Source organism: Lolium rigidum, chromosome 3 (genome assembly GCF_022539505.1).
Source record: "Lolium rigidum isolate FL_2022 chromosome 3, APGP_CSIRO_Lrig_0.1, whole genome shotgun sequence".
Taxonomy (NCBI): Eukaryota; Viridiplantae; Streptophyta; class Magnoliopsida; order Poales; family Poaceae; genus Lolium; species Lolium rigidum.
Window position 1 is genome coordinate 401,412,612 of NC_061510.1, and position 63,052 is coordinate 401,475,663.

Genomic DNA, 63,052 nt, shown 5'->3' on the forward strand with positions numbered 1-63,052 from the left:
AAAACGAAATCTGAAACGATATGACGCATCAGGATGAAGAATTACGATAATTGCTCCCTCTTTGCCAGACAAAATATAGCACCTAGAAGAAATTGTTGAAGACAAATCATGCGAAGCTTTACAAAAGAATATTAAACATTAAGATATCAAACCAGTAACTTTTGATTCATAGCGAAGTGTACTTTTAGCATTGCGCACATTCGGTATTATCAATATCGATAAACTTGGTCAGAGTTACTGGAGTTTGCCTTTCTCAAAAAAAAAAAAAAAACACGCACACTATATTATGGCAATAACGGAATATTAATTACGAAATTCAAGCCAACCAAGAAGATCCAGAAACCACATAAGAAGGTCACAATAAAATGCTAGACTGATAGACAAGTAAACGTGTAGTTAAATACCGCGGATGTTTACTTTTACAATGTGAGTTACTGATACACCAACTTTTGATCCAGTGAGCTTTCTTATTTATTTCACATCACCCCTTTTGGAAGTGTCACAACCGATGACATGTATCAAGCCTAAAATTTGGGGTCTTATTGTTTATCAAAATAAAACTCAAACGATAGGACATTTCAAGATGTTGTATGAGGCTAATTATGGGTTATGAAATTTGAGTCACAAAAAAAACCCAGAAACCACGTGAGAGGGATGGAGTATTAAGACAACTTTGCAAAATGAAATTCAAATCAGCAGAGCAGACCCTGAAACCAAAGGAGAGGGTCACAATAGAATATCCCACAATGCAACATTGATAGACAAGTATCGTAACCATGCATGTTGACCGGAGTTAATTTATGCCACACTTTTAATATTTATTTGTGTGAGTTACTTTTGGTCATGCATTACGTACTGGTAGAGAGACTTTCTAAAATATGCATGTTTACTAAATAGATGGGTTAAGTTAGTTACATCAGTGATACATCAATTTAGCTTGTACAAATAACGCTACGTCTTATCATATATTTTCTTCTTATGCCTATTTCATTTGTTTATTTCCCTAATAAACTTCTATTCGGGGTTTGAGCTGTCAAGTTGTACCGCTTTATAAACTACGAGAATGCTATTGTTTGCCACCACTCTAACGATGTTCAACCTGGCACTCTATTCGCCTAGCTTTGCGTTAGTATTCCAGGATCGGACATTTGCCAAACATGCATATCATTGCCAACCTTGGAAGAAATGCCATAGTTTCCACCTAGCTTGTTGCATTCATTCAATACATAAAACCCCAAACCATCACCGAGGACCAACATTCGATCCGGTGGACGCTTGGCGGTTTCTTCTTCATTTGACCTCACCCGGCTTGGACGCGGCACAACCAGTGACATAAATCAACCTAAAATATGGCATCTTGATCTTTGTAGAAATAAGTTTGAGAAGATAGGAGAATCAAGATGATGTATTAGACCAACTAGGAATTATCAAATCCGAGTCAACAAAAAAAACCCAGAAACCACGTGTGAGGGGTGGAATATTAGGACAACTATGCATAATGAAATTACAGTCAACAAATAAGACCCAGAAACCACATGAGAGGGTCGCAATAAAATACCATCCTATGCTAGATTGATAGAGAAGTACAATAACCATGTTGACCTAAGTTATTTTAATACCACATATGTTTAGTCTTTCCGTGTGAGTTACATTTAGTTGTGTATTATGTATTGTTAGAGATACTTCTTAAAATATGCTTGTTTACTCAATTGATGGATTAGGTTGTGTATTGTGTATTGTTAGAGATACTTCTTAAAATATTCTTGTTTACTCAGTAGATGGATTAGGTTGTGTATTCTGTATTGTTAGAGATACTTCTTAAAATATGCTTGTTTACTCAGTAGATGGGTTAAGTTGGTAACATTAGGACCACAATGGTTTACCTTGTAAAAATAACGCTACGACTTTATCATTAGCTTGTGTTTAGGTCATTTTCGATTGTTTATTTCCCGTACAACTTCTATTTGGGGATTTGAATTGTCAAATTACATTGCTCTACTAACTACTCGAAGGTTACTTCTGCCACCACTCCGACGAAGTTCAACTCGGTCCTCTATTCTCCTGGATTTGCGTTTGTATTTCAAGATTGGACATTTGCTAAACATCGCATTGCCAACCTTGGCAAGAAATGCCATATTTTCCACCAACCTTAGCACAATATTAAACACAATAAATACCCAAACCATCACAAAGGACCAACATTTCAGTGGGCGTTGGATGTTTTTTCCTCTCTATTGAGATAAGCCTGGTTTAGACGTGGCACACCTTGTGGCACGAACCAGCTTTGGAATCGTTTAGGAGCATTTTTGTCTAGATACCAGAAATGCATTATGTATTGTTAGCGATACGTTTTAGAATATACTATTTTTTTCTTCCAAAAGAACTTTAATTTGGGTTTGAATTGTCAAATTACATTGTTTTAATAGCCTAGCGATGGTTACTTTTGCCGCCACTCTAACAAAGTTTAGCTCGTAACTGGTCCTCTATTCCCCTGGCTTTGCGCTTGTATTTCAGGATCGTACATTTGCTAAACATATCATTACCAAATTTAACAAAGAATGACATATCACTCCAAACCATCACCGAGGACCAACATTCCGGTTAGAGCTGCACGGTTTCTTTTTTTCTCCATCGATCGACATCAGCTTTGGACGTGGCACAGCCGGTGACACGGACCAATTTTGGAATCGTGCAGGGGCATTTCCGTCTAGCCAAGCTCGGAAAAGAGCAAAAGTTGCAGCGTGCGAGAGTGGGCGGCGGGCCTCAAGAACAGAACAGAGCGGCCGCCTCGCTTCACTCCCCACTTGTAGACAGTCCAGCAGCAGCCGCAGCACTAGCGTTGTTGTCTAGTGGTGGAGCGCTCGCGTCCCCAGCCCAGACGGCGAGGCGCCCGAGAAGCCGAGAGCGTGCCGTGCCACCACTCCCCCCACACCGCATTGTTTCAAAATCCGCAGCTGTGCCGGCGGCCGGCGGCGAGTGGCGTCTCTGGTAGAGAGGGGGAGTTTCTCTATCAAGATTTGGCCGGAGAAGGGGCGGGTCCGAGAGGAGGAGCGGGAGGAGCGGCGGCGCACATGGCCACCGCGCGCGTCGGCGCGTGCCTGCTGGTGGCGGTGATGTGCCTCTCGTGCGGCGCGGCGGCCGCGGCGAGGTCGCCCGAGGCCAGGATGCACCGCCACCTCAAGCGCCTCAACAAGCCCGCCGTCAAGAGCATCGAGGTGCGCCCGCCGAGCTAGATTCGTTTTCCTGCCCTTGTTCGTCTGAAGATTTGAATGGGGATTTCTTCCTCCCCGTTCGAACCTAGCGTTTCTTGCTCTGCATTTGTGAGGATTCGAAGCTATAGTTCTTGGCTAATCCCCTAAAGTTGCACTCCGATTTGAAAGTATCATCTTTTTGGGGCTATTTTTTCCTGGTTGTTCTAGGGGCTGATTCGCTTTCTCGCTTTGCAATTTTCGCGAAAGTCCCCATCTTTCTTTCGGCTACAGCGGACACGGCTAGGCAAAAAAATTTCAACAAAGATGCCCACTACTTTGTGCGAGTTTCTTTCTTTGTAGTTATTAAACTTCAGTGCGAAATCTGAAGCTTCAGTGGATGCCAAAGCAGTGCCGAATCTCAGTGAAACTTCGTGGATGCTAATTTTTTTGTTTTGTTTGCAAGCAGAGCCCTGATGGGGACATCATAGACTGCGTGCACATCTCGCACCAGCCGGCCTTTGACCACCCATACCTCAAGAACCACACTATCCAGGTAACACCAAATTTGTTTGCAACTGTGTCGGCCGTAGAAGAAGCCATGATATTTTTGCTGGATTCCATAAATCATTTTGCCCTTGCAGATGAGGCCGAGCTATCACCCGGAGGGTCTGTACGACGAATCCAAGACCTCCTCTGCCGATGGCGAGAAGCCTATGGTTCAGTTGTGGCACCAGAATGGCAGGTGCTCTCCGGGCACCGTCCCTGTCCGGAGAACAAAGAAGGATGACCTGCTCCGGGCAAGCTCGTTCCGGCGGTATGGAAGGAAGCGGCACACCGTGGCGAACCCGATGTCCGTCGACCCCGCCATGCTCAACGAGGGCGGCCATCAAGTACGTGCACCACATTGCATCCATCTGTCTTAGTGTTGGGTCCAGTGAGTTGCAGCAAGGAAGAAGAAATGCCACCTAAGTGCTATATTGTGTGCATCGTATATGTAACTGTCTGATGTGGATTTTCAGCACGCGATATCGTACGTTCAAGGCGAGAAGTACTACGGCGCGAAGGCGACGATCAATGTCTGGGATCCCAAGATCGAGCAGCCCAACGAGTTCAGCCTGTCCCAGCTGTGGATCTTGGGGGGCTCCTTCGGGGAGGACCTCAACAGCATCGAAGCTGGCTGGCAGGTACCGCTGAAAGATCATCCAACCACATACAGCTCCATGAGCTTGCACTCTCGTAGCCCATGTCTAGTAAATGCAGCACCGTTCTTGTGGTTGATCGGTACCTCTGTTCCTGCGATTTTTAGCTAGCCCTGCCCTGTGGTGTCACGAGCTCTGAACTTTTCTCTGTTCTGTTTGATTATTCTTCAGGTTAGCCCTGACCTCTATGGGGACAACAACACAAGGCTGTTCACCTACTGGACCGTAAGTGTTTTCTTCACATTCTCTTGTAAACAATCAAGTTCAATTTGTGAAATTTGCTCGTGCTGATGTTCTCTTCTACATGTTCTGTATTCTGTAGAGTGATGCGTACCAGGCCACAGGTTGCTACAACATACTGTGTTCAGGGTTCGTTCAGATCAACAGTGAGGTGGCCATGGGAGCCAGCATCTTCCCCCTCTCAGGCTACTCCGGCTCACAGTATGACATCAGCATACTAATCTGGAAGGTGAGCAAGCAGTTCAATCTAGTGCAGTCAGAAATTGTGTCACAAGCATGCAGGCCAGAAAATCTTTGCCCACTTGCTGCTGTGCTCTTTACTCTTGCACCTTGACTGAACTATGAAAATTATTTAGTCCCCCCCTCACCCTGGGGCTCTTTAGTCAACAACCCTTTTTATCCTTGATGATTACTCTAGCTGTGTTTGTCAATAGAAGTTTCATGAAGCATGCAACTTTTAACCTCAACAAGCAACTGTTGTTGATAGTGCCGAGATAGAAAGTCTTATGTGTTCTCATTTCTATGGAGCACGGGTAATGAGTGCGTGCTTGGCATGCTTAGTGCGGCACTAATGTCGGCGCATCTGAATGCTAAACGGCTACCCTGTACTGAAGTCTAGATTTATGTTATACTCCATGTCAATGCATGTGGTTGTCAATGTTGACAAACCTGATGCTGCTTGTTATGCTGTGTGTGGTCTAATGATTTTACTTATTGCTCACAGGATCCGAAAGAGGGACACTGGTGGATGCAGTTCGGCAAGGAGTACGTGTTGGGGTACTGGCCGTCCTTCCTCTTCTCGTACCTAGCGGACAGCGCGTCGATGATCGAGTGGGGCGGAGAGGTGGTGAACTCGCAACCCGATGGTGTGCACACGTCGACGCAGATGGGCAGCGGGCACTTCCCGGAGGAGGGGTTCAGCAAGGCGAGCTACTTCAAGAACATCCAGGTGGTGGACAGCACAAACAACCTCAAGGCTCCCCGGGGCCTGGGCACGTTCACGGAGCAGTCCAACTGCTACGACGTGCAGAACGGCAACAACGGCGACTGGGGCTCCTACTTCTACTACGGAGGCCCTGGCAGGAGCTCCAACTGCCAGTAGTGACCGAGATCATCCTGACTGATGATTGAGCGAGCAAGCATGCGCCGATCCATGTCGAGTGTAACACACCATCAGAATGCATCATAAGTTTTCTTAGGTCTAGGTAGTGTGTCTGATGTGAATGGGTCCCGGTGTCGCTTTTCTGATTTTTTTTCTCTCCAATATTTCTGTGTCATGTCAAGCCTTCTGAAGAGAAGCATGGCATGTGGTGTGGTGGTGGTGGTGCACCTGTGATGATGGCCTACCAGTACCACACCTCCTTTTCATATAATGGTAGATTCAGCTGTCTTTCTGGGTATTGTTGGAGGTTCTCTCTTGGGCTCAACCAAAGAGGGTCATGGGTGCAAATGCTTTGTTTCTCTTGTCACACCTTTCTCTCCTTTGGATGGATGCCGCCAGTGTAGTGTATCGAAATCCGCAATCGGCTGTGTCTCGATGAGAATCGCAGTGTTCTGTGAAATACTTTGGTATATGCATGAGCTCAAAAAGATCTGCAGCCTCTTATGAGCAATCGATTGGTAAATGGCGGTACAGAGTTAATTGAATATTTGCGGTACTGTTGTTCCATGAAGATACAAAAAACATAAGTAGGTCGACAACTGGAACTACTTGATCCGCCGAAAGAAGATAGATATAGACAACTGGAACTACTTCTGGAGATTTGCTATAGTTCAGTTCTCTATGTTTTATATGAAAAACAAACATCTTACTGATTTCGTCACTGGAGAGCCACTATTCAATGATATGCACCCAAGATTAGTTGTGTTTTGTGGCAGATTATAGTATTAGCCTGGCATCAGGACATGTCCTAAATATTATTCATGGCGTTTATGAATGCGTGTCAGCATTCAGATACAGTTTGGGAGCTGATGAGTGATGATAGTCCATGCCCCCATTGACCGTCAGCAGCAGATCTCAGCTGCCCCTAGAACTGGAGCTTCAAGTCTCCACTGGCCAACGGTCAGAGTATAGCCACATGTCTTGAATATTCACGGGGAATATGAATGTGCCTCTCCCAGGTCGTGTGGACTGATGAAGATGGAGGAGGATGTGCAGTCCATTTCTCCCTTGATCCTGCCATCATCTCCCAGAGTCCCAGCTGCCCCTGGACCTAGAAATTTTGTTTTTTTTTTTTTTTTTTTTTTTGAAATGGAGGCAAAAGCTTTGCCTCATCTATTAATTAAGAAGAAGGTGCTCAGTTTTTAGGAGAAAACCGAGCGAAAACCTACAATAATAGGGCCAAGCCCACGTCAAGAACACACCCACAAGAGAACACTAAGAGGAACCGACAACCCAAGAGCACAACATCGCAAAAAAAGATCCACTAAAAGAACATGACAACCCAAAATGAGTCCATCACTTAAACAGCTTCTCAAACTTCTCTTGTTATGGCTCTCCTCCTTATCCTTCTGATAGATACCTTTTTAAGAGACTTCTCCACCTTCTTGATCATATCCTCTGAGGCTTTACCTGCTAAGACACATGCAATTTCCTTGTTGGCCGTCTCGATCTGGTAAGATCAGACACAGCCCATACATACTGGTCTGTCTCACGGTCCTGGATCAGATGCCGGTGTGGGGCAGAACAATCAAATGCGCATGTCTGCGTGGAGATGCTGGAATGGTGCTGGTCCATGTTACTCGGTGCAAGATCCATCCATGTGCTGTTGCCACAGATCCCCAGGCCAGACCGGACCAGTCAAACTCGCATCGCATCCGTATCATGTTGTTCCTGAACTTACAGTAATAGCGTTAGCAGCAGTGACGACTGACCAGCTGTTTCTTGGAGTGGTGTTCCTGTGTCTGAACTGAAACAATTGCAACTCGAATTACGTCGAAGCTGGATATCTATTGTATGACACCGTATAATCTTCACTTATTTGAAAATTTAGGTTTGGAAATAAAATGCTTGGACATGAACATGTTTACATTTGGACAAAAAAAAACAACCAAGTGGTTCTACCATACAAGCATATGCATCCTGAATTCCTGAGAAAGAAGTTGCTAAGCTAGACTAGCTAATTATCTGAAAGCATTTTCATGTGATATGGATCTTGCTACTAGTAACAATTGTCAAGGAATAGTCCCTCGAACACCAACTTGCATCTTAAGTTTGGCATGCCATTAGCACAACCTAGTAGTATTCCTGATGTTGGTGTCCTTATTCGGAGTTTTTTTTTAAACAAGGGCAAAAGCTTTGCCCTATTTAATTAATTAAGATAGAAGTTTTACAATAAAGTAAAGTGACCATATTACAAAACGCTCTACTCTCGCGGCATTAAGTTGCTCATGTGCTTGGCACCCGCTAAAACCCAAGAGCTTCGATTCACGCTTAACGTTTCTAGGATGAACGGGGGTGGAGCTTGCTTGTTCTTGAAGACCCGGACGTTTCTTTCGTTCAAATTTCCCACGACACAAAAAGGGTGAGGGAGGCCAAATCCTTGCGCTTCGTCATGATGTCCCACCAACTATGGGTGAAGAGCGCTGGCCAAGCATGGAGGTCGATGAAATGAAGTCCAAGGCAATCCTCGACGAGGCCTGAAAGCCTAAAAGGGAAACGGAAATTCACAAAAAGGTGATCCACCGACTCCATCGTGCGTTTGCAAAGCGGGCAAGCACCGTAATTTTGCCACCCCTCTTCTCCAAGCGGTCGACGGTCCAAAGATTATTTTAAATGGCAAGCCAGGCAAAAAACTTCACTTTTGGAGTAACCCAAATCTTCCAAACCTATGAGCAACCCGGCGAAGAGGTTGCCCCAAGGAATTGGACCTTGTAAGCGGATTTAGATGAATAATGGCCATTCTCGGTAAGGTCCTAAGTGATCTCGTCCGACACACCGTCTTGGAGATTAATGTCCCTTAGCTGCACCCGAAGTAAAATGTATTGGCGGATGTGTTCAAAAGTGATATATGCATTCATGTTGATCTTTGATATCCAACCTCCATTTAGGATGGCTTTTTGGACATTCCATTTTCTTCTCATAGATTATTTTGTAGATAATTGCGGCAATGTCTCTAGGCTTAGCACCTTGAAGCCATGAGACCACCCAAAAAGGTTTTTTTTTTCTTCTATTTCCCAACGTGATTGTCGTGGCAGCATTAAAAAGATCCATGTCCACCTCGTTACAATTGATATCCACAAGGCGTTCGACTCTCTGAGATGGAATTGCATCATAGATCTCCTTAAAAACGTGGTTTCCCTAGTGGATTTAGAAATTGGATTACCGTCTTGCTAATCACCTCATCTCCCCGGATCCTTAAGCCGGATTCAGTGGCAATTAAACGGTAAAGATAGATTCAGTAAAGAGTTGTATCATGTATCGTCTCTGTCTCTGAAAGATATAAACGGGTCGTCCTCAGTCCAAACATGGTACGATCATGGATTGTTTCCTGCTCCAACTCCACGTATATCCAAACATATACCAGGCCGGGCTGGGCCGGCCGCCGGCGGATGGACAATGCATCTACTACTTCGATCGAAAGCCATGGCGCCGCGGAGACGCCGGCGAAAATCCGCATGCTCGGCGCTGCCGGCGCCACGGACCCTACCGGTGGATCTCCTGCTCGAGATCGCCGCGCGCTCCGACGCCACGACACTCGTTCGCTGCGCCGCCGCCTCCCGGCTCCTCCGCCACCGCATCTTCGGCGACACCTTCATGAAGGAGCAAGCCACGGCCGTCATCCCCGCCTGGGCACTCCTACGCTACCACACCAACCGCCCGTTCACGCCCGACGCCACCTTCGTCGACGAGCACCTCGCGCCCTTGGTGTCGCGCCATGCCGCGGACCTCCTCCGCCAGTACCACCCGCTGGCGTCGTGTCGCACTCGCAGCCTCGTCATGATATACCACCGCCGTGACCTCAAAAGGAGCAACAGTCCGTGGCATTGTTTTGGATACGCATATGCCTAGGTTCCTCGTTATATGTTCGTTGGGTCTGCATGCGGTCACAAAGTACTTTTTTGACCGTTCGACAATTAAGTTAGAGTTTTTTTTAGATATAGGTTACAATTAGCTTACAAGTACTTATTGGCTGCATTATGTGTGACTGTTACTATCCCACTTAATATGGACACTACTAGAGGAAGGATTGATGGATTTGGGGTAGCTCTAGGTACAAGGATCTAGCAGGAAAGCATGGGGTACAATGAAGACGGGAGTTCATGGACAAAGAAGAAGCCATGTCTGCCGTGAGGATCATCCGTTCTACTACCTCCGTTTCGGTTTAACAGGCACACACGCAGGTTAAGACAAACTTTGACCATTGATTTGGTTAACAAAATATAACTTTTATGTCTACAAAATATATATCGTTAGATTCGTATGCAAAAAAGTTTTTCAGTGATATAATTTTTGTGACATATATTTCATATTTTATTAACTAAAATAATGATCAAAGCAATTTCTTAAACTACGTGCGCGCCTGTTAATCTGAGACGGAGGGAGTAGGTAGGTTTCAATTCGCTTTGTCTCCGGGCCTTGGGATGGTACCACCTTCTAGCAGCAGGCCTTGCAACCCGGTGAAGTAGCCCACACGGTCCATGACATTCACCCCTCCTTAATATCGGGCTTGACCTCAAGGCGCCATCACCGATCACTTGAGACATGTTGGCCACCATCCCACTGAGCATAAAATTGCTTCCTAAGAACAATCTCATATGAAGAAGCAATCTTACACATGGTTCCAGTGGCCAAGAACGGAGGGATACATGAGTGCATCACCGTCTTGTACATATGAACGGAGGGTTCGAAAAAACAGTTACCACCGAGAAATTCTACTGAATGGAATTTGAAAATATTAATGTTTTTTTTGATAAATTATGGATGAATCTGTAAATTCGTTTTAAACATCTCGCGCGGTATTATAAAAATATTTGCACGGAAACCGTTAATACTGGTTCACACCAGTATTTTATCGCAACCGAGAGAAAAAAAACCTTGTGTCAAAGAGAAAAAACCTTGCATATGACACAGTGAACCCGGACATCCACCTGGATCCCATGGGGCTGAGTGGAAGGTGGTGAGTTCATTGTGTTGCTTACCACTCCATACTTCTATTGGGTTTGGTAGCACAAAATTGACTTAGATTTGCCAAAAGGCCTCGTGTGCAAAGCCCGGTAAACACTACTAAAGGTAGGATTGCAAGATGTGGAGTAGTTCTAGGTACAAGGATATAGTATGAGAGGCCATGTCTCTGTTCCAAGTTCTAGTTCTTCGACACTTGATCTGTTCACATCGCTCCCATTGATTGAAGTACTCCTCCTATCCATAATAAGTGTCGAGTCTTTACTACAAATTTATTTAAACTTGAATTAAATCCCTGCCACTTTATGGATAAGAGAAAATACATTTGATGGCTTAGTTCTGTCCCTAGGCCTTGGGCCGGTAACCCCTTCTAGCAGTAGCTCATGCAACCTGGTGAAGCAACTCATATGGTCAGTGATAGTGAGCTATGTTTTTTTGTATCCCTTGGATGCAAATGCATCTTTAGTTTACTAGAGGGAAGAGCATGTCATCTGCAACCTAATCCACATGATGCGGCGCCCCGATCCTACAAGTGGATCTTGTGTTGGAGATCGTCGTGTGCTTCGAGGCAATGACCCTTGTTCGCTATGCCCTCACTGCATCCTCACAATAACTTCATCCAGCAGCAAGCCGCATGTGTCATGCCCCCAGCCTACTACGTCCTCGCGCGCCTCCAAATCCGCCACTACCACCCACGCAGGCCGCTCGTCTCCCTGATGCTTCTAGCCACGCTCGCCGCCTCGGACTTCATCGACAAGCACCTCACGCCCGTTGCGTCACGCTGTACATCTTCCGATATTATGACTCATTGATGTTGTGTTGTGGTATCGTCGTTTTCTGCCTTGTCTCCTTGTCACCCCAAAAGGCGAAGATTTCCAGTTCCGAGTTGTACATGTATGGCCCTATCATTGACACCCGCACCTTCATCTCTGAACTGCTGGACATCTTCATGGACGACAAGTCTTCAATTAGAAGCTGCGTAATGCTCACCGCCCGGACGACATTAATTGCTCCTCCTTCTCGTTGCTCCTCGCTGAAATGAACATCCACCATACAGATAGGCTTGACAAGGGATGCACTATGAGACTCCAGACCTCAATGCCGTCGGATACCCGCGGCATAAGATGGGGATAGATCAATAAATATGTAAGCCACTCTAGGCCATTCCAAGAGCAGAAGGGTTTCGACGTCCTCCCTGGCGATGTAATCCACTGGCTCCTCCATGACCGGATCGAGATCCTCACATACAATGTCCACACAAGAAAGCTAGGCATCGTGAAGTACCGAGACATGCCCGGCAAGCTCTGCCTGGCCATATTATCAGATGGGAGGTTGCGGATTCTTGCCATTCATGGGTTCATCATATGTGCGCGCTAACACCTCTCGACTGGTTAGTGGCGGCGGGGCGCTACGATCGACATGGGGAGAAGCTACGGTCAATAAATCTCAACATTCCTTTAGTCCTTGTCGTGTGTGTGCGTGTGTGTGTGCGTGCGCGTGTGAGCGTGTGTGTGTCTGTGTCATTTTTTCGTGAGAATTAGGCTTCTTGGCCACCTACCTCTAATGAAGATTAACAGGTTTGACGTCCTCAAACGTTGAATCCTACCTCGCCATGCTGCTGCAGATAGATCAATGGTTTAATTTTTGATAAAATTATTATTCACAAAGTGGATTTTCGTAAGTATTGCACGCCATTTTTCCTCATTAGCCTTCAAATTCAATTCTTTGTAATTGGTTTTCAAATGATATTACATCACATTTTCTAGTTTACCTCATCAAAGTATTCTAAAAAAAGATTGATATCATCACAATTTGTTGTACAATTCAAATAGTGTGTTACTGTCTTCGAAGTAAATCCCATTAGGTCCAAAAGTAGATGGAAATAGGTCCCAACACCCAATCCGCAAGCATGAAATACAAATGCATGCAATATACCGATATATTTTCAATATAAATTCAACCCAGCGCAATAAAAATCTAGAATAAGTAATTTTAGGAGACTAATGTGCCCCATTATTGGTAGAATTTCAGTAAGCCTCCGATTATTGGAGCATCTCCAGCCATGCCCCCGGGAAGGCCCTCATGACCCCTTATTTTTATCTGGATGGACGAAAACGGCCCAATCACGTCCCCAGCTTCTCGTTTTCGTCCGAATTTAGGTCTAAATCCGTCCGGACTCCCCAGGCCATCCTCGGTTCCCCGGGGTGCTGCCGGGGACTCTGGATGGAGCAAATTCCGCGCTCTAGCCCGCGTGTCAGTGAAAAGTTGCAAAAAACTAGCCCAAAGACGGCTGGAAAATCGTTGCTCCCCATGTCAAAAATAGGTCCAATCCGGACCAATTTTCATCCGGATTGTGCCCCGGGGGCCTCCACCGGCTGGAGATGCTCTTACTATTCGAAAGAGTTGTTCATTCAATATTTTAGTGTTAAATATAGTAGAATAAAATGATACTTATATGTAAAAGTAATGCTGCTTCCACTGTACTAATTATTATAACTTGGTGGCAATCGCACGAACATTGTGCTGGTAAAATCAAAATCACGAGTTTGAGATGGCCTAGTTCTCTATCGACGGATCTAGGACGTGCCCTGCAAATATAACTGCGCCGGTCACCTCCTCCACTATGAAGTATGCAAAGGGATGGTCAGCTACAAAATCCACCCCAGGAGGTGGCGACTCCGGCATATCACATCCATACTCAAAATCCGTAAAGGTGATCGCCGCCGCTTCGGTGCCTTCCTCGTTTACCTCGATGACCGCCTTGTGGATGATGTCGTTCAAGACCGTTGGCAAGCCGAGTCATCGGGCTCTACCATGTCGGACAGATCGGCCTCGATCACCGAACGGCAATTTAAGCCCTAGCTTCTCAAGAATAGTGACGACGCTGCTTTCGAAGGACAACTTAAACTTGGGCACCCGGAATTCGTCAACTTCAACCTTCTCCTTGGGCAGGTGTTCGTGTAGGAAGCCAGGCTGTGATGCTATCATGTCAACTAGGTTCGGCAAGCCGTCATGGTCATCTGGGAGGAAGATACACATAGAAAACTTCGTGCGCTTGTTACGCCCAGAGGACATCCTCTTACGCTTCTTACGATTAGAGGACCCCTCCGCATAGCCTGTCAACATGTAAGCATAGTGTGGTCGGGAGGAGTTAGATAGGGAAGCATGGGATGGCCGGCGCCGGCAAGATATATATTTTTTTTTTGAAACGAGGCAAAAGCTTTGCCAATATATTGATATAGAAGGAGCAAACAGGGTATGGCCTAGGCCAAAAAGAAAAAATAAAGAGGGACAGGCCCCCGAAAAGACGAGAATCAACCCATAAGCTCAGCAAGGTTTTTAGCTCCGGCTAGCACCCAGGCTTCCCCTTCTTTTTTGATCCTACGCATGACCTCTGAAGGCAAGGAAGACTTGCCGTTGAAGACTCTCTCGTTCCTTTCCTTCCAAATCTCCCAGGCAATGAGCATGATTGCTGTTTTGAGACCTTTCGGGGAAGAGGAGGGTGATTTGGCAGTGGCCTCGCCGCATTCGAGAACTTTAGGCCGGTTGGTCCCCATGCCGAGCAGCAGATCCGGACAAGAGAGCCGGCTGGCCGCGGCCGACCGGATCCTTCTAGAGTAGCGACATTCAAAGAGCATGTGCCGAGCTGTCTCCGGGTGCACCCGCATAGCCGGCAAGAAGGGGTGTGGGGCCATCCACGCTTGGCTAGGCGGTCGGCGGTCCAAAGACGATTCCGAACTGCGAGCCAAGCGAAGAAACGACACTTGGGCGGGGCCCAGGTCTTCCAGATGATCGAACCGAAGGCGCACGGTAGAGAGGCCATGAATTGTGCCTTATAGGCGGAACTAGCCGAATAGCAGCCATTAGGCGAGATGGTCCAAATGATGGAGTCTTCGATGTCCGGGGATAACTGGACATCCGAAAGGAGGTCCCATAAGTGAACGAACTGAGCAATATGATCGGCAGTGAAGGAGTCCACCACAAGGTCGGTAATCCAGTTCTGGCCATTTAGAGCATCCTGAACAGTCCGGTTTTTCCTTCTGGAAGCTTTAAAGATTAGGGGCGCAAGGTCTTTAGGGGGCGAACCATTAAGCCAGGAGGAGGACCAGAAGGAGGCCTTCCCGCCGTCGCCAATAGTCACTCTGGTGGCCGCGCTGAAAAGCTGACGATCGGAATCATCATTGGGGGTTTCAGTCCCCACCCAAGGCTTTCCTGGGGCCTTCCACTCGTACCATAACCAGCGGAGTCTTAGGGCACGAGAGAATTTTTCCAAGTCGAGGATTCCCAGTCCGCCAAGCTCCTTGGGTCGACATACCTTCTGCCAATTAACCTTGCACTTTCCTCCGCTCACAGAATCTTTGCAGCCCCAAAGCATACCTCGGCTGATCTTGGCAAAAGCCTTTAGGGTGCCCTTATCCGCCTTGAGGGCCGTGAGGAGGAAAATCGGCATGGAGGATAAAACTGATTTCACATATGCGCAACATCCGGCCCGAGTGAGGTATTTGCCTTTCAAGGGGTTCAACCGCGCTGCCGCCTTGTCGATATAGGGCTGGAGATCGGCCTTTCTAAGTCTGCCGAGCGACAGGGGCAGACCAAGATACTTGAGAGGGAACTGAACGATGTCGGCCGGGAAGTTTGCCAGGACCGATGTTAGGTCAATGTCAGAGCAGCGTATCGGAGCAATGGAACTCTTTCCCACGTTGGTCACCATCCCAGTAACCATCCCAAAATTCTGAAGAATGCTGGCCAGGTTTGTCACATCACGCTCATTAGGGACCAGGAAGATGGCAGCGTCATCCGCATACATGGAGGTGCGGGGTCCCGGAAGTCCTCCAGGCATTCCAAGAAGCAGGCCAGAGGAGGTTGCCCTTTCCAATATATGTTGCAGCGGGTCGATGGCGATGTCAAAAAGCAAGGGCGACAGAGGGTCTCCTTGTCTAAGGCCACGACCGTGGACGATATCTTTCCCAGGGATGCCATTGAGGATGACCCGTGATGAAGCTGAGGAGAATAAGGTGACCATCATAGCCCGCCATCTCGGGGGGAAGCCGAGACGTTGCATGAGTTCCAGAATATAATCCCAGCGGACAGTGTCAAAAGCCTTGGCGATATCCAGCTTAATGAGGAGGGCTGGGGTCTTGGTGCGATGAAGCTTGCGGGCACTGTTCCTGACATACATGAAGTTGTCATGGATGGTCCTGGTCTTGATAAAAGCGCTTTGGCTGCGAGAAACGATAGTGTCCATCTTCGGGCTGAGCCGACGGGCCATAGCTTTGGCGATGATCTTCGGTATCGCATGAATGAGACTTATGGGTCTGAAATCAGTGATGGATTCCGCGCCATCCTTCTTAGGGAGGAGAACAATGTTAGCCGTATTGATGATGTGAAAATTGGGGGCTGATTGCTCGGAGAAGGCGTTGACGGCTTTCATGATATCATCCTTGATGATTTCCCAACACGACCGGAAAAAAGTAATGGAGTAACCATCAGGGCCGGGAGCCTTATCAGCAGGCATGTCATCAATCGCCTCTTTTATTTCAAGCTCAGAGAAAGGCAGGTCGAGATCCTCCAGCATGTGGTGGATGGGGTTTATGGCCGCCCAGTTGAAGACAAGCTCGCGTGGAGGTGGTCGGCCCAGGGTATGGGAGAAATGGTCGAAAATAATCCTTTCCTTGTCCTCATGGGTCGTGGCCCAACCAGTATTGTGCCTGAGCCTTTGAATGTGGTTTTTTCGTTTCCTCGAGTTGATGCGTAAATGGAAGAATTTGGTGTTGGCATCACCCTCACGAAGGTAGTTTATTCTGGAGGCCTGCCGTTTCCGCGATCTTTCCAAAGCTGCAAGTCCCAGAACCCGTCTTTTGAGACCACTACGGAGAGCCTTTTCATCTGCGGACAAGGCACGAAAATCCTGGGCCGTGTCCAGTTGAAGGATGACATCAAGCGCCATGAGAAGCTGAAGCTTGCAGTTTGAGAAGAGACCCTTGCTCCAGGTTCGTAAGCTGCGCGCTGTAGCTTTCAACTTGTGGTTGATCACATGGACTGGATGAGTGTGTGTAGTCGGCTCCGTCCAGGCTTGAATGATTTCCCAACGTCGAGGCTGGCAGAGAGCGCCGCCAGGCCGCCAGTGTCGGCCTGCGCCGTCGGGTTCCTTGGCACTTCCATCGCTGGCTGTTGAGACAGAGAGAAATCTGGTCGAGAAACGATGATGGGTTCTTTTGCTTGATGTATAGTGCACGCTTCGAGGATCGGGTTTAGGTATGGATTGCTAGAGACCTTACGAGCTACGAGTCGTTTCTAAGTTGGTAACCGCGCGCCCGGCCGGCCGATCTAGAATCCGTTTTGGATGCCTGAAAAATTGAAGTGCAAACTTGGTCGGTACTCTGCCTAGGCTGAGCACTTGTTTCTGCTAGTAACGAGGAAAACAAGTCTACTTACTCTGCCCGTCTCCGAGTCCGACCTCGCATCATGTTCACTCGTATAAAAGCCTCACACACGCGCCCTGCTACAGCTGCGCGCAGCATCACATTTAGATAATTAGATAGATTTAGGTCTGTTGCAGATCGATCGGGAACCGTGCACAACGTCCACCATGGACAAGAACAAGGCGGTCGGCGACAACGAGGGGTTCACCGACAAGCAGCGTGTGGAGTTCTGGATACGGGAAATAGAGGCCGGCCGGGAGCAGCTGTTCATCGATACCATCTTGCGGAGCGGCACGGAGGATCGACCCAAGCCCTGCTTCTGCCGCAATCCGCCGTCAGCTAACAAGCCGGGCCCGCCGCCGCCGCCGCCGCCGCCGGAAAACGGGTTCAGCCTCGTCACGGTGCTAGCGCTGTACGCGCCGGTACCGCAGGCGTCTCGCGATCAGCTGAATAACATGACGCCGTCGACCGCCGCCCAAGGAAAGAAGCCCCGGTGCACTCCGACCGCCCCTCGCCGCGCCCGGAAGGAAGGTTCGCAAGACCACACGCACGCGCGCTCCTTGGTACATAAGCCGCGGCGGCCGTCGTCGGCGTCCGAGCTAGACCAGGCGCCGCAGCACTCCTTCAAAACGGTGACGGTGCTGTGTTCGCCGCCGCATCTGGCTCGCGAGGTGAAGAGGCCGTCCACGTCCACCGAGTGCGCCCCGCAAGGCGAGAAGAAGCATCGTGCTGTGTAGTCCGTCTCCCTGTCCCGCGCGTTCGATTTGTTTGATCGGTTGTGTAATGTGCTTTTCGATCGATCAATCATGCGCAGCTTTTGGATACCAGGTTTGTAGGGAATTTGTTTTCCTGGAACCTACTACTCGGTTAACTGACTAACCAACTAAATCCTGTTATTTGCATGTTAGCGACAAAAAAAAAACTTCTCAATTGCACATGTGTCGCCACTAAGATATTTTAGTAAAAAATGCATGGGTTTGCAGCAGGTTTTTGTTTTCCTAATTACGCACAGAGTTAATCATTTCAAAACGGACATTGCCGGCAGTAATCGATTGGGTAGGTAGGCGCGGAACACGTGCACGGCGGAGGATACACGTGCATACACGTCCGTCCGTCCGTCCGTACGCCGTCTGGAAAAACCCGTCCCGTCCCGGCCGCACCGCTTCCGCTCCGATGACGGGACACAGCTACTCCGTCCGCGCGGGACTGCTACGTGTTTAGTATTCTCGACAGCCAAGTGCATACACGTGCGCGCGGGGTACGAGCGTGACACAGCAGTCTGTCTCTCCACGGAACCAGTTCCTCCCTCAAAAACTGCTTCTTTTCTCCTTGCCGCGCTAGGACAAAACATGCATCCATCCTTTCATTTAATTGGTAGCTAAATAAAGTCTTTTCTATCAACTGGCGATCAATTAAGCGCTGCCCGATCAGTAATTAATTAAGCGCTGACCAAATACGTTCTTCGTCCATGCATGCGCGCGTGCGTCACGTGCTACGCGTTATGCATGCATGCTGCACAACTACTCCACAATGCAAAATCGGTGGGATTAATTTCCTTTTTCTTTTCCATTCATTCAATTCAAAAAAGAAAAACGTACGCACGCCAGCTCATTAATTCATTCATTCATTAATCGGTACTGTACGGCCGTAATTAGCAGCTATACCTGCGACCCGCACTGTAGGAACCTGGCAACGCGCGAGGATTAAATCTGGAGCATCAATGATTGCTCTAAGATTGACACTTAAGGCTGCTCATAGTGGGGAGTAACATAAGGTGGTGTCATGCATAAGTTACTAGTCTATGTTACTACTTTCATAGTGGAAAGTAACTTAGAGATGGTATCATGCAAAATCTCATTTATTTGTTAGTAGACTCATTTTATCTTGGGGTGTGTGATGTTATGGTAACATAGCTAGTTACCACCTCCCTCTTTTTCTTCATTTATTTCTATGCCATGTCACCAAAATACATTGAAATGTGTGATGTTACTACCTAAGTTACTCCCACTATGAGCAGTCTAATATAGCAGCAAACCAATACATTTGCTTTAACTTTTCTATACCAGTTGAATACGAGAGGGAATACACCAAGCGTTAAGGCAAATGTCAGAGTATTTAATACTAGGAAACAAAATTTGTCAGACTAGTACAATACGTAGTATTAAGAAACGCCTATCAGACTAATTATAACTTTGAATAGTCAAACTGAGATCAATTAGTGCTATCAAATGTAACACTAGGGAATTAAGCCTGACTACCTAATAATTAGCATAACAAGAACTTGATTTTGGAGATACGAAGGAAAATTCTAAATCTTAGAGCAAATGAAAAAATGCATTTTGGATAGATTTACCGCAACCAATAAATTTTCTCATTCTAAGAAAATTTTGTTGGATTTTGACAAGAATCTCTCAATTTGGGGCATTCCAAAAAAAAGTATCATAAAGATGGAAACTACAATAAATCTACAGATTAATTAATATGCCCTGCTTCCTCACAATGGGATCCTTGACTTTCAGAGTATGAGAACATTATTACACGCAAAAACATCACGAGAGAGAAAAGGGATTGGAAGGGAAGGAGCTGGATTTGTCTCCTACTCCCTGATGTACTTTCAGAATTCAGATGGCATGCTGACACATCGAGAATAAACAAGGAAAAGAAATGCTAGAGTTGCCAAATGTGCATGTGCTGCAGGCATATTGAAAACTTACTATAACTAGGGCGGAATTAGCTGATTAACAGCAGATAATGAGAACGGATCAAAGCCACAGGGCTCCGGCCTGCTTCGGGACCGGCACGAGCTAGCCGGCGATGTGCATCGCCATGAGCCGGTCGAGCCCGCCCACCAGCTTGCCCTTGATGAACACCGCCAGGAATGCCGTGTGGCGCTCCGCCGTCGTAGCCACTGGCGCCACGTCGTACGCGTCGACGACACCCTTATCGCTGCTTTCCATGGAGGACCGAAGCGACGGAGAGCGCGGCTAGTTCGGCGTCGGTGGTGCCCTCGAGCATCGCCGAGTTGGGCGTCCTTAGCGGCGCTATCCTTGGACGACCGGAGCTGCTGGTGGTGCAGCTGTGCCTCCGCCCTGGCGCCCTCCTCAACTCCAAGCTAGCCGAGGCGCTCAACCTCGCCAGCTCCCTCGAGGAGGCCCGCGACAACTTCCACAAGGTCGCGAGTGCTCCGGGCGACAAGGGTGGGTGCTCCCCGAGCTTGCCGAAGACGGCGGGGAGACCACTGGCCAGAGCCGTGCTGGCTGGAGCACTGCGCTCGCCGGCCTGCCGCGTCCACCACGGCCTTCAGGAGCTCCCCGCGCGGGAGCTGGAGGCACAGGTCAATCTGTCCAGAATCGGCCAGAATCGGTTCGATCCGAGGTCGGCGATGGTCAATCCGGCCGGAATCGCCCAGAATCGACTGGGGCTGGTGGCGGCCAACGCGGGCTCGGGCGGTGCAGGCGCAACATGGGCGCTGGAGCATCGATGCGGGCGGCGCGACAACAACACGGGCTCCAGCGTTGCGGCACGACACATGCGAAATCGAGCTTGAGTGGCACGGTGTGGCACGGCGCTGACGAAATCAGACTTGGCGAGGACTCCTCGCCGAGGAGGATGGGGTGGGGAAGAAGGGATGAGTGGTGGAGGAGGATGACAGAGGATTAATTGCCAATTAATATGACACGTGGGCACGTGGGTGGACAAGTAGATGAATACACATCATATACCTGCTACAAATACGTATGTTGTAAAAAACGTGGTGCTCTCTCATTGGCTACTTTTCATCCTCGCCCGTACCCGGGTTCCATTCAGTATTTTCGCTATACCTGCTCCTTCACGCTCCTACGATTCACGTACGCGCTACCAAACTTTATTCAACAATACCGCGCGCGCGCGCAGCCGTATATATATAATTCTTTCTCCTACCTCAGTGTACGGTATTTGCATCCGGACACAGCTCCATTTTTGCTCAAAGATTAATTAGTCGCTGTTGGCGCGCCGTCGTGATTCCATCCATCACCAACTCTCTATCTACTACAGTACCTACTACTCTCCGTCTGCGCTTAATTATTACTAACATTATATCACAAACCCGCCCCTAGAAGCACTCCTTACCGGATTTGCAACAAATCCGTGGATATGAGAGCTCCAGTCGCGTCGTCCAAAGCGATTTCAAGTGGCAGGGCCAATTCATCAGCGGCACGTTGAATTTTAACTTGACCGTCGCCTACCTCGCGACGAAATTATTGGCGCGTAACGACAGTGCAGTTCCCGCAGAGGCGCAACAAAGCGTCTCGTCGCGCCTAGCTCTGCGTGCCGGCGCTAATGAGCGCCACCGCTCCCCCGCCTCCCTCCGGCCTATAAAAGGGCCGCCTCTCATCGTCCCTATTACACAGAAACCCTAGCGCCTCTCTCCCCAACCCTAGCCGCCACCATCTCAAGAGTCGACACCATGGCTGGTAGAGGCGGAGGCCGAGCTCGCGGCCATGGTCGTGGTCGTGGCCGCGGCCGCGACAGAGCTGCATGCTCGTCGTCGCCTGCGACGCCATCGTCGGACATGCAGGACGAGGAGGGGCCCGTGCTGTTCGAGTTCATCATCGTCCTCAAGGGCGACCCACACGACATCCAGAGGCTGCCAGACACCTTCACCGACTTCGTCACCGGCGACCAGCACCCGCGCTCGCTGCATCTGCGGGAGGATGACTGCGGCTGGTGGATCGTCGACGTGATATACGACGCGCGCGGCAAGATGTACCTCCACATCGGCTGGGAGAAGTCCGCGCGCTTCCACCGCCTCGAAGCCGGCTTCGTGCTCGTATTCTCCTACTTTGGCGACATGGACATGAGCTTCAAGGTGTTCGACGAGATGCGTTACCGCCGGAACTACCACGGCGATAGCAACGACGAGGACGATGACTAAAGAGTGTTGTTTCTTCGAAACGAATATATGCACGAAGGTTTCTGGATGTTCTTCCTTGGAAGAACCAACAGGGGCACCCTCACCAGCTGGATTTTCCAGTTTGGGTAACTGACTGTGCCCTCGAGTGTTCTTTCTTGGCAGCGAACACACTAAACCTTCGATGTCCGGCCTAGTTAGATTTAGTTCTTTTGCAATATTTTATATTTGTGTCAACCATGGTTCAAACTATGTATTAGTTTGTCGAAAATCATGTTCTAAATTATATCTCCGTGTAAACCAGGTTTCCAATTATGTATTTTTTTGTGGAATATTTCTTCTCTTTATTGAAATAAAAATTCAAAAAAAAGAAGAGTATTTTAATGTTTGGGGGCGGTGTTTGGGGGACGCGGCTAGGGAGCGACATCCCCCAAGCGCGGCACGGACGAAACGCGTCCCCAAACGCTCCATCCGGCGCCGTTTGGGGAACGATTTAGGGGACGCGACTGGAGATGTTGTGACTCTTTTCTAAATTCAATACCCTTACGTGCATGCCTTCAACGAGGTTTTCCTAACTCTCTTGGCAATACGGTGGGCATGCAAGCAGGAAAATCATACACGATGAGGACTTAATTGATTGACACTAATTGCAGCGGTCAAGAGACCGAAACGGGACAAAGGGTTTCCAGGTGCTCGCTCACATGCGATAGTGAGGTGGTCTCCGCCACCCTCCGGGATGCTGAAGATCCACGATGATTGTGCAGTAGCGAAGGTGCAGAATCGAGGAGCTGTGGGTGTTATCTGTCACGATGAGCACGACCTGCCGTGGTCTTCTAGGGAATGGTAAACCCTGAGGTTTTATCTGAGGTTTTATACAGCCACTAGACTGTGCTAAAGCACTGAAGGTCTCCAGGGATGACAACTGCTTGTTGCCTAGGATTGCCTCGGTGTTGTATTAACGCGGTCAATGGAGAGCCTTCGATGGGGGAACACTGCATGATCCTCATGAACACCGTGAAGCAAATATGGAGGCTCACATGACAGCTCTCCTTGCTACTACTCTAGCAATAAGACGTTACACATCCTCCTCCTGATTTCGATTTACCTGTAAACATTATGATTAGCTAATGAAAGCTTCGGCTGTTCTACTAAAAAAAGTGGCACAATACGTATGTGTTGTGCACCTCGCATATATAACAACAAGTTGGCGTATATTGGAAAAAATATAAACAACAACAAGTCGGCGTATTGGAAAAAAACAATATTAATTTCAGCATATGGAGGGAGTAACCACCCACATCTAATTAGTACTGACCAAATTTAAACACGTATGCATATAAACCTTAAGGAATTAACTAAGCGCCTGACCAAATTAGATTTCAGAGATTACTATTGAACCACAACAAATTGGTAGTGACCATATCCATCTACCCATCACCACCAGCCGCTGTCGGGGCACCGCCGTTGCCATGGACCTCCTGCTACTCCGCCGGTGAAGCCTCATCTCCCCTTCGTCATCTGCAGCCATTCCACCGCCCACCATGGAGGACCAAGGCCGAACCGTTATCCTCTATAGCGAGTTGATCTCGGGCTATGGTCTGTGTTAGTGCTCAATTTGGTGGCTCCGAGCGGTGGGATAGAAAAAAAGGGAGGAAGATTGTGTGAGATGTTGGGAGAACACATCGACAATGGAAGACTTGCAAAGGGATAGAAGAGAGGGGTGGATGCACATGAAAATATTGTTATGATGGTCAATGCAAATGAAATATTAGTCATTGTCACTAGCTAGTTGCACCCTGTATCGCTAACACTGATTGAAGATCTGTCTACTCTTGTGCTAGCAAAGGATTTATTTTCCGAGCACATACAATTTTTTTCCCGGTGACATTAAAATAACTCTTGATTAGATCACTTATAAATCAAACCAAAGCTAGTAGCAAGTGAATATAATTTATCTCAACTTGTCCAAACATGGAGAGGTATGTACTGCTATAAAGCGGGGAATTTCGTTGTATGCACGCACGCATCTTCCCACCTAAACACGAACACTCCGATTTTACCTATTAGCAGTATGATGGAAAATCAATCGAAAACTAGACGTGTTTAAGCGCTTTCTTGCGTAGTCATAATACTAGTCGGACTACATCACGTTGATATATCACAAAAAATATACCCATGTACACCTTTATTAAATAATAAACGTGAACTTTGACGAGACAAAAGTAGCGAATGGTATATAAATTTCGTTTAGGTCTTATATGCTTTATGTATCTTAAGTTAGATTTCATTTGTGAATTGTATTAAGTTTACTAGATGCATCTTTTCGCATTAGTTGTTGATGAGTTACCACCGTTTTCAAAATTGCAATGTTCATGGATCAAATTTAGGCTCACATAGGGTCACTTTTACACATGTTGTTTGCTTTCATAGTAGCATGTCTCCTTATTTTGGTTTTGGTTTCCATGGAGATCGATTTCAGGACAGAAGAGCAGCGTGAGAGGAGGTCACTAGGAGAGCTTGGGTGATTTTTTTTTGGAATCCCAATGTTACTCAAAAGAGACAAATACGCAGATTTGGGGATCATCCTAAAAAATTGGCGCGTTCCCGCCCTTTGCCTGGTGAACGAAATAGAATCCCGAAATGTGGGAGCGCCAAACAAACATGCCGCCACGAATATTCAAAATATTTTGACGTGGGCTCAACTCAAGTGAAAGGAGTCGAAAACTATCGACCGACACCATCCTCCCCGTCTTCGATCCCCTTTCTCCGCTCCCGAGTCTCTCGCGTCACCGGGCCGCCTCCTCCTCGCCGGCTACGCCGCCCCACCTCGCCGCCCCTCTGTCCCTCCCTCGCCGCCCCTTCTCCTCTACCACACCACCGGCTCCTCCTCGCCATACATCCCGGCGTGATTACCAGCGCCGCCGCGAAACCGTAGAACTGTAGAAGTGAGTAGGCCAGACCGGTGTCGAGGAACTCCACACGGTGCTGGCCCTCGCCGCCGCCGACGCCCGGGGCTAGGAGAGGCCGCTGTCAGAGCGGCTGGAGCTGCACAAGCCGTGGCCGACCATGGTGCCCGAGCAGCACCAGCAGCGGCAGGGGATGAAACCAGTGCTGGATGTCCTCGACGGCGCCCGCGTCGACCTCGCCCGCCACTGTAAGTTTCCGATCTGATCTCCTAGCCTCCTCCCGGCCTTAATTCCATCTGGCTCAAGCTCGACCACGTGCAGAAAACGGAGGAGTGGATCGAGGCCAGCCTTCATCAGCTCCTGCCCGTATGTGCTCGCGCAAGGACAGGCCGCGCGCCGTCCAGAGCTGCAGCTGTCCGTGGACCCTGAAGCGCAAGGGGACGAAGACCTGGACATGCCCGACCATGAGGAGCTCGGCCAACAATGGAAAGGTCGGGGTTTCCCCCTGTTCTGCCATGTGCTATATTCTACCTGCAGGCTGCAGTGATTACTTTTGTTATTGTGAAATATGAGCTTCATCATCCACTGAATATTGAAGCTTGCACATGGTCACACTAGCTAGCTCGATCCCATTTATCAAATCGATTGTTTGCTTCCTGGTCAGATGCCGCTTTGATGAGCGGTACGAGTAGACACCATCATACGGCTGCAACTGTACGTACAGATCAAGAAAGATCTATGTAGCTAGGCATGCAGACTTTGCGCCTAGTGTTCTGGAAGTTTCAGGTAGCTTTCGTTCATTCGTGCAGCAAATGGACAGTTTCAGGTAGCTAGCTAGCTGAATGATAGCTGAAGGTTCGTGTGTGTTATCTTGTGGTGTGTCTGTGGCATTGCTTCAGGTTGAGGTTCAACTGCTGTGTGTGTGGCTGCTCCAGAATGTCTTTTTGTTTTTTACATTCACGTTCAGACTAAAAATTGCAGCTAGCTAGGCAATGGCAATTGTGTCTGTGTGTGCTGTTGCGCAGCTTCAGGCTTGTGTTCTTGTGTTGTCCAACAAGTTTGAACCGATTTTCCCATAGTGTGAAGTAAATCTGGCATGTTTATAGCTATTGTTAATACTTGCAAGATTGTAATAATTATCCAACAAATCTGGTTTTGAAATTAAGATACTTTGAACTGTCTGATTAGAAGTTGAAGAATCTTTATTGCTGTTAATAATCTTGTGACGATTACATTTACATGCCGAGGATCTCCATGCCACCGTGACAACTAGTTGCTGCTAATAAACGAAGCTTCTCTACAGCTGACCATGATGTCCTTACAGGATTATTACAAGGAGGACTATATGGCATCTGGAAGAAGCTATAGTAGCTTCCATCTGTAGCCTGATGCATCATCACTTGGAGGAAGGAAGCTGGAAGGCCAACGGGGGATACAGGAAATCTCTATGTATGCAGCCTAGGCCGCGTGGTCATACATATGCAAGCAACTATGTTTTGTCATTTCCGGGCTGGTGTGCATCCCTTATGCGGTTATGCCTTGATGCTGATTGCTTGTTTGTTTTCTTGTAGACTAAACTTGTGGACGAGCTGATTTGCATGCTTGTAGGTCATATTGGGTTGTTCTGTATGCACTATTGTTTTGATTGGACTATTCTTGTTTGCTGTGCAGGTTTGAATGTCCAAAAACCAGCAAGGTCGTGGTGAATTTTCGAACATGCTTGCTAATTAATTTAGAAAAGGTAAGAATGTCATTTGTCCTCTGATTTATTTTCTATGTACTCATATATTGCTGTTTGATGTCGAGTTAAGAGTGCTAGTCTGTATATATGTCACATCTAGTTGAAGCACTCGATGCTTTTCCCTTTCAAGTTTCAACAATATATAAGTTGCTATATATGTCAATCTTGGTAGCTAGGTAGGCTGGGATATTATTTGGCATTGGATTATTTATGTATCATGAATTTGCATGTTGATGTCGTATCTTACAAAATAAATCTGCTCTGCTTCAAAGCTGAGCACCATCATTCTTTGTCCTTACAAAATCTGCTTCAAAGCTGACCACCAACATTCTTTGTTCTTGCCGGAGGCTAACAACAGGAACCTGCCCTGCCTGATGCATCCATCACTTGGAAGGAACCAAGGGAGACACCATCATGTTGATGCCTTGGTCTACGACGTATATGGTCACAATGCATTGAGCCTCCCAAAATTTCAGGTCCAAGAGAAGTCCCTTAACACTAGCATTCACGTGTTGTATGTAATAGCCGTCACAGGAAGGGATGGGATTGCAGAAACTTCTGTGCTGCTGTGCATTGGCATATCGTTTTCGTTTCTTGTTTGGTGTTGTTTGATGTTGCGGAAGTCCTAAAGATGGCTGCTGTTTGGTGCCTGATAGGTTGTGCTTTGTCCACAAGTATTGTCTAAATTGTACTAGTATTTGTTTGTTGTGCAGGTTTGGATGTACAATAAACAGGCACTTTCATGCCAAAATTTTGAATGGCCTTGCTAATTAAATTTGATTGATTAGCAAGCTCAACTGCTACTAGTTCGGTTTCTTAAAGAAAATTCTGTTCATCATGGAAAGAAGTAGGAAGAAACAGTATAGCTAGCCAGTTTGTTACGTGAGAGACACCTATATCGTTTTACTTGGGCAAGTTTGGCTGAGCGATGGAAGGAAAAAGGCTGAGCACATTGGCAGGTAGAGAATCGGTGGATGCTGGTCTAATTTGGTACCCAGAATCGGCCTTTGACTACATGTGGGAATCGGTCTAATACGATGAGCTAGTGCATACCTCAGTGAATCGATCAATAAAATATGCAACAAGCTGGATGCCACATGTACATGGTAATCCCGATTCTATTTTCTAGCAAGGAGACATCATTATCGGGCAGAATTTGGAAGCAATCGCCTATCCTTTTCTAGTGATCGATTAATCGCTGGCTCGTTGGTAGGAGTATTTGGGTCTTTTCTTCTCCAAACAATCGTGCGTATCAGATGCACTAAAGGAACCAGGAGTTACGTTTTGATCTTTTCTTTTTACAGATATATATAGGCTTGCTCCGTTCGTTGGTTCCTTTTGATGAGCTAGCTAGCTAAGTGCGCACTTCATCCATCCATCCATCTATTCTCTCATTTCCAAATTAAAAACAAGCACATCGATCAGTCTAATACGATCATCGATCAGCTTAGTCCCTTTTTATGTACTACCTCTGTCCATTTTTAGATGTCAAAATTTTATCTAAATTCGGATGTATGTAGACACTTTTTTAGTATATAGATACATCCAAGTTTAAATGAATCTCCTGACATCTATTAATAGACGGAGGGAGTAGCAAAATCATATTGTATAACCATTGGTGCGTGAACAGAAGTTCGTTTCTTCCTGGCAACGAAACCATACGTTGAGATATTCAGTGGGATAGTTCCATTGATGATTACTTGATCCCAGTTAAGCTTAGTTTATTCCTTTGCCAAGTATTACACTTTCGCTATTAGGAGCAACTGTTGAGTCGATGACACACATTAGAACCATCTGTTGCACCTTTAAAGAGATTATAATTTATTTATTATTCTTGAGAAATCTCCTATAGCGGAGCTGACCATCATTTCTTGTTCTTCTTAGAGGATAACGAGGTACCAGGTGGAGCCTGACGCATCGCTTTGAATGAAGCAGGCTGAAAGACCTTGGGTACAAGGAGGTTTGAGTTTTTTAAGCACGGCTCGTTGATGACTCGCTAAGAGTAACTTCTATTGTAATTTAAACGTCATTTCTCCGTGTCTGTCGTCCACTACGACTTGCGTTACCTTCAAAGCGACTGCGAACACGGAGAAGAGCTCAACACTTAAAGAAAAGTATAGGTTAGTTTTAGCAAGTCATAGACAAGCCATGATTCTTAAGGAAACAGTGGTTAGGGTAAGAGAGTCCTAGTGGACGTCCGCACGGTAGCAACGACGGATACAAAACGAGCCCACGACTTAATTTAAAGTAGAGGTTAGTTTTAGCGAGTCGTAGAAGTGCCTTGCTTTTCGAGGAAGCATCGGTTAGGGTAAAGCGAGTTGTAGTGGACATCGGCGCGGTAGAGACGACGGACACACTGTCACATAACTCAAAATATATGTTAGTTTTAGAAAGTCCTACCACACATCCGTGTGGTAATGATGATGGACATGGAGACGAGCCCACCAAAGTAGAGGTTATTTTAGTGTCGATAAGCCGTACATTGTCTCAATGAAGTGCAGTTAAAAAGGGCGCGATAGCGCCGTGAAATACAAAATCCTATTACTACTCAATGGTATCTTAATGAAATAACGGTGTAAAAACATGCTAAAAATGCACTCATCATGTATCTCAAGAGTTCCTATTATGTAAAGCTAGCTAGATTCATAATTTTAGTTAAAAGTTCAAATTTTCCAAAATAAACATAACAGGGCTTAGGGCAACTCGAGTCAGAAATCAGTGTGTGTCACAAGAAAACCGATAGAGTAACACATGTGGAGTGGGCGTCACTGCGGTAGGTACAACGGACATGAAGATTAGCCCACTACATCAACGAAATGAGCTGATATGGTAAGAGATACGTAGGCGAGATGTTCGTTTTCTCAAGGAAGAACTAGTTAGAGTAACATCAATCATAGTGGATGTCGGCGTGGTAGCGGTGACAGAGAAGAAGACGGGGCCTACGCATCAAGGAAAGCACTACCGAGGGTGACACGATTAAGAGAAAGTAGTGGTTAGGGTTTTGGAGTCCTAGACGAGTTGTGCTTCTCAAGAAAGTAGTAGTTGGGTCAAGGGCAACAGGTAGTCAAGCAGCCACTTGTTTACGGGAGACATTTTGAGTTTCAAATATGCTATCATGTAGTTGACGGGTATCATTTCATGTGGAATCTTTTTGATAAATTTTTCTTTGGTGCATGTGTCATTTAAGGAACCAATAGACACACTTACAAATGTGATATTATGAGCTATTTTCTTGAGTAGCAATGTATTTTTCTGTATCCTCCAAAACTAATACTCTAGAAACAAATCTCTATGCATGTCTTTGTCGAGGCAGCAAATAATTTCTGTATCCATGAGATCGATGCCAACAATGCACACATGTGGTAGTAAAGATTTTTACGTGTTGCTTTTAGATTATTGCAGCAAATTAAAGGTTTCATTATTGCATGGGATTATGAAGAAAAAATATACATCATGGTTAGAAGTGGCAAATAATTCAAGATTGAATTTAAGAATGAATATTTTTATCAAAGTAAAACCTTAGTAAAGCGTAGAAGACACATAGCAGATCACATATAAAATATTATGTGAGATGGCTGCACAGCCAAACAGATAGTAGATCTAGCTATTTGTTTAGGTGACACATGACAAATTCTAAAGTAGCTGAAGCGATAGAGTGATATTTAGGAGTTAAACAAACTTACAAAAATACCCCCTCCTTGCTAAAATGTAGTGCATATACGATTTTTTTGAAGTCAAACGATGCAAAATTTGACAAAGCATGTAGAAAATAATATCGACATGTACAATACAAAATTATTACCATTACATTCGTAATGATATATATTTCATATAGTATACATTAAATATTGTAGATATAAATATTTTTATCATTAAACCTTGCCAAACTTTACATTATTTGTATCAAAGCTACACTTTAATTATCCTCCGCAACAATAAAATATGGTTTCCCTGTAGGAACGAAAATGGCAACCAGCTAGCTTTACGATGAGACAAGTGACTTACTTTTTTACACTAGTATATATAGTATATAGCAAGGGCAAAAAAAAGTTGACATGAATTTTCCTTTGCACCGATAGTAAACTATCTAGGGCGGAGAATCTTGAGCGCGTATAAGGAATTCTCCTAGAATAATGGACCGAAATACGGAATCGAAGCAGTCACGTACGCGTGGGCATGCAGGAGAAATCCGAAGCCTCAGTCGATTAGCACAAGATGAAACTAGCCTTTCCTTCAACCCGATCGAGCTTCTGCCAACCATCCTTGCTCCATCGAGCCATCACCAATCAAAATAGAAACAAATCACTCCAGAATATGATCACTCGCTGCCGGTGCATGCATGGCGAAAAGTTTTTCTTGGTTCATGATTGATTTCCAAATACCACCCTGCTTTGCTCCAGGAAAAACAAAAAAGTACAGTAAAAAACTCTCCTTTAGAGGAGCATATCATCATTTTTTGTTCTTCTTCGAGGATAACGAGGTAGCAGCTAGAGCTTGATGTACCGCTTTGAAGGAAGCTGGCTGAAAGACCTTGGGTGCAACGATATGTCGAGGAGCAGTAAGCCTCTTGTATAACACCTTGATTAGCTATGTGATTTATAAGTTGCAATGCATGTGCGGTTGTAATGAGTAATGACTGTCCCAGAACTTTTCAATTTTCTTGCTGTGTGGCTTTCGAACTATTGTCTTGATCATGTTTTTATTTTGATGAAACCCATCTTGTTACTTAAGAATGGAGTTGAATTCTACTACATGTAGTTAGGCCAAGCTGGCTGAGTCTGGGTGGGAATGAGTTCTGACTTGACGGGTTTGTACTAGCTAGGCTACTAGTCCCATCCTGAGAAATGGAAGTCGTGAAGAACCTAACCTCCCCAGCAACTTCGGAACGCTACCAGAAGCTCCTCTATTGGAGCTCGTATGCAAAATTTACGACTCAGAGAAAAAGACATTGGGAAACCTCAGGATCCATCATCCTATCACACGTTTACGATGAAGAGATGACACAAAGAAAGGTAACATCTAACAAAGAAAGGTAACACGTTTGAGTATTATGCAAAGGATGGTCACATGAGACATAACTTGCTGCGCAAGAAAAGCTTAAGTTATAGTCATCTCGAAGCATAAAATAACAAAGCACGGCAAGAAGAAAACACATGTAATGATACACACTTGTTATCTCCTGGTCATGAAGACAAGCTCAACACATAAATGAAAACAGGGGTTGGGGTCACTAGAGCTGAAACGATGATTTTCTATGGCTTTTCAAGTTATGTACTATTCCAAAACCCAAATGATCATTTTCCATGGTTTCTAAATTTTATTTAACCTATTAGTCTTTTTTTTCTAACAGATTTAGTCGATTAGTCATGCTAGAATTCACTTTAGCTAGCTAACTCTTCTTGCTCGTGCCGTTTACAGGAGAAAACGTTTAGCTAGCCAAGATCATACCTAAGCCAACTAGTTGTAGTTGAGACTTTTAGCTAACTATATTGCAATCTGAGTCGGTCAGCGTAGAACTTGGCAGTGCATGGTGCCGAGCCTGGGTGCGTTGGAGAGGACACCTAGATCCTTGAGTTCAAGTCACTTGGAGATGAATATTTTAGTGAGTAGATCGAGTGACGTCAATGTTTACCGTGTGTGGCCTGTCGGGGTGTTTGCCTACCAGTCGTTTCTCTTGCCTAGCACCGCTGGCCGGAAGGGAACAATACTAGCGGAGTTAGCAGAGTTCCGTTCGGGAATAATTGCCGCAGTCTGATTCGTATGGATCTAGAAAATTGTTAGATACATACAAATCAGACAAACATACGATACTTATTTGCGAACGGAGAAAGTATTTGCGAAGAGATCAGGAATATGCATGCATGTTTACGCGCCTGCTGCATGTTGTATAAAGTGTACTATTACATGTCCAGTAGTTGACCGAATTAAATAAATTATCTCACACAAGACATCGTTCTGCATGCATTGTTGCATTTGGCTGTGTCACACACCTCAGAAGATGGGCCAGTAGCGTGGAAACAAGCATTGAGAGGTCTCTTTCCAGTTCAGTTTTTGTCGTAGGTGGAAGCCCAACAACATTCTGTAAAAGGCCCAAACAACAATACGGTAGCAAGATGGGAGGATACTCCAATATTTAGTCCCACCTTGCTAAGCCAAGAGAATGGAGACTAACTTATAAGGGAACTTTTTGTTGTCACCTAGATAGTAGTAAAAGCACATGGAGCACACATAAATAGCGCGTGCGCTCGCGTGAATATTCGCGACTTAAGACTTTGGACGCTTGGCGACGGCGGCGACACTACCCAAACATATCTACTTTTTTTGTGCATGAAATTTTCATTAGCTCCATTTAATCTAGTTTTTCCAAGATGTGCCACCGTAGCTAGTCAACATTTCGAGCACTAGTGTTAAGACGGTACGTTCTGCTTGCATTGTTGCATTTGGTTGTGTCACACAACCCAGCAAATCCAAAAATAAAACTTCTACTCCTTGAGTATGTAAAGGTAATGCTGCTTCCACTGTACTAATTATCGAAAATGCGCTGGTGCTTATGAATTGGGGCGCGATCGAAATCCCAACCGTTCACACGCATAGGGATGCTCATCTGTGTGGTCCGCCAGCTCGCCCACTCATTGCAAAAGATTCTCTTCTTGAAATACACTACTAATTCTAAAATGAGTATAACTTTCACTTAGTAAATGTAAATGAGATTTTGTTTGCATATTTGACTTCCTCCCGACGAACTCTTCAAAATGAGTCTAATATTTAAACTTTTTAAATGGATTTCGTGAACTGTATCTATAGAGTCCTCTATTGTTTGCCCATGTAGTTGAGATTGCCCCGACCTACCACCGTACCGTCTACCAAATCAGTCCACGCTCGCCTCTTCACAACCGAAAAAGGAGTACTGGAGAGCCCTTGGCTGCATGATCTCCTATCTGCTCGAAGGTGCAAAATTTGTAAGTAGAGAGTTAAATGAACAACTGTAATATTATCAATTTTTCAGGAGTTAGTACCGAAAGGAGATGGTCTAATGATTTGGCAAACGCCTAAAAGATGGCAAACCACCCACGACATACCGGTATATAAAACAATGTTCTGGAAACTTATTGATGAAATGTGCCAATGAGAGTTTGTGGGGCACTGCTGGAATTTTGGGCATTTGGCCTTTGGCCCATGGCCCATTATTAAATTCTGAAACTCACATGGCCCATTCCAAAAATCAGTGGCATCACTAGTGGGAGCTGAAGTTTAGTCCCACATTGCTAGTTGGAAGAGAGTTGGAGTGGTATATAAGGTGGGTTGTTCTAGAGGAAGGATTGATGGATTGACTGCATTATGTGTGACTGTTACAATCCCACTTAATATGGACACTACTAGAGGAAGGATTGATGGATTTGGAGTAGCTCTAGGTACAAGGATCCAGCAGGAAAGCATAGGGTACAATGAAGGCGGAGTTCATGGAGGAAGAAGAAGCCATGTCTGCCGTGAGGGTCCTCCGTTCCAGGTTCCAGTTCGCTTTGTCTCCAGGCCTTGGGCCGGTAGCCCCTTCTAGCAGCAGGCCATGCAATCCGGTGAAGCAGCCCACACGGTCCTTAACATCAGGCTTGACCTAAGCCACCATGACCGGTCACTTGAGACGTGTGGCCACCACCCCACTGAGCATAAAATTGCTTTCTAAGAGCAATCTCATACGAAGAAGCAATCTTACACATGGTCCCAGTGGCCAAGAACGGAGGGATGCATGAGTGCATCACCGACCTGTACATATGAACGAAGGGCTCGAAAAAAACGGTTACCACCGAGAAATTCTACCGCATGTGTCATGCCCCCAGCCTACTACGTCCTCGCGCGCCTCCACTTCCGCCACTACCACCCACGAAGGCCGATCGTCTCCCTGATGCTTCTAGCCACGCTCGCCGCCTCGGACTTCATCGACAAGCACCTCACGCCCGTTGCATCACGCTGTACATCTTCCGATATTATGACTCATTGATGTTGTGTTGTGGTATCGTTGTTTTCTGCCTTGTCTCCTTGTCACCCCGAAAGGCGAATATTTCCGGTTCCGAGTTGTACATGTATGTCCCTATCATTGACACCCGCACCTTCATCTCTGAACTGCTGGACATCTCCATGGACGACAAGTCTTCAATTAGAAGCTGCGTAATGCTCACCTCCCGAACGACATCAATTGCTCCTCCTTCTCGTTGCTCCTCGCTGAAATGAACATCCACCATACAGATAGGCTTGACAAGGGATGCACTATGAGACACCAGACCTCAATGCCGTCGGATACCCGCGGCATAAGATGGGGATAGATCAATAAATATGTAAGCCACTCTAGGCCATTGCAAGAGCAGAAGGGTTTCAACGTCCTCCCTGGCGATGTAATCCACTGGCTCCTCCATGACCGGATCGAGATCCTCACATACAATGTCCATACATGAAAGGTAGGCATCGTGAAGTATCGAGACATGCCCTGCAAGCTCCGCCTGGCCATATTCTCAGATGGGAGGCTACGGATTCTCGCCATTCATGGGTTCATCATATGTGCGCGCTAACACCTCTCGATTGGTTAGTGGCTGCGGGGCGCTACGATCGACATGGGGAGAAGCTACGGTTAATAAATCTCAACATTCCTTTAGTCCTTGTCGTGTGTGTGCGTGCGTGTGAGCGTGTGTGTGTGTCTGTGTCATTTTTTTTGGTGAGAATTGGGCTTCTTGGCCACCTACCTCTAATGAAGATTAATAGGTTTGACGTCCTCAAACGTTGAATCCTGCCTCGCCATGCTGCTCTAGATAGATCAATGGTTCAATTTTTTATAAAATTATTATTCACAAAGTGGATTTTCGTAAGTATTGCACGCCGTTTTTCCTCATTAGCCTTCAAAGTTCAATTCTTTGTAATTGGTTTTCAAAGGATATTACATCACATTTTCTAGTTTTTCTCATCAAAGTATTCTCAAAATAGATTGATATCATCACAATTTGTTGTACAATTCAAATAGTGTATTACTGTCTTCGAAGTAAATCCCATTAGGTCCAAAAGTAGATGGAAATAGGTCCCAACACCCAATTTCGCGGCTACCCTCGCGGTGACCCCATCCAGCGAGCTTCCCGAGGTGCCTGTTTACGGGCAGACCGACGGGATTCTCGATTTCTAGATAACTCGCGCAAAAGGAGATGCACTCTTCGGTCAGAAAGCCCTTGGCTATGCTTCCGTCTGGACGTGCCCTAATGCGAACGTACCCTTTGATGACACCATTCATCCTTTCGAACGGCATCATGCTTGTGCAGGAACGTCGGCCCCGCTTGGATGATATCCTCCACGATATGTACCGAGCAGATGCACCATAACGTCGAAGAATGCGGGCGGGAAGTACATCTCAAGCTCGCACAGTATCACCACGATCTCTTCCTCGTAGCCTTCTAAGTTGCCTCACGCCAACGGACTTCCGAGAGATGACGTCGAAAAAGTTGCATAGGCCAAAAGCGTTTCACGGACGTGCGCGTCCATGATCCCACGGATTGCAACCGGAAGTATCTGCGTCATCAGCACGTGACAGTCGTGAGACTTCATCCCGCTGAACCTCTCGCTTCGCTTTGTCTAGGTACCTGCTTATATTCCCCGCGTAACCGTAAGGAAGTTTTACTCCTAGGAGACAGTCGAAAACTCGCTCGATCTCCTTCTGACTTAGAGTGAAGCACGCGGGGGGGGGCAGTAATATTCGATCTTTTTGGCCTTTTTGCCCTTGCGACGACTTTGCGTGTCCTCCGCCTCATCATCGTCATCGTCATCATCATCATCATCATCATCATTAGGGCGTCCCGCGTGAAGCTCCTTCCTGATCCCAAATGATGCAAGTCGTACCTTGCTTTCGGCCGATCTTTGGTCTTCTCTGGCATGTTGAGGAGGGTACCAAGCAGACTCTCGCACACGTTCTTCGTGATGTGCATGACATCAAGGCTGTCAGGCACACGGAGGATCTTCCAGTATGGCAAGTCCCAGAAAACAGACCTCGTCTTCCATACCTTAAGCAGCGGCTCCGGCGCCTTTCGCTTCTTTCCCGGCGGTGGGCACTCTTTCCAATTTTTTAATAGCTCGTCTATTTGCTCGCCGCTTCTCGTACGTGGCCGTCTTCGTGGTTCGTCTTGACCATCGAACAGATCCTTGAGTTTCCTCCATGGGGCGTCCTCGCGAAGCCACCTTCGATGTCCCATGAACACCGTTTTCGAGGACCCAGGATCTCTATCTAGCTGGCGGTACGTTGTGTCGTCCATGCACCTGACGCATGCATTGAATCCGTGGACCACCTGCCCCGCGACATATCCGTAACCGAGAAAGTCGTGCACCGTCGTGAGCAACGCGGCTCTCATAGGGAAATATTCTTCCGCGGCGGCGTCCCACGTGTTGGCAGGCGCGTCCCATAGCGTGGCTAGCTCCTCTTTCAGAAGCCCCATATACAGATTGATGTCGTTCCTTGGTTGTTTCGGCCCTTCAATTAGCATACTCATTTGAATGTACTTCCTCTTCATGCACAACTAGGGGGGAGGTTGTACATCCACACAAACGCGGGCCAAGTGCTATGCGTGCTGCTCTGGCTGCCAAACGGATTGACTCCATCGGTGCTCGCGCCCAGCCTTATGTTCCTAGGATCGTCCCCAAATTCCGGTTACTCGAGGTTCAACGCATTCCACCGGCTAGCATCCGAAGGGTGTCTCAACATCCCGTCCTTTTTCTTTTCTTCGGATCATCTGCGTCATCTTCTCCCTTCCTCATCTCCGCGTGCCGGCGCATTAGCTTTGCTTGCTTAGGATCCGCGAAATACCGCTGCAGACGAGGAGTGATCGGAAAGTACCACACCACCTTCCGAGGAGCTTTCTTCCCCTTCTTGTACCGACTGACGCCGCACTCCGGACATATGGTACACTCCGCGTGCTCGTTCCGATAAATGATGCAATCTTTCAAGCACACATGGTATTTCACATGCGGTAAATCCAGAGGACACACGATTTTCTTGGCCTCCTCGATACTAGTCGGACACGTGTTACCTTTGGGAAGACGTTCCTGCCAGAATGACATGTTATCGTTGAAGGATGTGTCGGTCATTTTGTGCTTTACCTTCATCTCCGCAGCCATGAGCGTTACTTTCAGAGCGGGTATCCTCCAGCTTCGCATCCTTCATACAATGGAGTAACCGCGTCTACCTCCAGGCTTGATCCATCTTGGCTTTCTCTCGGGCGGCAGCTCTTACGTTACTCGTCCGCTGAGAAGCAGCTCTTGAAGATAAGGGTCCTGCACCCGGTCCATCGACGATGGTCCATCGTCTCCATCTTCATGATCGTCATGATGACCTCCATCTTGATCTTCCTCATCATCGTGTGCAGGATCTCCTACATTGTGATCATGATCATCTCCGGGATCTTCTACATCCCGATCATGTCCGAGATCTTCTACATCCCGATCACCTCCTTCCTTATTTCTTGTTGAAATCCCATGGACAAATTCATAATCATCTTCGTCGCCTTCCCACCGATAGCCATCCATGAAACCACGCATGAGAAGGTGGTCCCGCACCATATCGGCTTTAGGGTCCATAAGGCTCGTCAGCTTGCATCTTCGACACGGACATCTTATCTCCTTTTGGTTATTTCTAATCATCTCGCCTGTCGCGGGTTTCAAAAACCTAGCCACAACGCCTTCGCTCATCATGCGGACCATGGTCGCCTGCGGGTATAGAGAAAATGGATATCTTAGCATACCAAAATAAAATTTTGGCATGACCTTCCCTAAAAATAGGACATATGTATATGCGTAGTATGCCCACCATTCGCCGAAACGGAAATGAATCAACGTTTCGGCAAAATATTGGCAACTCCATCGCATTTCAAATCCCTGCAAACAAAAACATGCAACACATGTGTGGAGGCTTCGCATGCATATACAACACATGTGGAGGCTTCGCATACAACATATACACATGCACGTGAAGCTTTTCGCGCATGCGCACAACACATGATCGAGCTTCACATAACATATGTGCACACACATGTGTACGTGTGTGCAAGACGATCGGAACCGGTCACACACAAAGCATAAAACCAACAAAGTTACCGATACGGCGAGACTTAGAGTGTTGGATGAGGTAAAAAGTTGAGATTGAGTAGGGTATTGAGCTAAGAAAGCTTCACCATTACTTACCTATGAAGAAAATTAAGTTTACCAACTTAATTTTGGTGAATGAAGAGGTGAAAATGAGGTGGGAAGGAGGGGCAACACGACCAGATCCAGATTTGGTGGGAGGTGGTGGTGGAAGAGTGTTTGGGGAAAGTGGGTGGCACATGTGAGTGGAGTGGTGAAAAGCAGGAAATGGTCCCGGCTTAGCAGTGGCGCACCACCTAGCCGTGCGCCACTGCTAGTGTGACATAGCAATGGCGCACTGCTAGGTGGTGCGCCACTGCTAAGCCTCTCACCGCTAAAGGGGGCTCTGGCCACCTCCTAGCAGTGGCGCACCTCATGCTATGCGCCATAGGTAAGCTATGTAGCAGTGGCGCACCACTGAAGTGCGCCATTGCTAAGCCTATCATCTCTAAAGGGGCTCTGGACACCTCCCAGCAGTGACGCACCTCACCAACGTGCGCCATAGGTAAGCAATTTAGCAGTGGCGCACCCCAGAGACGTGCGCCACTACTAGGTTGGGGGAGGACCTGGCCTCCTGTCAGCACTTAGTTATGGCGCACCACAAACAAGGTGCGCCACTACTACTTTTGTAACAGTGGCCCACCGTTTTGTGGTGCGCCACTGCTAAGTAGTAGTGGCGCACGGCAGTCATGGTGCGCCACTGCTGGCAGTCTTACGGCTAGGCCTTTTCCTAGTAGTGTTTACTAGAGGGAAGCTCTCCTAGCAGGTCATCTGCAACCTAATCCACATGCTGCGGCGCGCCGACCCTACAAGTGGATCTTGTGTTGGAGATCGTCGTGTGCTTTGAGGCAATGACCCTTGTTCGCTATGCCCTCGCTGCATCCTCACAATAACTTCATCCACCAGCAAGCCGCATGTGTCATGCCCCCAACCTACTGCGTCCTCGCGCGCCTCCACATCCGCCACTACCACCCACGCATGCCGCTCGTCTCCCTGATGCTTCTAGCCACACTCGCCGCCTCGGACTTCATCGACAAGCACCTCACGCCCGTTGCGTCACGCTGTACATCTTCCGATATTATGACTCATTGATGTTGTGTTGTGGTATCGTCGTTTTCTGCCTTGTCTCCTTGTCACCCCAAAAGGCAAAGATTTCCGGTTCCGAGTTGTACATGTATGGCCCTATCATTGACACCCGCACCTTCATCTCTGAACTGCTGGACATCTCCATGGACGACAAGTCTTCAATTAGAAGCTGCGTAATGCTCACCGCCCGGGCGACATCAATTGCTCCTCCTTCTCGTTGCTCCTCGCTGAAATGAACATCCACCACACAGATAGGCTTGACAAGGGATGCACTATGAGACTCCAGACCTCAATGCCGTCAGATACCCGCGGCATAAGATGGGGATAGATCAATAAATATGTAAGTCACTCTAGGCCATTCGAAGAGCAGAAGGGGTTCTACATCCTCCCTGGCGATGTAATCCACTGGCTCCTCCATGACCGGATCGAGATCCTCACATACAATATCCACACAGGAAAGCTAGTCATCGTGAAGTACGGATTCTCGCCATTCATGGGTTCATCACATGTGCGCGCTAACACCTCTCGACTGGTTAGTGGCTGCGGGGCGCTACGATCGACATCGGGAGAAGCTACGCTCAATAAATCTCAACATTCTTTAGTCCTTGTCGTGTGTGTGCATGTGTGTGTGCGTGCACGTGCGCGTGCCTGTGAGCGTGTGTGTGTCTGTGTCATTTTTTCGTGAGAATTAGGCTTCTTGGCCACCTACCTCTAATGAAGATTAACAGGTTTGACGTCCTCAAACGTTGAATCCTGCCTCGCCATGCTGCTGCAGATAGATCAATGGTTCAATTTTTGATAAAATTATTATTCACAAAGTGGATTTTCGTAAGTATTGCACGCCGTTTTTCCTCATTAGCCTTCAAAGTTCAATTCTTTCTAATTGGTTTTCAAAGGATATTACATCACATTTACTAGTTTATCTCATCAAAGTATTCTCAAAAAAGATTGATATCATCACAATTTGTTGTACAATTCAAATAGTGTATCGAAGTAAATCCCATTAGGTCCAAAAGTAGATGGAAATAGGTCCCAACACCCAATCCGCAAGCATGAAATACAAATGCATGCAACATACCGATATATTTTCAATATAAATTCAACCCATCGCAATAAACATCTAGAATAAGTAATTTTAGGAGACTAATGTGTCCCATTATTGGTAGAATTTCAGTAAGCCTCCGATTATTAGAGCATCTCCAGCCATGCCCCTGGGAAGGCCCCCAAGACCCCTTTTTTTTATCTGGATGGACGAAAACGGCACAATCACGTCCCCAGCTTCTCGTTTTCGTCCGGATTTACGGACTCCCCAGACCATCCTCGGTTCCCTGGGATGCTGCCGGGGACTCTGGATGGAGCAAATTCCACGCTCTGCCCGCGTGTCAGTGAAAAGTAGCAAAAAACTAGCCCAACGACAGCTGGAAAATCGTTGTTCCCCATGTAAAAAATAGGTCCAATTCGGACCAATTTTCATCCCGGATTGTGCCCCGGGGGCCTCCAACGGCTAGCTGGAGATGCTCTTACTATTCGAAAGAGTTGTTCATTCAATATTTTAGTGTTAAATATAGTAGAATAAAATGATACTTATATGTAAAAGTAATGCTGCTTCCACTGAGTACTAATTATTATAACTTGGTGGCAATCGCACGAACATTGTGCTGGTAAAATCAAAATCACGAGTTTGAGATGGCCTAGTTCTCTATCGACGGATCTAGGACGCGCCCTGCAAATATAACTGCGCCAGTCACCTCCTCCACTATGAAGTATGCAAAGGGATGGTCAGCTACAAAATCCACCCCAGGAGGTGGCGACTCCGGCATATCACATCCATACTCAAAATCCGTAAAGGTGACTGCCGCTGCTTCGGTGCCTTCCTCGTTTACCTCGATGACCGCCTTGTGGATGATGTCGTTCAAGACCGTTGGCAAGCCAGAGTCATTAGGCTCTACCATGTCAGACAGATCGGCTTGATCACCGAACGGCAATTTAAGCCCTAGCTTCTCAAGAATAGTGACGACGCTGCTTTCGAAGGACAACTTAAACTTGGGCACCCGGAATTCGTCAACTTCGACCTTCTCCTTGGGCAGGTGCTGGTGCAGGAAGCCAGGCTGTGATGCTATCATGTCAACTAGGTTTGGCAAGCCATCATGGTCATCTGGAAGGAAGATACATATAGAGAACTTCGTGCGCTTGTTACGACCAGAGGACATCCTCTTACGCTTCTTACGATTAGAGGGTACATAGCCTGTCAACATGTCAGCATAACAGAATGATGTCATATATATAATCGGAGCACCCATAGTGTGGGATAACAGGAAGATTGAAAGGATCAACACACTAGCCAAACGGATTACCTTGCGGAACTGCCATCTCATACCGGAGTTTGAGCACCTTGAACCCATCATGCACGGCGATGAACTGGGACGACAGGCTCTTCATGAACGGCGTGTCGACGGTGCTGCCGTCCAGCCGGTAGAAAAGCTTGTCCTTGGTGCGCTTCTCGTTGAAGGGGTTAACCCACTTGCCCTTGAAGTATACGGCGTTGCCGAGCACGACGCGGGTGAGCGTGGTGATTGATCCCGGACCAAAGACAGAACCGATCACATCGTGCGTGGCCTCTGCGACCCAGGCATTGATCTGGTCCCGTGCCGCCTCCGGGTTGCTGATGAAGTCGACGCTGCTGGCCTCGGCGCTGAACTTGTCCACGACGGTGCGGCGGTAGGCGGCCTTCAGCGGGCAAGTGAGCTCGCTCCAGACGCCGCACGCGAACGCGATGCGTGGACCGCCGGCGCCGGACTCGTCCTTGAGCGCGGTCTCGACGACGCCGGCGACGGACTCCTCGAGCTCGCCGCGTGACCGCGCGCCCACCACGCGGAGGATCTCGTCCAGGGTGGCGCCCCGGGCGCCGGTGGCCAGGAGCGCCAGCGCGGCGTAGATGGACAGTGGGGAGAACACGAGGTTGCTGTCCGCGTTCTCCTCGGCCAGACACCTCGCGAGGCTGGCAGAGAGCGCCGCCAGGCCGCCAGTGTCGGCCTGCGCCGTCGGGTTCCTCGGCACTTCCATTGCTGGCTGTTGAGACAGAGAAGAAAATCTGGTCGAGAAACGATGATGGGTTCTTTTGCTTGATGTGTAGTATAGTGCACGCTAAGAGGATCGGCTTTACTTATGGATTGCTAGAGAGTAGAGACCTTACGAGCTACGAGTCGTTTCTAATTTGGTAACTAGAATCCGTTGTTGGATGCCTGAAAAGAAGAAGTGCAAACTTGGCCGATACTCTGCCTAGCCTGAAAAAAAAGAACACTTGTTGCTAGTAGTAACTAGGAAAACAAGTCTAGTTATTCTGCCCGTCGTCTCCGAGTCCGACCTCGCATCATATTCACTCTTATACACGCGCCCTGCTACAGCTGCAGAATCACATTTAGATTTAGGTCTGTTGCAGATCGATCGGGAACCCGTGCACACGTACTACGACGACCATGGACAAGAACAAGGCAGTCGGCGACAACGAGGGGTTCACCGACAAGCAGCGGGTGGAGTTCTGGATACGGGAAATAGAAGCGGGCAGGGAGCAGCTGTTCATCGATACCATCTTGCGGAGCGGCACGGAGGATCGACCCAAGCCCTGCTTCTGCCGCAATCCGCCGTCAGCTAACAAGCCGGGCCCGCCGCCGCCGCCGCCGGAAAACGGGTTCAGCCTCGTCACGGTGCTAGCGCTGTACGCGCCGGTACCGCAGGCGTCTCGCGATCAGCTGAATAACATGACGCCGTCGACCGCCGCCCAAGGAAAGAAGCCCCGGTGCACTCCGGCCGCCCCTCGCCGCGCCCGGAAGGAAGGTTCGCAAGACCACACGCACGCGCGCTCCTTGGCACAGAAGCCGCGGCGGCCGTCGTCGACGTCCGAGCTAGACCAGGCGCCGCAGAACTCCTTCAAAACGGTGACGGTGCTGTGCGCGCCGCCGCATCTGGCTCGCGAGGTGAAGAGGCCGTCCGCGTCCACCGAGTGCGCCCCGCAAGGCGAGAAGAAGCATCGTGCTGTGTAGTCCGTCTCCCTGTCCCGCGCGCTCGATTTCTTCGATCGATCGATGTAATGTGCTTTTCGATCGATCAATCATGCACAGCTTTTGGATACCAGGTTTGTAGGGAATTTATTTTCCAGGAACCTACTACTCGGTTAACTGACTAACCAACTAAATCCTATTATTTGCATGTATCGACAAAAAAAACTTTCAATTGCACATGTGCCGCAACTAAGATATTTTAGTAAAAATTGCATGGGTTTGCAGCACGTTTTTGTTTTCTTAATTACGCATAGGTTGAAACTAATATTTTGTCAGTGGAGTTGCAACTGTTTTTTTTAGGACATGGCTAATTTCCGGTTGGCCTAAGAATTAGCTTAATTCCTGATCAACCTGGTTTCATGTGTAATTTACATGCAACTAAGGGAAAGGATATGCAATTGCACATGTATGTACAATTACACATCCATGCACATCCATATGTAATTCTTGTATGCACGAATCACGATGTAAATCTAACGGCTGTCGAGTTGATGTTAAATTAATGTAATTCCCGATCAACCTGAAATTAGCACAAGAGTTATTTTTATGGGAGATAAAAAAAAAAAGTGAAGCATGTGTCTCCCACTTTCTAGTGTCTCCCTTTGCTTTTCTTAAGCGGAAAGTGTCTTCGTTTGCTATGTAAGCAAAATGACCGAAAATAATCTTGTCCAGCCTATCACCACCTTACATAGGAAAAGCCCATGAGCTAGAAGGCCCAGCATACCAAAAAGAAACATGCCGCATATTTTTTTGATAAAGGGAATATATTAATATCGAAGGAAACCAATTACACTCAGTCTCTGCAACAACACAATACCCTATTGATAGTACGGATGCACACAAAAAAACCAAAATACTAAAAGAAGAAAAAAAAGTTCCGCTACGGTATTCTAGCCCTAGCAGCAATAGTACATCCACCATCAAGACAACACGTGAACTCCAGGCTATCCAAAAACGACGCCTCCAAGAAGGGAATAGTGCACAAGCGCTGTCGTCGTCCGATCGAAAGATCTTAAGTTTTCACCCTGAAGATAATCTTCACTCTCAAAATGATGTCTTCAACAAAGCCATTGCCAGGCACAACCTTAAAGTCAGACCTTAGATTTTCACCCTGAGAGGTAAGACTTCGAACTTTACTTGTGCTGCCGCCCACATTGGCATACTGATGCTGCGAAATCCAGAATACCAAGCAAGTTCCTCAATAACATAGAGACTCAAACCTTTAATCGTTAATCTTCAAATCCGGTCTTTATGATATTCTCCGCCTCTGATTTTACCATGAACCAGAAGTCATCTAATGGCAACACATAAACCAAACGGTGGAAAAGAAACAAGCCGCATACTCAAAAAGAAACAACATGTATCAGTAGTTCGGCCAATCGATCGTGAGTTAAGTGCCATGTCAAGCTAGTCACCTGAGCTCCCGGTGTGCCCAATGAAAAGACAAGCGATGGTACATCTAATTTACCCAAACCCTTTGGATTGCACCACTCCACCAGGCGTCCACGCTGGATATACTTGAGACCGAGGCATATAGTTTAATCAAGGAATAATGATGCCGAGATATGGAAAGTACATCCATATATAACATACCATATTATCAACAAAATCAATTACTGTTTGATAGTATATGGAAGATCTCCACAGAAAAAAACAATTAAGTGCCATGAGTTATGGAAGAATGAAGGAAATTAATTAATTTTGAGCTGTACTCGTAGGTTAAGTTAATGAATTTCCTTGGTTAAAAAGATAGGGGATTTTTTTGACATAAACATACCCCTTTATTCAATCAAATAGAAGTTACATCATTGACTAGAAAAGGTACAATAGAAACCGGGGGGGCTCATCTAACCAGACTTCTTGATCAGATCCACGAGCTAGCCTAGCTAATTCATGAGCTACCGAGTTTGCTTCATGAAAATTATGTTCAAACTTGACCTTTTAAAATTTGAAAACCAGGTGATAGCAGTCATCAAGGATTGCAGCTGAAGCTCATATTGAGTAGCCTCCCTCATTGCTTGGACCAACATTGAGACTATCAACATCATATATAACTCTGTTGCATCAAATTGTTTGAGCCAAAATTAAATCTTGTTTTAAGGCCAACAATTAACACGCCGTAGATAAATTCTAGCTTGTTATTACTCGCAAGAACGAAGTTTCCGCAACTATCACTGATTACTGGGCCTATAATGCCAGGGAGAACATCCGCATCGAACGAAGCATCAACATTAAGCTTTACAAAATTCTGCGGACCTTTGTCCAACCATTTCTTCGCAACTTCGGTTTAGGAGAATGAGCAGTGATAAAGTTAGAATATAGTGCTCCAATAGTCAAGGCCGTACCTGCTGGGTCCTTCACCTTTTCACCATGAGCAGTTTGCCGAGGTACCATCTTCCGATTGCGATTAGTTCAGGTATACTTGACTGTTCCAATATCATAGGGAAGTCATGTTCAGAACATAAAAGATATTCCAAAACAGCTTGTCTCGTGCGATCATTGACACAAGCTTGATCGATTAACTCCTCCAACCCAAGCTTTCTCCAAATAGGCTGGCGCGTGAGCAATGGAAGAGCATATGCTTTGTATCTTCCACTCCAATCTCACAAATAGGGCATTAGGGCATGTGCAATGGTTGATAAGACCGTCTTATCTTAACACTGCTACGTAATCTAGATATAACAATAAAACATGATGTACAATGGGTTATTTTTTAGTCTTATCTTTAGTAACGAGACATCCTAAATTTGTGGTGAGAGAGATTGTGCTAAGAGATCATCTCTTAGCTAAGAGAAGGCAAAGTCTTTTTTTCATCTTTCTCTTTCCTCCACATCAGCATTTATCCTACGTGGCACTGCTAAGATATCACCATTGTACATGCCCTTAGGCTGGTGCCAATGCATCACCCCACTATAGCCTCGCCACGTCAGCTTTTCCCTCACTCTCACCCCACGGTGCCAGTGCACGGGCTATAGTGCCAGCTCTCACTTCTCTCTCCTCCCTACCGCCTCCCTACCGCCCCCACTAGCACCGCTATCGCCTCCCTCTCGCCCCGCTCTCGCCTCCAACGTGGGCTATAGGCGGGCAGTACCGCGCCCTAACGCCGGGCGCCCGCGCCACCGCCCGACGCTACCGTCCCGCCCCTCTCCCGCCTGCCTCTCGCCCCGCGCTGGGCGGTAGCGCCTCCACTCCCGCCCCCATTGGCACCAGCCTTATGCGCTAACTTTGATATGTTTGTTTGCTTGGCATGGTTTAGAATTCCAGATTTACCAAACCTTGTCTGTGTGATTCTCACGCGTGGTGAGATGGCAACTTTTTTCCCCACGGATTTTTCTGCCACGTGGCTAATTCTCATTGGTTCGCTCGCGTAATCACCTCCAAAAGGCAAAAGATATGTCCCGTGTGTACAATAAATTCCTCCCCAGTAAATTGAGTCAAAAAAAAAAATTCCTCCCCAGTAAAGGACGCGTCTTGCTATCTATTTAACCATATGCCAAGCTAGGAATCGAGGCGCTCATCTCTCTCAATCTCAAGAAAATCGTTGGTGATCTCAAGATGCGGCATGATCATGTGCACCTCTGTGTACTACTAGCACTCTTTCTGGTTTCTTGGACCCAAGGAGGGGATGGAGCAACACACGTAAGTTCTAACAAGTAGTACAAACATGATTCTTTTTTGAAATTATTTCTTCGATCTACGGACTTGCGATTACAAAGTTTGATTATTGTAATCCAGCAAGTAATATTTAGTCAAGCTTCCAGATCTTCATGCTCAATCTAGTATGTTAGTGCCACCCTGCTAACTTGTTCGTATCAATTTCCACAGCACCCTGCAGTGATGGGGGGCAATGATCAGGTAATATTGGAATTCTCTTTTAACGTTTGATTTTCCTACTGTACTAATAGGGTAAACTCGATTCAGTTATAATAGATCTCAATGCGTTGTGCGCATATATCTGCAGTATTGGCAACGGCACAGCCAGACGGCGGATCCGGTCGTCGTCTTCGATGACGACGAGCAGGTGACGGCCAACCGGCAGCCAGCTCCAGCAGGCGCAGCGTCCAACGGAACAGTGGTCGTCAAGACGCACACCGAGTACTCGGCCGTCGCCAGGAACTCGTCCAGCGACAGCTTCGCCGTGCTCGTGCACCTCAAGGCTCCCGGGATGACCGACGCCGGATCGGCAGGCGACGCGCAACCACGAGCCCCGCTGGACCTCGTCACGGTGCTTGACGTGAGCGGGAGCATGCACGGGCAGAAGCTGGCGCTGCTGAAGCAGGCGATGCGGTTCGTGATCGACAACCTCGGCCCCGACGACCGCCTCTCCGTCGTGTCCTTCTCCTCCGGTGCGCGCCGGGTGACCAGGCTCGTGCGCATGACGGACGCCGGGAAGGCCCTGGCGGTGAGCGCCGTGGACTCCCTCAAGGCGGGCGGCGGCACCAACATCGCCGCGGGGCTCCGCACGGCCGCCAGGGTGCTCGACGAGCGCCGCCACAGGAACGCCGTCTCCAGCGTGGTGCTCCTCTCCGACGGCCAGGACACCTTCACCGCGGTGAGACGAGGGGGCAGCGACTACGAGGCGCTCGTCCCGCCCTCGTTCCTGCGTGCAGGCAGCGAGTGGTCGGCGCCGATCCACACGTTCGGGTTCGGCAAAGACCACGACGCGGCGGCGATGCACGTGATCGCCGAGGCGACCGGCGGCACGTTCTCGTTCATCGAGAAGGAGGCGGTGATCCAGGACGCGTTCGCGCAGTGCATCGGCGGGCTGCTGTCCGTGGTGGTGCAGGAGGCGCGTATCGCCGTCACGTCCGTGCATCCGGGGGTTCGTGTAGTGTCGGTCAGGTCCGGCCGCTACGAGAGCCGCGTGCACGAGGACGGGCGCGAGGCCACGGTCCAGGTCGGGGAGCTGTACGCCGACGAGGAGAGGCGCTTCCTGCTGTTCCTCGCCGTGCCAAAAGCCGCAAAGGATTCAGAAAGCGACACCGTTCTGGTGAACGTGGTGTGCAGCTACAGAGACGCCGCGACCGGCGGGAACGTCAGCGTGACGGCCGAGAAGGCGGTGGTGGCGAGGCCAGAGGACGCAGGTGAAGCGGAGCGGTCGGCGGAGGTGGAGCGGGAGCGCGTGCGGGTGGAGGCGGCGGAGGACATCGCGGCGGCGAGGGCGGCGGCGGAGCAGGGCGCGCACGAGGAGGCAGTGAAGATACTGGAGAACCGGGAGCGGCTGGTGGCGCAGTCGGGGGATGGCGACGCGGTGATCGTCGGGCTGGCCGGCGAGCTACGGGAGATGCGGGAGCGCGTGTCTAGCCGAGCGAGGTACGAAGGCTCAGGGCGGGCCTATGTGCTCGCCGGCATGAGCGCGCACGCGCAGCAGCGTGCCAACTCGAGGCAGCAGCAGGAGTCATTTGAGGCGTTCGGCGAGGCGGCGGCAGACGACGAGGCGACGTTGTCGTACGCTACGCCGGCCATGCGCGCCATGCTTCGGCGCTCGAGGGGGGCGTCTGTGGAGCAGAAGGTGCGCGAGTCTGGAGATGAAGTCGCACAGAGTTATTATGGAGTGCCAACATGAGTTATCATTTCAAAATGTACATCTCGAATTTTTATTTACTGCAAGACATTTGGAGTTTGTTTCGCTTGAGGAGACGGCCTCAATCAGTAAGCTCCTCTGTCTAAAAACAATTACAAAGTTTGCGAAAAGTGTGCTTGACATATGGGCACTAATGCTCCCTCCACTTTTAAATTATTGGAAATTTCAAAACCTAACACTTTCATAAATTGAAGAACAAGAATAAAAAATAATTTATGGAGATGTGTAGTTTAATGCGACAAATTAGTTACTAATATACATCATATGGGCAAACAAAAAAGGAGAGATAAAACATATATTAAAAATATACCCGACAAAAAGCACATAAAAAGGAAGTTGGGGGATTTTATAGAGATGCGTAGAGGCAAAATATACTTCTTGGGATTTTGATTTTCCCTTTTGATGATGTTGATGACAAATTTCTATGTTGGTCAACTTCTTACGTGGTGCAATTGATTCTGCGAGGTTGCCGACATTAACATAGATGGCATCCAAGTCTATCACTGTTTTCATGTTGTCACGGTCCTTTGGGAACATTAACATACATTAACATAGATGTGTTTACTAATCCTTTTTTTTGTGTCATACTCATGAGCCACCGTTGTGATGCTAGCTGCCGATGGATTTGAATTTGGATTGATGCATTCTGTAACTAACACTTCTGAAGTTAAATGCGAACCAAACCATACTGGTAGGAGGAGACACCTTTTCTGGTTAGTGTTTGCGGCCATGACTTGAACCCTATGAAATGTTCGCAACAAGATGATGATTGAACGTATCTGCAACAGACCTCTGACTTTGTTCTTAAATTCTTGACTTTTATTGAATCCATCGTTGACGCTCTGTAGGCAGCGGGATAGGGACCGACTAGACGACATGCTGGAGAACCTTCTTTCAGTGGCGCACCGTTTATCTACGCAATCGAGTCAATGAGTTGCCCTACGTCTTAGGGATGTATCGTTTTTCTTCTTGTTTGGGCATACTTGTGCTGTTGCCCCAGCAGATTGTTTTTCTTAGTTTTTTATTGGTTCCGAACCTTGTATAGATGTGGTTGCTTTATTTATAAAGCGGAGCGAAAGCCTATTTCAAAAAGTACTTAATTATTTTGAATATAGATAATCTACAATCGGGCGAATATGGATGAATTTGTGTTTGGATTTGGATTAACCCATACCCTCTTCAACAGCAGCCTTAGACGTGAGCTCTGAGGAGCAGCAAGACCCATCTCTCCGATGTCTAGAATTGTGCGAAGGCATATATCTAACAGAGTCAGTGACTTGTGCCTCTAAAACACAGATTGAATCGACGTACCACAGTGTATTAAACCTGTTCGATTGGGCATTTGAATCCCTAGCTTTTTTAGCACAAGTGTGGCCAGTCTAAGTACACGGCGCCTGCGTCACTCAACTGCATCGAGCGACGATGCCCGTTTCACATCCGCACACAAACCCGTAGCTCATAGAATTAGGCAATTATAATTACAACCACAAGGTATAAAAAATTGTTCAGCCTGTGCACAGCTTCACGAACAACGCAGGCATCACCGGGAGTTCACCATTCACTGCAATCGACCCGCACGCCCAAATCTAGGAACCGGCTTCCGACTTTTAGCTTCACATCGGACCACTCCCGCGCCCTTCGATCATTCCTATATGGAGCGTAGGATGGACGGCCCATTTAAAAGAAGCATCCACATCAGTTTTCCCGATTTTCTTCCTAATAACTACCCACGTAAATCACGCCAGATCATCTGTTGCCGCTCCAGTGTTTAGGAAATTAATTATTGTAGCCAATTTAGATCATGCGTTATGCTTCCATAGGAAAGGAAATCTTGTTTCAAATTTTCTTAGAGGTTGCTTCTCATGTCATGCAATTGGACGATGTTTTGATCTGTAATAGAGATTTGTGTCTTGCAAACAGTGCAAGGTACGAAGCTGGAAGAATCCATATAGTTGATAGAAACACACTATATTTAAATTTGAAGCATGTCTCATAGAATATTGAAGCACTGATTTGAACTCTTATTTGCTCTTGATTTTAAGAAACAAAAGTTTCTGATGATGTGCAAATCTGATTTCCAAAGCAACAAACTTGTTTCCAATGGGAATCAAATCTGCTTCCGGCGCAACTGAATTTTTCTTCGGCACGAAAGACACTTCGTTTTCTTTGCTGTTTTTTCTGGTTTCCGTGGACAAAGAATTTGCTTCTATGTTAAAAAATCTTACTTTGAATTAATAGAAGTTTGTGTCTTATGTCACATGGTATACTGCTTCGAATCAATGCAGTAGCATATTGCTTCGAATAAAAAATAAATATACTTCCATCAACAAAAATAATTACATTTCCCTGTTACACATGTTTCATAGGAATGAGGCACTCCCTTCGATTCAAATTATTTTTCCAAGAATATATGTAACTAGACATGTTTTTGTATAGATACATCCACTTTTAGACAATTATTTTGAACCGGAGGTAGTATGTGCTTCCGACAAAAATAAAATGTGCTACAAACTAATAGGATTGTGCTTCCATGGATAAAAATTTCAGTTTGCTTCCATGCTGGCTTGGTAGTATGCGCTTCCGACAAAAATAAAATGTCTTACAAACTAATAGGATGGTGCTTCCCGTGGATAAAAAGTTCAGTTTGATTCCATGCTTGCTTCTGTAAGGCACGAACCATTAAGCCGCTGCCTTAATTCGGCGTGCACGATCATGGCGCCGTTACCGTGCTAGGATAGCAGGACGTGGTCACCCTAATGGAGCACCATGCCAATATGATTTTCCGACGGTGTCCATAGTTCATCGCAGCGTCGGTGCTTCAAACAGTAGACGCTGATCAGCATAAACCCACTCTGCTTCTCCTTGGCCACCATCACAACTCTATGCGGCAATCTGTTTGTAAGAAACATAATATAATCTATGTAAAAGCAGCCAAATTTGAAATGTATAATATAACAATGATTCCCGACAATTGTACAAACATCGATCATTACATAATACTTTACACAAGAAAGCATGGACAAGAAGTACATGTAAACATGAAAAATACATTTTTTTTACCCTGGGAAAGATCTATAAAGTAGCAGATACAATATAACCACAAATTGGTTAACTGATTCCTCCCAAATATGGAAACCAAAGTGCAGCTAATACCCTCTCCTCGGGTCACGGTAGCCGTCGAAGAGATCGAAACGGTCACCATGCGAGGTGGAACAGCTTCCGGCGTTGAGGTTCTTCCGGATTGAGCAGCCTAGATCTCCTACTGCATCGGCCAGCAATCAGTGAAACCGGGAAAGCCGCATGCCTACCGCCGGCGCGCGAGAAAAACCAGCCACGCTCGCCGGTGCGGACTTTAACAAATGAAGCGTGGTGAGAGATTGGGGCGAGGGAGGAGAGCTTGGGACGAACGGGAAGCACGGCGACGAGGACGGGAAAGTCGCTCGACGGCGTTCTGGCAACGATTTGGGAGGCATTATGGAAGGCAACGAATAAATGCAGGTATTAAGAGCATCCCCAGCCGTTGGAGGCCCCCGGGCCATAATCCAGATGAAAATTCGTCCGGATTGGATCTATTTTTGGTATGGGGAGCAACGATTTTCCATAATATTCTCATAAGAGATTGAGGATTAGTTGTCCAAACTGAAACTTCCACCATGAATCATGGCTTTAGGTAGCGGCCCAATGTTCTTCTCTAACATTATGCATACTCAAAGGGAATTTGCGCGGGCCAGAACGCGGAATCTTCACTGACACGCGGGCCAGAGCGCGGAATTTGCTCCATCCGGAGTCCCCGGTAGCACCCCGGGAAACCGAGGATGGCCTGGGGAGTCCGGACGGATTTAGGCCCAAATCCGGACTAAAACGAGTAGCTGGGGGCGTGACTGGGCCAGTTTCGTCCGTCCGGATGAAAAAAAGAGGCCCTGGGGAGCTTCCCGAGGGTATGACTGGAGATGCTCTAACTGCTAGTGATTTCCGGATTTGAATGGGCAAAAGTCTGTCTAACGTGTGAAAAAAAGGAATGGGAGCCGTCCGATGGAAAGAAAAATCGACGTGGTTGGAGAGGTCCGACGAAACGAGTCCCATCGGCCTCCGTTGTTTAGTGTTTACCCGGCATATTGCTCCACACATTTCCCGTTTGGATTTCAGAAAAGAGGGTCTACCTGTGATGGAATTTCAAACACTCGCCACCAAGCCGATGCGAGCATATGAGCGTAAAACTAGTCCCAATGGGAGTATCATAAGTAGTATCATGCATGCCATGTTGGTAAAAATCTGATGTGTCACATCAATTAATGAGGTGAGAGATGAGAGTAGTATCATAATATGATACCGTATCATGACACATAAACCTAGAAAACTTCATGACAATACATCATGTACACACATTTGCATTGAGATTCTACAAAATATTAAATATGACATAAGTATGATACCATATTATGATACTATGCATTGTGGAAATGGTATCACAAACTAGTATCATGTACATGATACTAGTGTATGATACTTCTCATTGTGACTAGTCTTAGGCACAACACGAGAAAAGGTCGCCTCGCTTCTCTCGACGCTCGCGGCTGACTTTTACTGGGCGGTAAACCGGGGAAGCGGCATGTGCATGGCGTGCCACGCGATGTACCTAGCCAGCGATGGCGAATTGGCGATGAACATGAAGGCCGGCACAGCAAGACCTTTGATAACCACATTTTCCGGCGAGGCTTGCATGCATGATGACGAGACATGTGACCTTGGTGTTTCTGGCTTTGCCTTAACTAGGTATGACGGGCGGTGGATGTTGGAGATATGCCCAAGAGGCAATAATAAAATGGTTATTATAATATATCTTTGTGTTTATGATAAATGTTTGCATGCCATGCTATAATTGTATTAACCGAAACATTGATACATGTGTGTTATGTGAACAACAAGGAGTCCCTAGTAAGCCTCTTGTATAACTAGTTTGTTGATTAATACATGATCATGGTTTCATGATCATGAAGATTGGATGTTATTAATAACAAGGTTATGTCATTAGATGAATGATATAATGGACACACACCCAAATAAAGCATAGCATAAGATCACGTCATTAAGTTCAGCTTGCTATTAGCTTCCGATACATACTTACCTAGTCCTTCGACCATGAGATCATGTAAATCACTTATACCGGAAGGGTACTTTGATTACATCAAACGCCACTGCGTAAATGGGTGGTTATAAAGGTGGGATTAAGTATTCGGAAAGTATGAGTTAAGGCATATGGATCAAGAGTGGGATTTGTCCATCCCGATGACGGATAGATATACACTGGGACCTCTCGGTGGAATGTCGTCTGATTAGCTTGCAAGCATGTGAATAGTTCACAAGAGATGATATGCCGCGGTACGAGTAAAGAGTACTTGTCGGAGACGAGGTTGAACGAGGTATAGAGATACCGATGATCAAACCTCGGACAAGTAAAATATCGCGAGACAAAGGGAATCGGTATCGTATGTAAATGGTTCAATCAATCACTAAGTTATCGTTGAATATGTGGGAGCCATTATGGATCTCCAGATCCCGCTATTGGTTATTGGTCGGAGAAGAGTCTCAACCATGTCTGCATAGTTCACGAACCGTAGGGTGACACACTTAAGGTTTGATGTCGTTTTAAGTAGATATGGATGTTGGAGATATGCCCAAGAGGCAATAATAAAAGTGGTTATTATATATCTTTGTGTTTATGATAAATGTTTATATACCATGCTATTATTGTATTAACTGAAACATTGATACATGTGTGTTATGTAAACAATAATGAGTCCCTAGTAAGCCTCTTAACTAGCTTGTTGATTAATAGATGATCATAGTTTCATGATCATGAACATTGGATGTTATTAATAACAAGGTTATGTCATTATATGAATGATGTAATGGACACACCCAATTAAGCGTAGCATAAGATCACGTCATTAAGTTATTTGCTATAAGCTTTCGATACATAGTTACCTAGTCCTTTCGACCATGAGATCATATAAATCACTTATACCGGAAAGGTATTTTGATTACATCAAACGCCACTGCGTAAATGGGTGGTTATAAAGGTGGGATTAAGTATCCGGAAAGTATGAGTTGAGGCATATGGATCAACAGTGGGATTTGTCCATCCCGATGATGGATAGATATACTCTGGGCCCTCTCGGTGGAATGTCGTCTATATTAGCTTGCAAGCATATGAATGGTTCATAAGAGACCACATACCACGGTACGAGTAAAGAGTACTTGTCGGAGACGAGGTTGAACAAGGTATAGAGATACCGATGATCAAACCTCGGACAAGTAAAATATCGCGTGACAAAGGGAATTGGTATCGTATGTGAATGGTTCATTCGATCACTAAGTCATCGTTGAATATGTGGGAGCCATTATGGCTCTCCAGATCCCGCTAGTGGTTCTTGGTCGGAGAGTGGTCTCAACCATGTCTACATAGTTCGCGAACCGTAGGGTGACACACTTAAGGTTTGATGTCGTTTAAGTAGATATGGAAATATGGAATGGAGTTCGAAGTTTTGTTCGGAGTCTCGGATGGGATCCAGGACATCACAAGGAGGTCCGGAATGGTTCGGAGAATAAGATTAATATATAGGAAGCCATTTTCTAGGTTTGAAAATTATCCGGTATTTTTTTGGAAGGTTCTAGAAGGTTCTAGAAGAGTCCGGAAGAAATCAGCATGGAAGGTGGAGTCCTAGAGGGACTCCACCCACCTTGGCCGGCCAGCCTAAGGGAGGAGGAGTCCCAAGTGGACTCCTCCCCATGGTGGCCGGCCACCCCACCAAAGGAAAGGGGAGTCCCACTCCCCTAGGTTTGGTCATATGGAAGGTTTTATGTTGGGGTCTTATTCGGAGACTTTTGACCTAATCCTTGGGGCTTCGACCTATATAAAGAGAGGAGGGGAGGGGCTGGCCGGCCACTCTTGCCACCACCTTGGCCGCACCCCTTTGAGGGCCGGCGCCCAAGCCCCCCTCTCCCAAACCCTGTTGGAGATATGCCCAAGAGGCAATAATAAAAGTAGTTATTATATATCTTTATGTTTATGATAAATGTTTATATACCATGCTATAATTGTATTAACCGAAACATTAGTACATGTGTGATATGTAGACAACAAGAAGTCCCTAGTATGCCTCTTAAACTAGCTTGTTGATTAATGGATGATTAGTTTCATAATCATGAACATTGGATGTTATTAATAACAAGGTTATATCATTATATGAATGATGTAATGGACACACCCAATTAAGCGTAGCATAAGATCTCGTCATTAAGTTATTTGCTATAAGCTTTCGATACATAGTTACCTAGTCCTTATGACCATGAGATCATGTAAATCACTTATACCGGAAAGGTACTTTGATTACACCAAACGCCACTGCGTAAATGGGTGGTTATAAAGGTGGGATTAAGTATCCGGAAAGTATGAGTTGAGGCATATGGATCAACAGTGGGATTTGTCCATCCCGATGACGGATAGATATACTCTGGGCCCTCTCGGTGGAATGTCATCTAAATGTCTTGCAAGCATATGAATAAGTTCATAAGAGACCACATACCACGGTACGAGTAAAGAGTACTTGTCAGGAGACGAGGTTGAACAAGGTATAGAGTGATACCGAAGATCAAACCTCGGACAAGTAAAATATCGCGTGACAAAGGGAATTGGTATTGTATGTGAATGGTTCATTCGATCACTAAAGTCATCGTTGAATATGTGGGAGCCATTATGGATCTCCCAGATCCCGCTATTGGTTATTGGTCGGAGTGAGTACTCAACCATGTCCGCATAGTTCGCGAACCGTAGGGTGACACACTTAAAGTTGGATGTTGAAATGGTAGAACTTGAATATGGAATGGAGTTCGAATATTTGTTCGGAATCCCGGATGAGATCCCGGACATCACGAGGAGTCCGGAATGGTCCGGAGAATAAGATTCATATATAGGATGTCATTTTATGTGAATTAAAATGATGCGGAAGGTTCTATGGAAGGTTCTAGAAGGTTCTAGAAAAGTCCGGAAGAAACCACCAAGGAAGGTGGAGTCCCGGAGGGACTCCACCTCCATGGCCGGCCAACCCTAGTGGGGAGGAGTCCCAAGTGGACCCCCCCTATGGGGGCCGGCCACCCCCCCACATGGAAGGGGGGAATCCCACCCAAGTGGGATTCCCACCTTGGGTAGGTTTCCCTATCACATGGAAGGTTTTGGGTTCGGGTCTGATTCGGAGACTTGTAGTCCAACACTTGGGGTTTCCACCTATATAATGAGGGGCCAAGGGGAGGGGGTCGGCCACCCCAAGACCACAACCTGGCCGCCCCCATTGAGTGGCCGGCCACCCCCCCCCAAACCCTAGCCGCCCCCCTCTCCTCCATAGCTCCCGCGTGCTTTAGCGAAGCTCCGTCGGAGTTCTCCACCGCCACCGACACCACGCCGTCGTGCTGTCGGATTCAAGAGGAGCTACTACTTCCGCTGCCCGCTGGAACGGGAGGTGGACGTTGTCTTCATCAACAACCGAACGTGTGACCGAGTACGGAGGTGCTGCCCGTTCGTGGCGCCGTGATCAAGATCTTCTACGCGCATTTGCAAGCGGCAAGTGAACGTCTACCGCAGAAACAAGAGCCTCATCTTGTAGGCTTTGGAATCTCTTCAAGGGTGAGACTCGATAATCCCCTCGTTGCTACCGTCTTCTAGATTGCATCTTGGCTTGGATTTCGTGTTCGCGGTAGGAAATTTTTTGTTTTCTATGCAACGTTATCCTACAAACCCTAGCTACCTCTCCTCCACATAACTCCCGCATACGCTTAGGTGAAGCCCTGCTGGAGTTCTCCACCACCACCGCCACCACGTCGTCGTGCTGCCGGGATTCCGAGGAGGATCTACTACTTCTGCTGCCCGCTGGAACGGGGAGAAGGACGTCGTCTTCATCAACACCGAACGTGTGACCGAGCACGGATGTGCTGCCCGATTGTGGCACCGTCAAGATCTTCTACGTGCTTTTGAAAGCGGCAAGTGATCGTCTACCGCAGCAACGAGAGCCTCCTCTTGTAGGCTTTGGAAATCTTCAAGGGTTAGTCTCGTTCATCCCCTCGTTGCTACCGTCTTCTAGATTGCATCTTGGCTTGGATTGCGTTCTCGCGGTAGGAAATTTTTTGTTTTCTATGCTACGAATCCCATCAATGGTATCAGTGCCGTGTCTATGCATAGATGGTTGCACGAGTAGAACACAATTGTTTTGTGGGCGTTGATGCTTTGTTGTCTTTAGTTCGAGTACTTTGCATCTTTGTGGCATGGTGGGATGAAGCGGCTCGGGCTAACTTTACATGACCGCGTTCATGAGACTTGCTCCACGTTCGACATGCAACTTGTATTGCATAAGTGGCTTTGCGGGTGTCTGTCTCTCCCACCATAGTGAAGATTCAATTTAATCTTTCTATTGACAACACTAGTATCACCGTTGTGGTTCATGTTCGTAGGTAGATTGGATCTTACTCGAAAACCCTAAACCACGTAAAATATGCAAACCAAATTAGAGACGTCTAACTTGTTTTTGCGGGGTTTGGTGATGTGATATGGCCATGATGTGATGATGAATATGTATGAGATGATCATTATTGTATTGTGGCAACCGGCAGGAGCCTTATGGTTGTCTTTAAATTTCATGTTGAGTAGTATTTCAAAATAGTTGTAATAGTTGCTACATAAGGTGAACAACCATGAAGATGGCGCCATGGACCTTGACGCTACGCCGACGATGATGGAGATCATGCCCGTTGATGATGGAGATCATGTCCGTGCTTTGGAGATGAAGATCGAAGGCGCAAAGACTAAAGGGCCATATCATATCACATATGAATTGCATGTGATGTTAATCCTTTATGCATCTTATTTTGCTTAGAACGCGACGGTAGCATTATAAGATGATCCCTCACATTAATATCAAGATAATAAAGTGTTCTCCCCTTGTATGCACCGTTACAACAGTTCGTCGTTTCGAAGCATCTCGTGATGATCGGATGTGATAGATTCTACGTTCATAAACAACGGGTGTAAGCCATGTTTGCACACGCAGAATACTTGGGTTTGCTTGACGAGCCTAGCATGTACAGACATGGCCTCGGGACAACGGAAACCGAAAGGTTGAACACGAGTCATATGGATGATATGATCAACATGTTGATGTTCACCATTGAAGCAACATCATCTCACGTGATGATCGGTTTTGGTGTAGTGGATGTGGATCGTGTACCACTTAACAACTATGAGGGATGTTGTATTAAGTGGGAGTTCATTAGTAATTAGATTAAAACATGAACTAATTATCATAAACATAGTCTGAGTAGTATTTTGAATTAATTTTGTAGCATTGGCATCCGTTTTTCTACCATGCGCTAGTCTTGTAATTGAGATAGAAATACTGTTAAAATCTGACAAGAAACTTTACGGACTGGTACCGTATTGTTCAAGAATCAAGAATTATTTAAGTCCTATTGCAAACTTTTAGTAAACCTCACATTGTTGATTCAAAGAGCTATGATTTCAATTAGTACCTAAAGTTATCTTGTCTTCATGAAACTTGAAGTTCAAATCTGTTTGAAAAAGTAAGGAGCTGAAAATTTAGTTTTCAGAAATAAGCAAGGTATGAGATATATGTGATATCTAAGACCTTATTGCAAGATGATAGAATATAATCTAGTGAGACTACATAAACTCATAAGTTTTATGGGAATGTACGAAGGTTGAAGACGCCCGGCGTCCCAATTCTCCAACTAAGTTGGACACTAAAGATATTCGCATATCTATGAAATGATCGTCCTTAGTATGCACCGTTGCTAAGACTCGTTGTTTCGAAGCATCTCATGATGATCGGGTGTTATAGATTCTACGAGTGCATGCAACGGGTGCAAGTCAGATTTGCACATGCGAATACTGAGGTTAAACTTTAAACGAGCCTAGCATGTACAGACATGGTCTCGGTAAGTCATCATGAAATAATGGATAAAATTATGAGTGAAATTGTTCATCATATTACAAGGTTACTAATAGTGAAATCCGGAACACTTGTCATATGATGATCAACTTCAAAGTAAGAACCTCAAGGTTATTGGTATTTGACCAACAAACCTAGAAGTTATTGAAGGTGAAGTGTTTTTCTAGAATGAGGAAAGCTAAAAGAGAAACAGCAAAAGATATTTTGGCAGAAAGAAAGAAAAGACTAGAAAGTCTAGCTCTGGTGTATATAAATGATATACATGTTATGGATGTATTCCTCGTTTGGTCACACAATGAAATTCCTGGGTATTTGTACCATATTGGTTGGTATGAAGTGTCATACAAAACAACGCAATACAAGAATACAATGGCCTAAGTGACTGACAAGGAATATGATAGGAATGCACGTCTAGAACAAAAATAAAGTGTTATTATGTTCATCGTTGGCATTTTATCTAGCCCTTAGAATTTATAATAAAGAACTTAATAATTGTTATTTTGCTCTGGTCAAATGAAAACAATGAGTTGTTCAAATTATGGCATTACTCCATGTACGATGGATAAGTTATTATAAATCTTAATGGTGAAACACACACACATAATACTGACGCTAAAATGCCATAAGGCAAATGATTCGAATTACACTTATTTGTGGAACCGCCATTTAGGTCATGTTAGAAAGGAGCGCATGAAGGAACTCCATGCAAATGGATTTTTGGAGTCATCTGATTTTTGAATCATTTGGCGCTTGCAAATCTTTTCTAAAGAGAATGACTAAAATACCGTTCATAGGCCAAGAGTTGAACAGACAACTAACTTAGTGGAAACATACATGATGATGTATGAGGTTCACTAGGCATAGTTGTGTGCGGGAGATTCTTCTATTTCATGAAAACTTCCAACAATGAATTGAGTATATATGTGGATATATTCGATAAGGAAGAAGTTTGAAACATTTGAATGGATTCAAATAAATATCAGCATGAAGTGGAAATCATCGTAATAGAAAAGTCAAATATCTATGATTGGATCATGGGGGAAATATTTGAATTACGAGTTTTAGCAAACATCTAAGAAAGTTATGAAATTGTTCTACAACTCACGTTTCTTGGAGTATCATAATGATGATGGAGTATCCGAGAGATGTATCCAAACCTTGTTGGATCAATGATGAGATAAAATATTGATGCCATTATATTTTTGTGGATTATGCTTTAGAGACTACCGCTTTTACACTTGAATAGAGCATCATCATGATCCGTTGAAATGACACCATACGAGTTATGGCATGGGTATGAACCCTAATAGTCCTTTCTTAAATTTTGGAATGCATAGCATAAAGTAAATAAGTTTACAACCAAAATCGGATGAATGTCTTTCTTGGTTATCCCACAGAATTGATTGGAAAATCTTTCCACTATGGAGACAAAGACAAAAGTGTTTGTCGATGTTTCTTACTTATTTCCAAGAAATTGTTTTTAGCGAAGTATTTGAGTGGGAGGACAATAGAACTTGATAAGGTTTATGAACCTGAGCATAATGATCGAGTAGCGCAGCATCGGAATTGGTTCCGGAAGCGGCCACGACGATCATGGCTCCCATGTCTACAAAATGTTATAGTCATGGAGATCGAAGTACTTATTGAACCTTGTAGGTATGGTTTACTTTGTGATCAAATAAATGATTTGTGAACAAAGGATTGTTTTTGAACAATGATAAACCAACAACATACAAAGATGTTATGATGGGCCCTGACTCCGTTAAAATAGCTATACGCCATGAAATCCAAGATAGATGAATACTTTTTGCAAGTAAATGGATCTATAAAATTGATGGACTTGGATGGAATATCCTTGAATAAGCTCGACTTGTCGAAAAGTTGTTTACGACAAAGTTCAAAGAGTTGACTACGCTAATATTAGATCTTCTGTAGCAATGCTTATAGTCTATGTGGATTATTCTAATAATAGCTACATATTTCTTTCATGAGATATGATAGTAGGATGGCAAAATACATTACTAAACAGAAGTGTGTATTAAAGGTGTATACAAGATACAACCAATTGTTTTGCTAGTCCGTGGAATACTAGATAGGTATACGAACTTCAATTGGATGAAGTGAGTATCGCGGAAGTTGGAATCTTCACCGGATGAAATAGTCAAAGAGTTTTGGATTTCATCGAAAGCGATGAAGATGCTTGCATTTGCAAGAAATTAAGTGGGAGCGCTGAGACATATTTATAATACTTTATGTAGATGACATATAGTTGGTTATAAATGATGTAATTATATACTTGATTATAAAAGGTTTCATTGAGAATTAACTTCAATGAAAGAATATGGACAAAAACATATTTAGTGTCAAGATCTATGAAGATAGATTGAAACACATAATAAGTTTAAGTCAAAGTACATAGAATGGATATTGAAGTAGTTCAATATAGAAATATTA

General features: G+C 46.3%; 3 protein-coding genes across 3 annotated transcripts; 2 read left to right on the forward strand and 1 right to left on the reverse strand.

Annotated features, from left to right (window-relative positions):
- Window positions 1-3,059: 3,059 nt before the first annotated feature.
- On the forward strand, window positions 3,060-5,732 carry LOC124704625. Its single transcript, XM_047236898.1, has 7 exons — window positions 3,060-3,215; window positions 3,658-3,744; window positions 3,833-4,081; window positions 4,211-4,375; window positions 4,562-4,615; window positions 4,713-4,859; window positions 5,355-5,732. The coding sequence occupies exons 1-7, from the start codon at window positions 3,072-3,074 to the stop codon at window positions 5,730-5,732; spliced, it is 1,224 nt and encodes a 407-aa protein (XP_047092854.1). The 5' UTR covers window positions 3,060-3,071.
- Window positions 5,733-41,632: 35,900 nt separating this feature from the next.
- LOC124697774 (putative serpin-Z8) lies at window positions 41,633-43,004 on the reverse strand. The gene is made up of 3 exons (XM_047230317.1): window positions 42,897-43,004; window positions 42,333-42,821; window positions 41,633-42,295 (listed from the first exon to the last, which is right to left on the reverse strand). The coding sequence occupies exons 1-3, from the start codon at window positions 43,002-43,004 to the stop codon at window positions 41,633-41,635; spliced, it is 1,260 nt and encodes a 419-aa protein (XP_047086273.1).
- Window positions 43,005-47,529: 4,525 nt separating this feature from the next.
- LOC124697775 (E3 ubiquitin-protein ligase WAV3-like) lies at window positions 47,530-49,565 on the forward strand. Its single transcript, XM_047230318.1, has 3 exons — window positions 47,530-47,638; window positions 47,825-47,854; window positions 47,961-49,565. Exons 1-3 carry the CDS (start codon window positions 47,555-47,557, stop codon window positions 49,563-49,565), a joined length of 1,719 nt encoding a protein of 572 aa, XP_047086274.1. The 5' UTR covers window positions 47,530-47,554.
- The last annotated feature ends 13,487 nt before the right edge of the window (window positions 49,566-63,052 follow it).

Excerpts from the sequence above, each read along its gene's own strand:
- LOC124697774 (XM_047230317.1), bottom strand. The coding sequence starts at position 43,004 with ATGGAAGTGCCGAGGAACCCGACGGCGCAGGCCGACACTGGCGGCCTG. Across the intron at positions 42,822-42,896 it reads AGAACGCGGACAGCAACCTC|ATCCTCCGCGTGGTGGGCGC; the intron begins GTGTTCTCCCCA and ends ACCCTGGACGAG. Across the intron at positions 42,296-42,332 it reads CCGTGCATGATGGGTTCAAG|GTAATCCGTTTGGCTAGTGT; the intron begins GTGCTCAAACTC and ends CAGTTCCGCAAG.
- LOC124697775 (XM_047230318.1), top strand. The coding sequence starts at position 47,555 with ATGCGGCATGATCATGTGCACCTCTGTGTACTACTAGCACTCTTTCTG. Across the intron at positions 47,639-47,824 it reads GAGGGGATGGAGCAACACAC|CACCCTGCAGTGATGGGGGG; the intron begins GTAAGTTCTAAC and ends CAATTTCCACAG. Across the intron at positions 47,855-47,960 it reads TGATGGGGGGCAATGATCAG|TATTGGCAACGGCACAGCCA; the intron begins GTAATATTGGAA and ends ATATATCTGCAG.
- LOC124704625 (XM_047236898.1), top strand. The coding sequence starts at position 3,072 with ATGGCCACCGCGCGCGTCGGCGCGTGCCTGCTGGTGGCGGTGATGTGC. Across the intron at positions 3,216-3,657 it reads CCGCCGTCAAGAGCATCGAG|AGCCCTGATGGGGACATCAT; the intron begins GTGCGCCCGCCG and ends GTTTGCAAGCAG. Across the intron at positions 4,082-4,210 it reads TCAACGAGGGCGGCCATCAA|CACGCGATATCGTACGTTCA; the intron begins GTACGTGCACCA and ends GTGGATTTTCAG.